The 64,958-nt window shown below is 39.1% G+C and overlaps 1 protein-coding gene across 1 annotated transcript; it reads right to left on the bottom strand.

The window, feature by feature from the left end:
- Positions 1-16,147: 16,147 nt before the first annotated feature.
- LOC149028679 (alpha/beta-Hydrolases superfamily protein) lies at positions 16,148-48,604 on the bottom strand. The gene is made up of 9 exons (XM_089138667.1): positions 48,263-48,604; positions 45,375-45,451; positions 38,441-38,546; positions 29,747-29,839; positions 29,595-29,660; positions 18,728-18,873; positions 17,807-17,915; positions 17,530-17,594; positions 16,148-16,701 (listed from the first exon to the last, which is right to left on the bottom strand). Exons 1-9 carry the CDS (start codon positions 48,449-48,451, stop codon positions 16,554-16,556), a joined length of 999 nt encoding a protein of 332 aa, XP_088994793.1. The 5' UTR covers positions 48,452-48,604; the 3' UTR covers positions 16,148-16,553.
- Between the last annotated feature and the right edge of the window lie 16,354 nt (positions 48,605-64,958).

Here is a 64,958-nt window from a genome sequence, read left to right as displayed (position 1 = left end):
CAGTTGAGCATCAAAGAAATCATATGGGGAAATTTTACCACTCAATAACTTTAGCAAAGATAAGGTCGAAGAAAAAATTCAACTGAGAAGTACCTTCGAGCAAACAATACAATCGGTTCTTGGTCACAATCTCTTTCGCTGAGTCTTTGTCGACAGCCGTGGGTTTAAATAGAACAATGGAGTATAGAAGAAGACGCAGAGAACTTAGATCTCAGGTTAGATTGAAGAAGAATCGATTTACATTCGATGGAAGACGATGTAGAGAAGAAATCGATTTGGTCGCAATCCTTCGCCGGAGACAATGTAGAGAAGTATCTTCATGCCGTCTTAGTCTTGGTCTCAGTTGTTCAACGGAGAAGACAACTGGAGAAGACGATTCAGAAAGTTTGGTTTTTTACTTCCGTTCCATCGAATGAATAGAAAAGCTAATTTAGGTTTTATATTTTATTTTATTGAAAAATTAAAGAAACAATGGCCCAAACTAAACCGGTCCAATAATGGTTTTCTCATTTAACCGACCTAAACCACCAACTAAGTGTCAGCGGCTGAGATTCCAGCCACTGACACGTGGCGGCCACCTAGCGCCGCCGTGGATGGCCGGCTGGAAGTTAGGCCGCATACGATTTAATTCCGATGAAAATAGCATCCAAGAAGTATCAAAGAAAGGAAAGAATCTTCTAAAAGTAATTGGTGACTGCGGAGATGAAAATAGGCGTGCATGACAACGGTGCCTTTTTCACCTTTTTGCCCTGTCTAAAAAATAATTGATATTTTTATTTTTTTGTAAACATTGGTAAACATTTGCATTGATACTGAGTTGTGTAACACTCATGTATAGCCTTGAAAAAATCGATTTCATTTGTAGTCTTACTTGAAAGATAGGCATCTTTGGTGGTAGTTGCTATAACATTTGTATTTAGGTTTCATCAATACTTAGCACCAGATACCGGTACCGGTACTTCACTTTCAGTGATGTTGGAGGAATTTATGCTTGGAACAAAGCTGCGCTTCTCTTCGCTATTGCTGGATATATTGCTCATTATGTTCCTTCATTTGTTTACGTTTGCCTCTCCTCAGGTTTCCACTTTGGCCTATTCTTCTGCAAACTCGTGAGTCTCTGGATACCACAAAGCAATATGCATCATCTTTGCTGTATATAGAAATTCTTTGAAGATCTACTAGTTAGTGAGTGTTTTTGTGATGGAACAAATATCTCAACTTGGTCTCATTGTCATAAACATGGTTAGTCTTGGAATAGGAATTAGATACTGCATTTTTTCCACCTGGGTTGCAAAATCAATACTGGATGTCCGATTCCAATAATCTAAACAGATAAATTATGTTTGCACACTCAATGAGTCATTTTTTCTTCTTTCTTTTTTTTGGGAGGGGGTGTTTAAGTGATTTGGCGTGGGAAGAAAATGGGCTATTGGAGACCATAAACATAAATTTGTAGCTCATAAATTTGCAAAACTGAACATGAGATCATTTACTTGGCTAATGCGCAAATCAAATATTGGTTCAATTGGACGCTCAGCTTCTTACACAGAAGGCATGACGCTTGAAGGCAACCTGCTGTATTTATCTACAAAACAAAAATGACAATTTAATTTGAACCAGTTTGATACGGTCCCACCTAAAGTGCCACCTTCAAATATGACAAAAGCTAAAGAGAAAGACCCAGAGACACTATGCAGGTCTTCAAGGAAGGGAAGGCTGCCTTTGAGATTATCTGATTACGTGTAAGGGTGGTGGTGAGAAAGGCTTTGACAGCTGTAGCAAGCTGTAGTTAGTTTTACAATGACAGCTTGCAGCTGTAGTTACCTTTTCAATTCATGTACCTATAAATAGAATACACCTGTTGAATATAGAAATAAGAATTACTTTTCCAAACTTGCCTCTCTTATCTCTAATTTGCTTAGTTCTTCTCTCTCTTCATCTTCTTCTTTCTCAGATTTACTGATTTCGCTCCAGTGTCTATCATTTTTGGTCCGACCTGCCGGAACTCATGGCGGATGGAACGAGATTCAGACAACTAGAAGAGGCTATCAAGGTTCTTGGAGTTGCTTCTACAGAACACAGAGAGAGGGTGGATGATTTGCAAGGTTTGATCGGTGATCAGAAAGAGACTTTGACGGCTGTAGTATCCAAATTAACAGCGTTGGACGGTCGCTTAGATCAGGCACTGCGCACCAGTCCGCCGGTACCGCGGGAAGCAGTACCTAGTTCTTCTACAATGGCGTTTACCGCAGCTGCAAATACTGTGATTAATCCTATTCAAACTCGATCTGTTAAATTGGATTTTCCACGATTTGATGGATATGATCCATTAGGTTGGATCTTTAAGGCAGAAAGATTCTTTGAGTTTCACGGAACGACGGAGGAACAGAGGATGATGATAACCTCGTTTCATATGGATGGACAGGCATTATCATGGTACCAGTGGATGTATAGATCCAAGCAACTCACCTCATGGGAGGTTTTCACGAAGGCTTTGGAGCGTAGATTCGGACCGAATGAGTTCGAAGATCCACAAGCTTTCCTCTCTAAGCTTACGCAAACCACTACAGTCACTGCATATCAGAGTCAATTCGAATCGCTGGCTAACCGAACAACAAACCTTCCACCGAGTTTTTTGGTTAGTTGTTTTGTCTCAGGACTACGACCAGATATAAGAAACGATGTCATGGCTTTTAGACCGACAGATCTGGCACACGCGGTAGCGCTAGCGCGACTTCACGAAGCAAAATTTATTGATCAAAAGAGACCTTTTATTCGTGCTATACCGGTTTCATCTCAACCGCCTCTCCTGCCTACTCCACCAGCACTATTGTCAAACAAAAAGCCTGCACTGCTAGGACCATCACCAAATTCATTACCGATTAAGAAACTTTCCCCTGCTGAGATGCAGCAAAGGCGTGAAAAAGGTCTGTGTTACAATTGCGATGAACGATTTGTTCCTAGCCATCGCTGTAAATCTAGACAATTGCTTTTGCTTGAGTATGATCAGGATTCAAGAGGGGAAGAGGAACAAACTGATTGAGAACAAGGTGAACTAGTGAATGAGATGACTGAACAGGGATTCACTACGGAGTTGTCGTATCATTTCATGGCTGGTATATCCACTCCTTCTACATTGCGATTTACTGGAATTATTGCCGGATGTCCTATGCAGGTGTTGATTGATAATGGCAGTACGCATAATTTCATTCAGTCTGATGCCGTGAAACAGTTGGACTTGGCAGTCGAAGCTGCACCAAATATTACCGTGTTAGTAGGAGATGGTAATAAGCTCTGGTGTGAAGGTAAAATACCAAAAATACCTCTTTCAATTCAAGATTATTCCACTGTGGTTAGTGCTTATGTTCTGCCCTTGACTGGGGCTGATTTGATTCTTGGGGTTCAGTGGTTGGCCAATATAGGACCAGTTCTTTTGGACCATCGTACACCTTCACTAGAGTTCCAAGATGGGGCCCATAGAATTTGTTTACAGGGAGAGTCATCCCTTGCCCCAGCTCAATTACAACTCCATGGGCTTAAGAAACTTGTTCAGGCCCATATGCATTCAACATTATTTTTACTTGAGTTGGACCAAACAGAATCTGAAATACAAGTGGATATGGGCCCAGGCCTAAAGGAACTATTGAATGAGTTTTTAATGGTGTTTGATGAGCCCAAAGAGTTACCTCCTCACCGAGAACAGGATCATCAGATACATCTTAAGGAGGGCAGTGAACCGGTGAATGTCCATCCTTATCGGTATCCTTATTTTCAAAAGAATGAGTTGGAACGGCAAGTAGCTGATATGTTGGCATTAGGATTAATCAGGCCCAGCACCAGTCCATTTTCCTCTCCAGTTTTATTAGTTAAAAAAAAAGATGGAACTTGGCGTTTTTGTGTGGATTATAGGGCATTGAATGCAATTACTATTAAAGACAGATTTCCCATACCTACTGTAGAGGAATTATTTGATGAGTTACATGGTGCTACATATTTTTCTAAGTTGGATTTACGGTCGGGCTACCATCAAATTAGAGTGCGACTTGAAGATGTACAAAAAACGGCATTTCGTACTCATGAGGGGCATTTTGAGTTCTTGGTCATGCCTTTTGGATTAACAAATGCCCCTGCTACATTCCAAGCAATGATGAACTCAGTTTTCAAGCCATTCTTGCGTTGGTTTGTCTTGATATTCTTTGATGATTTGCTCATATATAGTCCAGTTTGCGTGCCCATTTACTCCATCTAAGGACTGTCCTCAATACTCTCTTGGCCCATAAACTATTTGCAAAACGGTCCAAATGTGCTTTTGGTCAGCAACAAATTGATTACCTTGGCCATATCATTTCAGCCCATGGCTTGGCTGTGGATCCGTCCAAGGTGCAAGCAGTACTTTCTTGGCCTACTCCAACTAGTATTAAAGAGGTGCGTGGTTTTTTGGGTCTAACAGGTTATTACAGGAGATTTGTCAAAGGCTATGCTAAGTTGGCTGCTTCACTTACTGACTTGCTTAAACATGGAACCTTTCATTGGACTTCTGAAGCACAACAGTCCTTTGAGATGTTACAAAAGATGTTGACTCAAGCTCCAATTTTAGCCTTACCAAACTTTGACTTGCCATTTACTCTTGAGACTGATGCCTCGGGTCGTGGAATAGGTGTTGTGTTAGCTCAATCTGGCCATCCTGTGGCTTTCTTCAGTAAGAAAATGTCTTCCAGGTTACAAGCTGCTTCTGCTTATGCTCGTGAAATGTATGCCATTACTCAATCAGTGGCTAAGTGGCGACAATATTTATTAGGTAGGAAGTTTGTGATTTATACAGATCACAAGAGTTTAAGGGAGTTATCTCAACAGGTCATTCAAACTCCTGAGCAGTGTTACTGGTTAACCAAATTGTTGGGGTATGTGTTTGATATTGAATATAAACCTGGCAAGGAAAACTCTGCAGCAGATGCACTCTCTAGGGTATCTACAGCAAATCTTCATGCCTTTACTGTCTCTGTTCCACAGTTGGATTTTTTGGATGAGCTACGTTCTGAAATTTTGGCATCTACTGAGCTTCAGCAATTACAGGACCGCATAGTCATAGAGCCCACGGAGTTGCCCCATTACCGCATACGTGATGGACTAATTTTTTTCCACAATCGATTGGTGTTGCCAAAGGACTCTTCCCTGAAGTGTCGCTTCCTGCAAGAGTTTCATACCACTCCACAAGGCGGACACTCTGGATTTTTGCGTACCTATAAGAGAATTGCTGCCAATTTGTTTTGGAAGGGGATGAAAGCCGACATCAAAGATTTTGTCTCTAGTTGTGAGGTTTGCCAACAAGTAAAAACGACAACTTCCCCACCTCTCGGACTTCTTCAACCTTTACCACTTCCAGCAACGGCATGGGAAGATTTGTCTATGGATTTCATTACAGGATTGCCTTCATCTTATGGTAAGAATACAATAATGGTAGTGGTAGATCGTCTTACCAAATTTGCCCATTTCTGTGCTCTTCCATCTCACTATACTAGTGCTCGAGTGGCTGATCACTTTACTACTGAGATTATTCGACTCCATGGCATGCCTCGTTCGATTGTCAGCGACCGTGACTCTGTATTCCTCAGTAATTTTTGGAAAGAGATTTTTCGTTTACAGGGCACTAAGCTTTCATACAGTTCTGCTTATCACCCTCAGTCTGATGGGTAGACTGAAGTGCTCAATCGGTGTCTGGAAGTCTATCTACGCGCTTTTGTCGCTGATGAACCTGACCATTGGTTCCGTTTTCTTCGATGGGCTGAATATTGGTATAATACCAGCTTTCATTCTGCTACGGGAACTACTCCGTTTGAGGCTTTGTATGGCCGGCCTCCACCAATTTTGCAGCAATATATTGTTGGCAGCACTTCTAATGAAGCCGTTGACCAGGAGTTACAGTCTCGAGATGTGCTTCTTTCTCATCTCCCTCAGAATTTGTTGCGTGCGCAGGCTCGGATGAAAACTCAGGCGGATAAGAAGCGGCAAGATAGAGAGTTTGAAGTGGGTTCCTGGGTCTATGTGAAATTGCATCCTTATCGGCAACTCTCTCTTGCACGACGCCTGAATCAGAAGCTCGCAAAGAAATTTTTTGGGCCTTTTCAGATCACCGCTCGTGTTGGAAAAGTGGCTTATCGGCTTGCTCTTCCAGCTACTTCAAAGTTGCATCTTGTATTTCATATTTCACAACTTAAACAGTTCATCGGTGACCCTGCTCAGCTTTCTTCTCAACCATCAGCGACTCTGCCGACCAACTTACCTACTCCAGTTGCTATTTTACGCCAGCGTACCTTGTTGCGTGCTGGACAGAAGGTGTCCCAAGTGCTGGTTCAGTGGCTTGACCGACCTTTGGAGGATGCATCTTGGCTTGATAAAGCTCTGTTTTGCAATACTTATCCTGACTATGAGCTTGAGGACAAGCTTTCTGTCGTAGCAGATGGCAATGATACGGTCCCACCTAAAGTGCCACCTTCAAATATGACAAAAGCTAAAGAGAAAGACCCAGAGACACTACGCAGGTCTTCAAGGAAGGGAAGACTGCCTTTGAGATTATCTGATTACATGTAAGGGTGGTGGTGAGAAAGGCTTTGACAGCTGTAGCAAGCTGTAGTTAGTTTTACAATGACAGCTTGCAGCTGTAGTTACCTTTTCAATTCATGTACCTATAAATAGAATACACCTGTTGAATATAGAAATAAGAATTACTTTTCCAAACTTGCCTCTCTTATCTCTAATTTGCTCAGTTCTTCTCTCTCTTCATCTTCTTCTTTCTCAGATTTACTGATTTCGCTCCAGTGTCTATCACAGTTCCGGCAGGGGCCTTACCCAGTCAACGAGGTTTGCAAAACTGCAGTATCTAGGCATGGTCACAACACGATGCAGCCTTATTCTCGCCATAAATAGCTTAATTTATTTGGGAATGAAGACATGCTAAATTGCCGAAGTTGCTAAACTTAGCCACTTCCAAGCTGAGGACTAACTAGTTTGGTGCATCAAAGAATGGGCTTTTTTCATCTACATCTACTTATCATTTGCTAAGTAATAGTAGAGACCAAATTAAGAATGAACTTTCTTCCTTCATCTTCTAGGGAACATAAATGGGATTTGGTTACTTCGATAGCTTGGAAACTTATTTGAAACTGCAAAATTGTGCTAAAGGTGAAATCATTCTTATGGAGGGCGTGTGCACAAGGCCTAGCTACGAGCAAAGCAATGAGGGAAAGAAAATTGAAAGTCGACCCCTCTTGCAAAAGATGTGGGAAGTTGGTTGAGTCTATCGCTCATGTTCTTTTAGAGTGTCCTTTTGCAAAGGCAGCTTGGTTTGGTAGTGTCTTCTTCTATTGTCCTTTAGAGTGTCTTTTCGCAAAGGCAGCTTGGTTTGGTAATGTCTTCTTCTCTCCATCTGTGGCTGGCTTCTCCTTTTTATATATCACGCACACAATGAATTTGTCATCTCTAGCCTTCAATTCGACATTTATTAGTTCATATTCTAGAAAAACTTAAAACTAAAAAGTTGTAGATATTTTTGTTATCTTTCTACAGTATCTTAAATCACTGCAATCCGAGTTTATAAAAGAGAGATATGCCTAAAATATTAAAGGTTTACACGATTTCAAATCTTATTACCAATTTTCTTCATTGGACCTCTACCTATTTTTAATTTGGCTAAGATTCATGTTCTCCTTGCATCAATTAAGTTGAATCTCAACATTCATGATTTCTTGGGCAGCAAAATTGAATCCCATGATTTTATTTTAATTAAAATCCTCCAATATCTAATATATTTGCCAACTTTGCTTCACATTATCTGTAATAACCAAAATCACCTTATTCATGAAAAAGACACAAAATACTCAATGAACTCTCTTTTAATTAACTAAATATGGAAAATGAATTCAAATAAATAATGATAAATGCATGCTTATCAGAAAGGTGATTCATTGCTCCTGTTTGGCCAACCCCTCCCATTGTTCCTTCTTTTTCTTTTTCTTTTTAGTATCGATTAATTCACCCAGGCTTCTCTCCTATTAGTTTCTACTTCTAGTCTGAAAACTTTGTTTTAATTTGTTTCATGTTCTCCTTGTACTTGCTTGATTTCAAATTGAGTAAAGCTAAATGTGTTTTGACAAACGAATATATTTAAAATTGTGAGATTGTTTCACATCCTAATGTTAGGAATTCCTTGATCCTCCACTGCTGTCATGATCCAATTTCTAGTATGCCACTACCCATCTAACCAGCTAATTAATGGCTGCATATGTTTAGGGCCTGTTTGGTTACATGAATCCAGAGATTTCAAATCTCTAGATTCACAAATGAGAGATTTATACCCGTTTGGTTGTGTGAATCTCTGAATTTATGAAATCTAGAGATTCACCTTTTTACACTAAAAACGTGAATCTATAGATTTATGAGTATAAGGTGAAATCCAGAGATTTCATTTCTACTATAAAAGTGTTAAACATTTGAACTATGAGTCCATAAATGTTTTTTTAGGATGAATCTATAAATTTCATTCCAAAGATTCAGGCTAACCAAACAGTTATTTTATGAACCATGACTCCTTAGATTTGAAATCTATAAATTTGAAATCTCTTAATTTTTGAAATCCTTAGACTCAAATAAGCAAACAGGCCCTTAATTCATCCTTGCCTTTGCCTTTTAGTCTTTGAGTCTAAACTGACACACTTTGTATATGGTCATATCTTAGTTTACCGGTTTTTTGTTTTAACCTTGTGCTGATTTAGTAGACATGGTTGGTGACATTAGTCTGATGGAAATGCATTAAACTTCAATTGAATTGGCTATTGAGATATTTACATATGCGAAGAAAAAATTATATCGAGAAGAATGTTTTCTTTCGTATCGAAATTATACCATATTTATATTATTTCTAAGCACCGTTTTTGCATTGAAATCGTATAGTACGATTCCGCGAAATACAATTTTTATACTGTATCGTATAAATTTGGTATGGTATAGTTTCAATATCTGGTTTTGAAATTCAGTATGGTACTAATACCTTATTAGTACCGCACCGAATTGAAATCCTTAAATAGAGAAGGTTGCAAGTGGAAGTGTGGAACCCAAAGAAGAGTGGAGATAAAAAGACTCTTCCGTGATGGGGCCATTTTGAAAAGATAAGGAGGGGAAATTATTAGAATTTTGAGAAAAAGAGGAATTACTTTTTTGGCAAAAAGAATAAAAATAAAAATATCTTAAGGGTGTTTGGATTTTGATTCTAGTTTAGATTAATGATAATTGCTTAAATGGATAAGAAAGTTTCCTCTAAATGGGCGGTATTAAAAAAAGGTGTTGTACGGGGGTTGGTCCAAGTGGTAAGTAACTTGGTCACCTAAAGCAAGGTTCCGGTGTCGAATCCTTGTGGATGCAAAAAATTTTACCCACTACAGCTAGGTTAATAAACCGGTTAAAACATGTAACTTGCAACAAAATCATGGATTTTTATTTGCGGCAGCAACTGCCAATGGTGGGGATTTCACCCCAACAATCTAATGGTGTGGGATCCATAGGCAGGTTAAATTATAAATATAATATTTTTTTATTTACATTTTAAGGGTTCTAAAACTTTGCAAATTTACAAAGCAGATCCCTCACTCTAACCAACTCGAGCGGTGTTAATGGCAATCTGTAGGCTCGACACTCACCCTCTCAATGATTCATGGCTCTGTCTAGATCTCTTTTACATCCTCTCCAAACCCAACTCCGCTTTCCAATTCCATGATATCATGGATGGCTAAGGAAAACACCAGACCAAATCAAACTGCATAAACACCTCATTAAAACATCGATTTCATCAAACGACATCGTTCATCCACCGTCGACGACATTACCATCGCTTAAATGTTCCTTTCAAAGAAAAAAACGATGAAGATGGATCTGAGAATCAAAGCGAGGATTGATCGTTCTCAGCTTGGTTTGGCTGAGTAGTTGTCAGCCAAGAACCCACATTAAGATTGTTGAAATTAAACAAAACCCTAACCTTGTTCACCAGATCTGAGGTTTGGAATATTACTAAAAATGATCATCTGTAATCCAAAGACCTGCCCTTGCCGAACCTGCTTTCAACAAAGAGATTGAAACCGATTTGAAGAAATTAATTGAAGAAACAAAATACAACGCTAATCTAGGTTGGATTTGTCATGGGATTATGAGATTATCCACCCATCTATCTATTTCCCTATTTTTCTCCAAGTTGTTTCATTTGGAGAATCGTTGATTCCGAACCTGAGACATGCTCTAGCTAGGGCGAAAGAAAAAAAGGATCGACTTCGGGTAGGTGAGGGGCTCATTTTGTAAATTTGAGAATTTTTAAAACCCTTAATGTAAAAATAAAAATTACATTTACAATTAAATCCACATCTGTTGATCTCACACCGTTTGATTGATTATTGTACAGGGGGCAAAATCCCCACCATTTAAATTCCAAAATCATAGTCACATTAGAAGTGGGAAAGCCAGATGGGTAAAGAATAAAGAAGTTAAATCCTACTCGAAAAAGGAAAGGAGAGATTTTAATATATATATATATATAGAGAGGGAGCGGGACGTGTTGGATAAAATACGGTGGTAGAGCCCAGGGAGAGGAGCCGGTGATTTCTTTCTTCTTCTTCAACAACTTCCCACTCCCCTCCATACAGTGTACAGGTACTCTAATTAATTCAGTAGTTTTTTTTCTTTCTCTCTCTCACAGTCTTTCTTTGTAACTTAGCTTATATGCATGGCTTTCACTTCAAATAATACTAGTAAGCGGTTGAAGGTTTCAACCCTAAACTGCCATTCTGGTGTTGAGAATAATGGTATCATCCCTACTAATCCTGTTGCCCTACTTCCAGATGAAATTCAGATTATGATAATAAAAAAATTAGACTTGGTGGCTTTCCATCGTTTCGGTTCTGTGTGCCGGGAATGGCAATCCATCACCATTGCTGCCAACAACAACAAAATACGGCATCATCAATTTCTCCTCAAACCTCAATTACCATGGCTCATGCTTTCCTACATGGAGTCAGACTGTCCTCATCATCATCGTTCACTGTGTCATCATGATTATCATGATTATCATGATTATCCTCATCGGGGGTTTTTCAGTCTCTTCCATGACAAAGTTTTTAGGTTAAAGATGCCTGAAATATTCCGTGATGCTCGCTGTTGTGGGTCAAGCTGGGGTTGGTTGATAATGTTGGGTAATGGGGGATACGGAAGGATGTTCCTTCTGAATCCATTTACTCTTATCCGTATTGAACTTCCAACTGGATCTACTATTCCTCATCTACTTTTATTTCCAACGGATAATATTCCCAAAGTTATGTTGTCGTCGTCTCCTTCTATTGCTGCTGCTAATGATTCCAGTTTGGATGAAAACCCTTCTTCTTTGGCAAGGGATGATTGTTGGGTCATAGCTATTTATTCGGGCCGTCTTTTAGCCTTCTGTAGACCGGGAGATAGAGCATGGACTCCCTTGACATGCAACCCTAGAGAACCAAGACCTATTGTATATGGAGACCTCATCGTCTATCAAGGAAAATTCTATATGATTAAGTTCAATTTTGATCTTGTACTTCTGAAGTTATCTCCTCAACCAAGGGAAACAAGTTGTAACATTGCCCCTCCACTGATGGAACAATTAAGTTGTAACATTGCCCCTCCACCGATGAAACAATTGGATCATCGTCGATGTCGATATAGTTCACTTTATTTGGTGGAATGTTGCGGAGAGTTGCTAGTGGTTGCAAGATGGACCAAAGTCATGCGTCAGGGTCATGTTTATTGTCCAACAACTTTTATGTTCAAGGTATATAAGTTAGATCTACCACACCAGTGCTGGATTAAGGTTGAAGACTTGGGCGATCAAATGTTATTTATTGACACAAGTACTGGCATTTCTGTCTCGGCATTCGATTATCCAGGATTTAAAGAAAACTCTATATATTTTACAGGTCACTTTCAACATAAACCTCCATGTTCCTCCCAATTTGAACATCTTCTACCAAGAACAACAAGACGTAGAAGAAGACGTGAGAGAGCTGCTTGTTATGATTTGGGTGTGTTTCACTTAAAAGATAATAGCATTGGGGCTATTTTCTTAAATGCTTCAAATTCATGTTTTTATAAACCTGTATGGTTCACACCGGTTTTTTAGTAGAAAGAAGGGTTTTAGAGAGCTTTTGAGGAGGGGCATTTTTTTTCTTTTCTTTTTTGTACTTTTATGTTTTTATCAATTGAACAGTTCCCTTTTATTTTTTTCTTGATTGGCTTCTAGACTTTTACAATGTTCATTTTGTTTCATCAAATTGTTTTATTTGGACAAACAGAATCAAACTCATCAATAATGAAAATTCCCTCTACTTAACTCTACCTCTTAACCAAGTGTAATTAATTTGACCACATTCATTAATATATCAACAACTAGCCACTAACTTCTCTATCTTAACAATTCCCTGAATATATTACAATGCACCAATGAGGTTGTCAACCTTTTATACAATCAATAATCTCTCTCTCTTTTTTTCTTTTTCTTTTTTTTTTTTTTAAATAAAGATCGATTGTATTAAATTTAAATGGGAAAAAAGAAGAAAGAGATTACACCATAAAAGGAACCATACAAGACTCAATTAGAAAGACCAAATCCTAAAAAATTCAACAAAACTCAAATTGCTATTGTCTTGTTGTATCCCTTTCTAATTCCAAGATCATCAAAGGCCATTCCGTTTGGTTAATAAGATCAAAAGATAAAAATAGTATATTGATGTATAACAAATAAGCACGACTAGATAGAGAGAATGAGTGGTAATTGAGTTGTATCTTCTCAAGTGAATGATGAACTCCAAGCCCTAAATCCGTATCTTTAGCATCTAAAAGGCAGGTGGGTTGATCCATGAACTATATAATCAGCATTAACAATCTTGCATGGCACTAACCCCGGTGGATGGTGATGATTGATGAGAATTGGGGAAGACTTTTGGTGGAGGGATGAGGAGATATGACTTCTAGGGTTTAGGTAGATGAAGGAGCGGTTGGACGGAGTAGGATTTTCAGACCTTTTTGCTACATTCTTTTTGAGTAGCGGTTTTTCTTTTTTTGGTAATCGAGTAGCAGTTTGATTGTATATAATAACCAATAATATGCTCATCCTTAATTCAACAATGCAAATTCCTTTAAACAGAGCTTATACTACTGCCACTTAAATAGCTGGTTTCTAATATCAAATTATGAGAAATAGAAATATTTTATTAAGACCAAATTGTCTTGTTGCAATAATTTTTTTAATTTTTTAATTTTTTATTTTTGTAATGTAGGCTAGTTAAAAGTTGTAAAATTGCTTAATTTGTGAAGGTTTAAGGTAGAGCAGAGACAACTCATGAGATACCATATCCTTGGGTGTCTGTAACGAATCATGGTAGTATAGTATTGTAAATGTTAAGATGATGTACACATTGATAGATAACATCATAACATGAGATGTATCTATTTCCTAACCTAGCTTTTGATTCTTCATTGTTTCGTTCTCTGAGGGACATACCATATACTTGCAATCGTATGTCTCGACTTCTTAACCAGTGGGTGATTGGGAGTTCAACCAGTAGCTAATTATAACTCAAGCATTTTACACCAATTCATCTAAAGTCTCTAGGAAATCATTGTCATCGCCATTGCAAAAACCAAAGCTGATGAGACTCCTCCATTTTATTTCCATCCTATTACCCAAAAAAAAGAAAAAAGGTGGAAATTTGTTGCTTCTCCATGTCTAAATTTTGTTTTGTTCTAACCCATAAGAGTCACTGCTTGCAAGTAGCATCCCTCATTTTTACAATTACTCTACGTACCCTTCAAACCGAAAGAAAAAACAAGGTACGTCATTATACCCAGAAAAAAGAAACTAAACAGAAACAACAATAAACTGGCTTTATCCTTGTTTAGAACAAGTAGAGCAAGTCCGTTTATTCTTTCTTTTTTTCTTTTTTCTTTTTTTTTTGGGGTGGGGGGTTGGGGGAAGGTGGTAATTAGCAAGTTTACTCATGATAAACCAAAGACTTGTATTGGTATGTTGTAGTGCATGATTGAGTTTTTTTGTATACTAGTCATTGAGATGCTACCATATAGATCTGCTGTGAGATTACCTTCATATTGAAAGGTGATGTTCAGGATCTTACCTTCTCTTCAAGGATGGGGAAGGGAGGCATTATATTATCTATATTTTCTATTTAAGGGTCTTGTCAGCAACAGCCAATGCAGCATCAGGAGTTACTGTATTACTGCCGCTAGCATTTCAGCCTTCATTGTTTCGGTTGATGCAGTTTCTGCAGTAATGGTTACCGTAATAGACTCCTTGTCAATTGGTGGGGGGCTTACTATGACATCAGTATTGACCATGGCTGATGGATTCACTATGACAACCTCATCTGTATTCTCTTCCACTCTCCGTTGCTTCTTTGCCCTTTGAGATGCTGAATTAACATCCCTTGATGTACTGACCAAGGAAGGATCTTTACCGGGGTTCTGCTGTTCAGATGATGCAAGATCCTTCAGAGCATGCAGTTGCTACAGTCGGTAATCAGTTTCAGGCCAATGGCATACCTTCCTCAGAGGCACAATTTCCTGCAAATGGAAACAAGCTGCTGAAGAAAATCATTTGTCTATCTACACTTTGTAGAGGTTGATGGCTAAATATCTTTGGTGGGGTTCCTATGAAGTTGCTTGGAAGGTTGCGTTCACCTGACTTCACCCTTCACCCTTGGAGAGGAAGGTGGCCTCGATTGGTTTGGTTAGGCTCTATCACTGGAATAGTGCAGCCTTAATGAATGAGACAGATTTGGGTGCTGGCATCGTGAGAAAGCCCATCTAGGTTGATTTTGTGAAGCATAGATGGATGGCTTCAGCATCATTCAGTGTGAGATCCTATCGTTTGGGTCACTGCACAGGACGACAAAGCTTTCTTTGAAGATAGCACTCTTAGGTCTCAAAGGTCCCCAGCCTTTGGTTGGATGGCACAAATGATTCAGGCGATGAAAGGGCTGAGAAGATTCTCTTTTATCTTGGCTTGCGGTTTTGGAGAGACTCCCCACCCAAGGACAGGAATTTTTAGGTTGATGTCCCATGTGTTTTCTTTGCAAGCATGACCCAAAGAAGACCCAAAGACCACAAACATATCTTCTTCTTCTTCCTTAATTGTACTACTACCATATAATGCCATTCGGCAAGAAAGAAATGTTCCTCTGTATCACAAGGAGAAGGTGGTTGCTCAATTGGTCAATCAAATCACGGGCCGGTGTCGGCTTCGGCTTCACACTTCTTGGGTGATCCTACCATGGTGGAGGATAATGCCTATAATAGGTTTTTCATTTTTTTAACTGAGGGGGCATTCAGGTCAAGTATTGTTTCAGGGCCTTGTGGATTCACATTGGAAGCCTCCATCATGGGACTGGGCTAGTGTTAATAGGGATGGTTTTGTTTGTGGCAAAAGAGGGATCCGAGCTAGGTTGCTGTCAGGAGGAATAGCCAGGGAGAGGTGATCTCATCTGTAGCTGGTGGTCTCATGTAAAACAGTATCCTGATGTGTGAGTTGCTAGGTTTCAGGCGTGGGATCCAAGAAGCTACCATCAAGAGGATGCTTCGTGTGATTCTTTCTTTTCAGACTCTAAAAGTGCTTTTAAGATGGTAATAATGTAGGAGGTTTACGCCCTGTGCTTTGCTTGGGGCACGTTGGAAGATCTTAGAGATTTGAGTAGACAGTTCCTACATTTCAGTATAGCTCATCACTTCGCGAGACTAACCAATCAGATCTTTTGGCCTCATTTGTTTCTTTCGAGTCGGAATCATCTCCCTGTCGGGGAGCACTCTGATTGATAGGACGTCTCTCTTGTGGTTTGCAGGATTGATCTCGACGCCCATGGTGCCCATGGTGTTTGTTCAATAGCATGTAACATCTCTAAGTAATTTTTCGTTTTTCAAACTCAGATTCATCGGAACCAACCCACGCCCACCTTGACTACATCCTCATACGTGTAACCGGCACATATAATTTAAAAATAAAAAATATTATTTTATATAGTTACCGCCATGGTAAAAGAAGAAAAAAAAATAACCAAAAAAGATCATCTGCTAGCCACGTAACAGGCAAAAAAATTAAAAATTAAAAATTAAAAGGATGGGTGGATTTGAAAAACCTAAATTGGGCAGGGCGAGTTGGTCGCATTCCTGAAGCAGGCTACCCACGGTGGGTGGAAAGAATAACCGTGGTGGTTTGCTACATTATTCTTTTTCGGTCATCGATTGCTATTGAATAATAAAAAAGAAACACGAATTCCGAAACAAAATCAGTTCAAAATGTCTATAGAAAAAACACAGGAAATGATCGAAGGCTACAGCAGGGAGTGTTTCCTCTTTTTTCTTTTTCCTTTTGGTTTTGTTTGGGTGGAGGCAGGGGGTTGGAGAATCAGAATAACAAGATTTATGTGCCCAAAAAAAAATTGCACAACACACGGGAAGAAAAGCAAAGAGAAAAGCTAATACTAGCTCCATGGATCATCCCAACCTTTGGGTCCCTCTCTTTTGACAAAGCCTACTATGGCATCTACTGTTTCTGCTACCCTGTTTGAGAGGGAATGATTTCCCCATTCAATTTCAACTTTCTCCGCTCCACCCATAGCTCTGCATAATCTGCATGGGAGAACAGCAAACACACATTGAATTACAAGACTAATCATGTTAGTGGAGAAACAAAATCTACACGTCTGCATGTAACTCAACAAAGACTCCTACTCAACTACTTGGGATTGCTACATGAACTTTAAAGTACACCACTCTATCCACGGTTTTTCCTATCAACTAAGCAGTCAGATGGTTGTCACAACTTTAACCTACAATTTGCTAGTGGGCATTTATTGCTAATAGGAGGGCTCGAACTTTTCGTCATGTTTTTCTTTCTGAGTGTCCAATATGCAACCAACCGGTGGCAATAGAAAGTATACTTGGCATTGGTGGTACAAGGTGAAAAACTTCACTTGGTGGGTAGAGCAGAATTTGTAGCACTGAAAATACAGTTATTATTGAGGATGACCTGACAAATACGATATGGTGAATGACAGTGATGAAGAGCCATGGTGGGATTCACAACTTGTTTAATGCACCTGTTCCTGAGTGTCTCAAATGTGAATTCATTTTTGATTGCTGATGAGATGGTAGATAATCAAATCTGGCAAAATAGTGAATTATTCAACCTAGATTGTGAATTTGTCTTCACTTTCAACAAACACAGGATGACAGGCCTTGTGAAGAATCTGACCACCACGTTGTCCAAGTCTTAATTTCAAATAGCTCTCTAATTTTGGTATTGCAAATCCATAACCATCATTAGGGAAAACATTTTCAACTTTCCACACAAACCAATGGAACGTCCATCAAACTCTTTAAAAAGTTCCATTTGGAATATAAAGAAGAAAAAAAATTCATGTTTGGTTACTAGGTAGCGACAAGAATTTAACTTACTTCTCCACCAATGCTTTCTTATCAACATACTCAGGTACATACTCATCAGCCATGGAAAAGATGACCTGCAGCAAAAATAAGGTAGAGCTTCACTTGCCCATTTACCAACATGAACCACGATGGAGAACATCTTAACCTTTTCAATCTACTTTCAGAAAAATTATAGCAGGTTTGAGAATGTCACAGCCATTGGAAACAAAGTGAATGTTGAGTGGGTCATAAGAAATCTGCTCTCAAAACAAACTTAGTCATGACAACCAAGTAATCAAATGCCTACCTGACAAGGTGTATTTGCCATGTGGCCAAGTCTCATCTTCAGTTGGTCATCACTAAGATCTGAACTGAACATATCATCATCACCCATGTATGCACAAAGAGAATGATACCTACAGGAAATTCAATATCCCACTTCAACAACTCACAGTGAAAATAAGACAACAGAAAGCAGCATTTTCTGAGGTGGGTCATAAACTTATGATTGGGAAATAGTACACATCCTACTATTCAAGAAAAGCCCATGAGAGCAAGCTTTCTGAAAAGGTTGAGAGCAATGAGAAATCAGAAAAATGTTTACTTTTAAGGAGAACCAGAAAAACCTAGCATAAAGACAAAAAGACTGTTGAACAGCTCATCAAAGGCAGTAACTTTTAACTTAACCCTTTCGGCAGCTCAGAGCACAGGAAAGGTACCCAAGTGTGAATAGAATAAGTATCATGTTTAGGAGATTTTGTGGTACCCCCACATATTCAAAACTAATTCTGTTACCACTACTATTACCACTCTTATTTGAAATCTGATAAGATTACTAGCTTCTAGAATTGGTTCTGTGGGAGGTCATATTCAAGGAGCAATGAAATGAGTGAACCTAAATTCAGGCAGACAATCTCCATAAGAGAAGAATTAGGGAGACTATCACCCAAAAATCAGATCATCTTCCGCTTACAATTTATTTTCATTCTTCCCTTACCCCCTGCCCCACCTTTCTTGAGTCTACCACCCAGAAGCCACTTTTTCATTACATCCACTCTAGAGCTTGAGGCAAATTTATTTTCATTTCCCAACACAGAACTTACCAACAAGTAGATTACAAACCATTATTGACAAATTGACAACTACTTTTTGTAAAATCCTCAGCAAAAGAGACAGAAAAGAGAAAAAGGGGGGGGGGGGGGGAAGGTGGCTATGATGGCTTACCCACCTATAGGCAGTTATTGGGGCATCTGCGTTTGCTTCCCTTGGCATTAAATCCATCCCTCGACCTTCTTTAATCATGGATGAAGCCAAGTCAATCATCTCTGCTGTTTGAGGAAGAGTTGCTCTGTATTCACGGTCACTAACTGGGGCCTGAAAATCATTACATACTGCTGTAACTACCCAAGTTGCAATGTTTCATATAAAGATTTATGCTCTATTAGAAATCAACCTGCTGCCACAAGCACATGCAAGAAATTGTGCATAAAGTCACAAAGCATTGAGCATGGGAAGGCTTTCCATTTTGATGTGAACCCGATTTTAAGGTTAGGGTTTCTATAATAATTTTTCTAAAATTAAGGATTTGCCCGGAATCTTCCAGCAAATAATCAATAATTTTGAGGCAACCAATGGGTCAAAGGGAACTGGAAGGAAAGATAAGGAACCACAATTGGCGATCCTAAGGGTTGTTTAGGGTTCAACAAAAATCTATATGGGCTGATTTGAGACAAATAAGCAATCCCCAATGGGTGGAAACTTTGGAGGGAAAATAATTCAATTCATGGGATGGGATGGATAAGGAATTGAACATCTTGGGCAACTTCTCTTCTTATTCTTTTTTTTCCCCGGGGGGGGGGGGGGGGAACGAAGCTGCCAAGTCTCGGCAGCAAGGGGAAGGTGAAAACTAGGGTGTGTAGAGATGGGGGAGGGAAGGTAAAGGCTTGCGATGGGGTTGGGAGGTGAGGGTAGGGGGTGGGCTTGCTTTACTTGTATAAGGCTGCAGTTGCTATCAATGGCTTCCGGATATTGTTGAAGGCTGTGGAGAGATGCAAGAACTTGAAGAAACTTGAAGAAAGATGCTGAATATTGAAGAAGAACTTATCAAAATCCACTATGGTCCCCTCAACAGGAATCATGGTCCTCAATAACTTTTCATTCAATAACACGGTTGTCAAGGCAAAAAGGCAAGGCGAGACAATAGAGGGCAATGAAAACCAAGGCGACAAGGCGGATGCATTGACAACCTTGTTCAATAATCAGACTCTTTTCTACAAAGAAAGAGACTTAGCCTACTAAAAGAACTTAGCAGGATTCCTTTATAGATTAGGATCCCGCCACAATAATCATGACTATTGAAATAAAAATTAAAAGATCTAATGGACCCTAAATGACACATGCTGAAATAAACTTTTAAGTAATTTAAAATTTTAATCCAAACAAACTCTTTTAAGGACACTCAATTGCTAACTCAACCACTACCTCAAATTAAGACTTAATAACAAAATTGGACCCTAGAATTAAAACTAAATTTCTGGAATTAAATCCTAGCAACTAAATAGGGCTGAAAACGTCCAAAATACCCTCCATAGGGGTTCGGCCAGCTACTTTGGAGGGGCCTTGGGGCCCACTCTAGGTTGTGGCCAGAGGTTCAATCCATGTTCACATCATTTTTCTCCTCAAACCACATAAAAGGCTTGAGATTCGAAGCAAATTATGTATACTCCAATATTAAAGTCCTTGTTAACTTAGGCTCCTTTTGGTATCAATTCTCATTCTCTATTATGCCTATTTAAAAGAAATAAGTACAAGAATGAAAAATGGTTTGGTGAATTTTGTCAAAAATAAATTATGGAATGAAAATAAGTTTGGTGTTAAAATAAAAAAATTATTAGTAAATAATAGTGAGCAAGTGATAAAAGAGGGAAAAAATATGATTTTTATAAAAAAATGTATATTGACTATTTTACCCTCATCTTAACCATAAATTTTTAAGTAAACTTTTTTTTTTGTAAGAAATTTTAAGTAAACTTATGCATAAATGAAGAGAATGAAATTCTCACCATAATTCATAATAGACAAAAAGTTCATTATGGATTTTGGAAGATTTTCTATTATTTTAAATAAAAGTAAAACTAATAATAGATGCCAAAGTCCAAACAACTTAAAATAATGAAAAAACCTCATAATAGAGAATGAGAATTGATACCAAAAAGAGCCTTAGTAGGGAACTAAACCATTTTCATGAGTTCACATTAATTTATATTTATTTACTCTCTTTTTTAAATATTCTTATTCTATATCCTATGCTTTGTTTATTACATAGTTATCATGGGCATCAGCGGGCCTTCCTAAGCAACATGGCGATTAGGTGGCCACAATGCGTTGCCTTGGCAAAGAAAGCATTTTAGCATACATTATTTTAATACGACCATTTTCTGTGGCACAAATAGCAAACCAAAAACTTATATAACTCTATTATAAGCTAAACAAATGTTAAAGAGTCAAAATCATGCAAGGTTGTCATAAAAAGAGAAAAAACATAAGTTCATCTCATCATAATACAAATATACTAAATCAACAGAACATATTAACATATGATTATGATCTATACAAGATATCCCCCTGCAATTTAGAGGACACTTTGCAGAGCTTTAGAGAAGAAAACCACACTTGAACGTTGTGGACTTAAGGTCATCCAGATAGCGTCATTGTGGAGAAGAAGTCCTCTTTCTTTAGTGTAATAAGACTCCATCTGGTGTGTTTACCTTTCATGAATAGGTTTTCTTCTTTCTTATTATTTTATTTTTTATTTTTTTACCTTTAGTCTTTTATATGATCCCATGATTCTCGCTGCATGGTATTGTTACGTATACAACCAATCATACATGATGTTATGGAATAAATTTTGATGGTTTAAAAAATTCTTCAAAAAAAAAAATCTAGGTACAAAATGTCAAAAAAGCAACCACTTTTTGCCATAAGGCGTCAACATGGCGCACAAGGCGTTGCCTAGGCAATAAAGCGTGACTTTCTTTTGCATGTCCAAAAAGCAATCCATCGCCTAGGAACCCAGAGAACACGCCTTGGCAACACTCCAATAGCAGAGGTTTTATTATTTGCTGGGTTTTTTATATTATGTCATTATTAGCATAACTATATGATAATGCATTAATACAACTATAATGGTTTAGGCATAGCTTTGTAAGATTTCAGGGCTATATTATTTGAGTCATATACTGAATGCCTAGGCACCTTGCATTCCCTCCAACACATTGGATTGCCTAGTCACTATTGTCACAACAACGCTTCCAATGAAATAGAAACAAGTTGTGAAGAAAACATCACACAAAAGAATACATGAAGTGTGCCCCCGTACTTCACCAAATGGGCGGTGAAAATGGATTTACTTCAATGCAAGGGCTTAAATGTTCAAATCAGAATTCAATTAAGAAAAGAAAGAAAAAGAAGAAAAAAAAAACCAAAGATTAATTAGTAAACTGCAAATCAGAACAGAAAAAGAAAATAAGATTCAAAACCAGACCTGGAAGAAGCATAATTAAAGTAGCTTTCCTCAAAACTGAATGGAAAACTGAAAAAAAATGAAAATGGAAACTAGTGATTAATTAGTAGGGGAAACTGATGGTATGAATCAGCTAGGGTTAACTAATAATCCAACTTATAACGTTACAACTAACCTGAAACTCAAAACAGAAATCCTCTAATTGAATTTGAAAATGCGGGGAACGAAAGCTGCATTGGATAGAGAGAACAAATAGAAATAGTAGAGAGATGACTGTTGTAACCTGGGCATCGGTTTGGATCTAGATATTCTGTCTTGAGGGTATATTTGTAATTTGAACTTTTCTTCTTTAAGTAAGAGCACGAATGACAAAGACACCCCAAAAATGCGCTCTTTACTTGCTGACACCCCATCTAAATTTTCATAAGCATACACCAGAGTCCAACATACCTTTGGACACTTTAGTCCAATCAGTTAGAGATTTCTATTAAATCATGGATTTATACTTTCTTTTCTAATTCCCAAACTACCCTTATTAGTTAGAGATTTCTGTTAAATCATGGATTTATACTTTCTTTTCTAATTCCCAAACTACCCTTATTAGTTTAATTCCCAACCTATTTCATTCTAATTTCTTCCAGTTATGGAGAGAGAAACCTAAGAGATCTTTCATCAAAGTTTCAAAGCTTTTACTCAAACGACACAGTAGCGGTGATTGACAATGATATCTGAATGAGAAGCACAGCAGAAAACCTTCTTTGCAGTAATCAGGAAAGAAAAGGCCTGTTAGTACTGCTGTAAGATATTGAGGAGAGAGGAGAGGGCCGAACATGTCAATCATCATAGACAAGAAGTAATCATTTACCTCCTCCCCATCTCTCTCCTGGCCTGTATATGTAAGTCAGAGGATAGACAGAGAGAACAATTTGTTGATTGATCCAAAAGAAATAAATAAGCAATTAAGGATAATAAACATGTTGAATGAAGATGCAGAATCCATACATGAACTTTACACACTCCATGACTGGAGAGACGATTTGGAAAGGCATCTTGTCACCTTCTAAAGCTCTTAATCAAGATGAACTAGAGACTGCCATCCAAAAGGCTAAAAATCATAAATAAATTGCCAGTGAAAGAAGCAATTTAGTTTCCTACTTCTTTGAGTTGTTGTCCCTAAAACCTCACAATTGAAGAGCAACTAATGTAGTACTGTATTTGAATGATCAAAATAGTAGCCAAATAGGACCTTTCACAGGGAATCAACTTCAAATTTGATAGACTTAAGATAGATAAAATTCAGATATAATGGAAGGCTGAAAACCGAAGTGGTAGAACAAGGATATTGGTTGAAGAACAAGGACTAACTAGGTCTTCAAAACAGCAGTATGCTATAAAGAAGAATGGATGGAACAATAGAAGAGAATTAAGAGAACAATAAGGACAACAAAATAACACCCGGGCTTCACACCGCAAGGTGGATTGATTGGATCAAACACCAACCTACATTGATCAAACACAAGGAGTCTTAACACCCGGGCTTCTCACCGCAAGGTGGATCGATTGGATCGAACACCAATCTACCTTGATCAAACACAAGGGTTCTCCAAGAGGAGGAATGCTAGCAAGCAATTTGATTTCAATTCATTAGTTGTTTTTTTACCACTTACATAAGTCTCTTTATATAGCATTCTAAAGAGACATAAACATTAATGGCAACATCTAACCACTAGCTAACACCACCTACCTATTAATAACTCAACTACTACCTAACTCTTGACAAAGGAGAACTCCTTTGACAATGAGTTCTCTTATTTTCAAACTAAAGCCCATTTTATTGACTTTCCAAAAACTAGATTTAGGCTTAGGTCTAGACTATGAAGTTCAACATATGTGGGATAACTTTAACCCACTAAAACAGCCCTAGCCCATGAAAGCCATGGGCTGATTCAGGTGACAACTTTAGGCCTTTGATGGGCCTAACCCAATGGGCTTCTTCTTTTGTAAATATGTCTTCAATTCTGCATCAGCAATGCTATCATCAACGGATTGTGATGCATTAGTTCCTCTCTGAATAGTGTAAGAGTTGTAAGTATCTTCTTATTGAAAGGAACTTCCCCTTCTACAAGTTCTTTTTCTTGCAGACAAGCTGCTCCTTAAAGAGAAAGAGCTTGGAAATAGAGAACCCCTCTGATCAGAAGGAACTGTTCGATGCATCACCTCAGACTTCCAATGTTATTTGTCACCTTTGCCATTTGCATCACCCACAGGCCACAACCATCCCTTCTATCTCTACAGTTCAAACCTTGCACTTGGTCTGATGTAGGAACGACAAAGAGACCCAAAGAAGGCCCAGAGGTTGCCCAAACACCCTGCAGACCTGCTAGCAGCCCAGGAAATTTCAGCCAAAATAGGGAGCACTTGGTCATTTTAGGTACCCCTAGTCTAACCCAATTTGACCTAAGTGAAACCTGAATTTTATTAGGGTTAGAACTATTTGAGTTATAGTCCCTGATACGTTATTAAAGAGTCCTAGTCTAGTTACAAGTTGTTAAGTTGGAATCTTATCTTAAACAGGATTCCTTCTTGGAGGGATGTTCTTTCAACTTGCAACAGTATTTAATTTGGAGTCCTCTTAAAACAGAATTCCTAGTCTGTTTCCCTTTCTAAGTTGAATTCATATTGGAGTAGGAGTCATGATTAAAGTAGGAGTCCGGAGTCCTTCGTTTTGGTTTCAAATCTGAATCCTGGGCTGAGTCATTCAATTAGGCTATAAATACAGCCTTACACATGTAATGAAGACAGTTTGTGATGATTAACAAAATTTGATTGAGAATTGAGTGTACTTTGAGGGTTTTCAAGGGAGGAAACCTGCAGTAGCTTTGGCTTCGGCATTCTTTCAGCAATATCAGCATTCCACTACCCCAAATGACAGTAAGTCTCCTTCCCCAACAGTCCCTACACCAACCTTGCGCAAACTAACACCCCCCCCCCCTTCTCTTCTCTCTTAAGGCAGCACTCTCGCCTTCCCCCAAATACTAAATCCTATATCTCACAAACTGTTCACCTAAACTTCACCCTCTTTTGGATTTAACTCCCCTTTCCTTTCCCTAACCTTCAATCCCTACCCCCACCCTAGTCCCCCACCTAGAACCCTAAATTCTGAAATTCCCTTTGGCTGGACCTATATATCTAACCATTCAACCCTAAAACCCCCCTCAAACCCTAGGAAACCCCAACTCAGGCTTAGAAACCCTAATAGCCAGCTAATTCTCTTTATTATCCCGGATTCTAGCCTCACCCCAGTGAGGTTATATCCTTTGCCTGTCAATCACAGTTTCAGAGCAGGTTTTGCACTCTTGCACTGATGGATCCTTCAAATGTCTCACAGCAGATACAGAGATAGAGTTTCACTTAACACAAATCGTTTCCTGGGTCTCTTAGCATCTTTTTCCCCCATTTCTTCTTCCTCCTTAGCTTTACTTGATTTATGAGATGGGTTTTCAGTCATCTTGGGTTTTCGTAATTATTTCTCTGAATGTCTTTGTTTCTGAGTATCCCTCAAGGCTAGCTAGTTACTGGGGGCATGGGCAGGATGGAGTTTGCAGCTTTGCTGGGTAGGGTGTAATGGAAGTGGTTGCAGGAATGATGGACATTATTTTATTCTTTTTTTCAGAAGACAGGGCAATGGCCATACCGGGAGGTATGGGGATAACAGTGGAAGAAGCCAGGGGTAAAATAGTAATAAAAAAAAATTGTTAGGACACCAATATACGCACTGTAAGCGTAGAGTACTAGGGAGGTTGTAAGGGATCAACTCCAAATAAGGGAATTAGTTGGTTATGTGTTAGGATTCTGTTGGGGAGTATATAAACAGGAGGTGCGTGTTTGAGGGGAGGAGAACTTTGTGTTAGTGTTGGGGCAAACTTGACTCGTAGGAGAGGGAAGACCCTCCGGTGTTGGGGCAATTCAGGTGATGATTCAAGTAGGGGAGCTACCTTGTATTGCAGCCTTGTGTTAAACATTCTTATGTTAATCGAGTGCTCTTGCTACAGATCTCTTCAAGTCCTGAGTTATCCTTGAGTTGCAGCGTGTGTGTGTGGTATTGTGACATTGTTGGTGAGGTTGAAAGAGGGAGAAGCATCATGCAAAGGAGAGATTATTCCATTAATCCCAAGGTATGACGGAGGGTCTTACCAACTGGTATCAGAGTCGTTTTGATTGGAGGGAAGCGATATGGCTACAGGATTATCAATGTTTTCCAGTGGAGGGAGAGTGCAGAAATGGCTGATGAAATTTGTGCTCTTCTATTGGGAACACCAAATCGAGCAGGAACAGAGGCTGGGGGTGGTGCTCCAACATTGGAAGGGGAGGGGTTAGGATGGGTTTATCCCAAGAACTGGTAAGAGTTTAATCAATTGTGCTTCAAGGAAGGCTTGAAAATTGAGTTTAGTGATGGGATGGAGGCACTACCGAATTAGAGTTTGGCAAGTAACTGTATTGGAACTGCGTCTCATACTAAGGAGATTGTATCACAAAACCACCCCATAAAACCAATTTAAGGGGCGGTGGGAGTTGTTGCCACTGGGAATCGATTGACAACTGGGGATAGTGTCACCAAATGTGGAGAAGAACAAAGAAAAGAGGTCTGGGGGCGTGCACTTACCGTACTAGAGATGCCAGGGAGAGGTGACGGAAGGCCACAACAAGACGAGGGGGGCAAGATCTCAAGAAAACGGCAGAGAAATGGAGGCAACGGCTAGGGTCCTCTTGTCGCTTTCACTCCTCAACATATGTTTTAGAAGCAAGGCATATCGATTTTTCTATTTATGGGCACAGAACATGATGGAAAAGGGAAGGGAGGGAAGTCGAATAGCGAATAGACTGACTTACCAAAAGTCTTGGATAAGACAAAGTGAGCGCAATGAAGGATATTGGCACATCTTTAGCGGTTCGAGGCATGATTCATTACAGAAATTCAAAGGAAGATGAGGGAGAGAGATCCACACTGGTGCCAATGCAGATTCAGTTGCTGGATTAGACTGCTGGATTAAACCACGTCGAATGAAAGAAAGGAAAAGTTTCCAGATACGGTTTCTGGTTGAAATCTCTTTTGCATCTGGGCAAAAAGTCAGCAATGAAAAGAGCTCTTTCATCCTTTCAGATAAGGCATCTCCTGCTAGGGCATCTATCATTCAGCACAACACAGGCTTCCAGACTACAGCACCTGTTGAAAACGCAGCAGAAGAGCTAGCTGAAAATGGAGACAACGCATGAGGTATTTGGGGGTTCAACCAGTTTATGAATTTGACTCACCCTAAGGGCCAAGGGTTTAACTATTAGGACGCAACCCAGGCCCGCATGGTCTTAAACCAAAAGGACACGCAAACCAAAATAAAGGACTAGGGCGTCGGGTTCCCTAAGAAACCCACATGGGGCTAGCCTAGCCTATCCTTTAACCCAATGCCCAGCCCACCTTTTCCACCCATGGCTTTACACATTTTGGCTCAACCCATGCAAAAGAACCACCAACCTATTCCTTTAACTCAAAATCTAGCTTATTTTATTAAATAGGGCCCACCTAGCACAAATGGACCAAGAACCAAGCAAAGGCCCAGTTCGAAGCAGAGGACCACTTAGACGACGGCCCATTCAAACCGTCACTCGACCGGATCTTCATCTTCTACCTCCAACCCAAGCACAGTAGCAGTGACTGCAACCCAGAGAGTTGCCATATTTGTGAACCAGGACCAACAGAGGCTGGCAGCTGCAGCGAAGGTGGGTCAGGTTCTGATGGTCACATGCAGACAAAGACAACCCCTGAGAGTGTATGCAGGCAGCGACTTTTCGAAGCTGCTTGATAAGGGTTTTAGGTTTAGAAATTTCATTGGCACGCTAGAAGTCCTTTCAATGGTTGCGCTTAGGGTGCCTTATCTGTTCTTCCTTTCACGCTGATTGAGTTTCCAACAGAAGGGGCTATTGGAACAAGGACTTCAGAGGTCCTACCCCACTCACGGTTTGATCTAGTTAACGTTGGGATGTTGGTGAAGCTTCGGTGCTCGGTGCTACTCTCTCATTGTCCTCTTCAGCCCTTGTCTTTTCATATTCCTGCAGAGAAAAGCGATCAAAGAGCCAACCCAACCATGATAATTCCAGGCACTGCAGACCTGCAAATAGATCCTGCTCGGCTGCAGTACCTTTCGGGTACTACTCCTCAGTCCTCACTGTATAACATCACTGTATTATCGTTGGACAAATGGAATGCTTCTGGGAGCATACTGAATGATCCATCATAGTATTGCCAATTTGCCACTATTGCTTCAAAAGAAGAATGCTTTGGGAAAGCCTACCATTCAATGGCTCAACTGCTCTCAGAATGTGACATTCTGAATCAGATTCATTTTGATGATATTTTTGGTTTGGGGGCAAATTTTTATTTTGGCAATCACCCGGGGAAAGCTAGCTTGAGGTGGCAAGAAACCAATCCATCAGGTGGCAGAGATGGAAATTAATATTGTGAGGGCAGTAGGGGGCACCAGTGGTGTCTTTGGAAATGGGCCTGCTATTGGGCTTCCGAGAACATGGCTGAATTAGCATAGCTGTGAGCAAGCATGTGAAGATCAAGCTTCCAATGGGACATCACCATAAGAAAACAATGTTCCATGTCACCTTGAAGGCAAGGTGAAACTGAAGGGGGGAAGAGTTGTTAGGACACCAATTTTAAGGGACGCACATCCTAGCCAAAGACTACTAGGGACTTGTAGGGGATTAACTCCAAATAAGTGAAAGCATTAGGATTTGTTGGGTGTATATAAAGGGGAGGTGTGTGTTTTTGGAGGGGAGGAGAATTTTGTGGTAGTGTTGGGGCAAGCTTGACCCGTAGGAGAGGGAAAGACCCTTGGGTATGGGGCAATCCGGGTGATGCTTCAAGAAAAGGAGGTACCTTGTATTGCAGCCTTGTTAACCATTCTTATGTTAATTGAGTGCTCTTGCTACAGTTTTCTTCAAGTACTGAGTTATCCTTGAGTTGCAGTGTGTATGTGCGGTTCTGTGACATTGTTGGTGACGTTAAAGAGGGAGAAGCATTGCGTAAGGGAGAGATTATTTGATTGATCGCAAGGTATTACGGAGGGTCTTATGATACATGATTGAGAAGGAAATAAGAAAGACAGTCAATCCTAGAGAGTAAGACTTGCACCAACTTGGGAACATTTGTTAATACACTCAACTCTGATCTTTGCTATCCAGGGCTGGGTGCTGAAGCTTATGAAATTCTTTTCATTCTCTCAGTATTAAAAGATATACACTAAAAAACTATAAAATTACCAAATAAATAAGAGGCAAATTACAAGTGCCAAGGATATGGTCAATACGTGCCTAAGTTATAACTTCCTCTCTACCAGCTTCGAACCTTGGTTTTCAGGTTAGCTGCTTCTAACTCAACCACTGAGAAACCAAGAAGCTGGTTATAACTTGTAAATGAACTGTTTACTACAGGATAATTTCTATGCATAAAATATCAGAAATATCATACATGGAAAAACATGAAAACAAACATCTGGAAGTTGCATAATACCTGTAGGATGGCAGCCCGGACTGCTCTTGAGCATGCAGCATTTGTTTGCAGGTAATGCACAATATCCTAAATTCGTTGCAACCTAAATTTAAGTTCACGCAGATAAATTTAACTACTAAGAGCTAATCTAACCATAATTTCATAATACTCACCTGACAGCCAGTACTGTGCCCAAGCAACACCACCCCCTCTGAATCTTCCTTATTAATGAGATAACCAATCAGTTGATCAAGCTCCAGAGCATCCTTCAAGAGAAACAGAGCAATAAAGTATTGAATTAGAGCAGGATCATACCTTTGAGTTGCGGCAAGGCTTTGTTGAGTTGTTAGTTAAGCAGAAGATATGTACATAAGAATATACAGCTTAGAAATACAATATTGGGCTTAAAGCGCACATCCCATTTTCTCTCTTTGTTCCCTAGGGCAACAGTTTTCTTATTCTGATCAGGCACAAGCAACAAATAAACGAAATTTCAGGACACCCCAAAACCATGCCAAATTGGTAATCATCCCTTTTTTCTATTAGAACCATTAGTTGATTAGAGAAAATGACAAATAAGTTACCCTCAAACTCTACTCATCACAGACAGTCACTTTCACTTTCATCTCAAATCCTGTTTCACGTCTCTTTGTTTGTTGCAGATCTAGAATCAATCAAACCCTCGAATATCCTTGACCTATCTCCCATGCTTGTTCAAGGCTCGACCCATGCTGGTATCCTGTGGCTGTGTCCGTAAGTGAAAGCCATCTTTATGAGGATTCTTCTAGCATTTTTCATGGCAGAAATATGGGTCAGGAGCCATGCTCTGACCTACTTACCTTTCTCCATGATTAACTCTTTATGAATTTCTACTGTTTTTCTGCTTGATTTAGGAGTGATTTATCCTATATTTTAGATCAAGATCTTACTTAATTGTAAAATAGAGAGTCCTGGCATTTTAAGGTTAGTCTAGTTATTTTGTTTTGTTCTGGTAGGAAATTTTCTCGATAGGGATCTTGGTCCCTCAAAAAACTATGATCTCACGAGATCTCAGCCGAGATCTAGTAAACCTCTTGGTCACCTCAACCCAACTCGAAGGCCCATCTTCGTGGATATTAGAGCTCAGTATGGGCTAAAATTTGGTATTTAACCTATTTTTCGGCATTCTAATCTGTTGTAATTCTAATAATAATAACATTCTCAAGGGTAGAATTTCTCTCGGATACTATTATTTGTAATAATCCCACATCAGGAGTTTCTCTTTTTTCCCCTCCGCCAGTGTTTTGCTGCCGGTCCCAAGCCCGGGTAAAGGAGGAGGGTTGGTGCGTCAGGTCGGTAGCCGGCACCGGAAAATCTAGCCAAACCTTTTTCATGGATTCGACCTATATGATAAAAGCTATGCTAGGCGTTCCCGACAAAAGATGAGGTACACTTGGGGGTGTAGTGATAATGGGCAAGGGTTATAGGGCGTCCCCGTGGCGTCTGGGCCCGGATGCGGTGGTGGGGTTCCGCGCCGTGGACGGTGGGTAGGCTAGTCCATAAGCGTAGGTTAGTTGGATCTTGGAATAGGATCTTTAGTGTTGATTGATTGATGTTATGAGGAGAGAGGTTGTAGCTTGATCGAGACTGATGGAGGGCTAAGCCAAGAGTTGAATGACTTTAACTTTGGTATTGATAAAACAAATAAAATGGAGTGGGTTATGTGGATAGATTTAAAAATGATGTGGTGGATGTAAAAGAGTGGGTGATAGGTTATTGCTATAAGCGGTATGGAGAAGATGATATATAATTTGTGCATATGACCTGTAGGATTAGATGAAGTTAGCTGATTTTGGGAAAGTATGGATGGATTAATGAAGGATTTAGGAGAAAGATTATCATAGGAGGTGATTTAAATAGACATATTGGAAAAGATCAGAGGATATGAGAGTGTTATGGAGGATATGGTTTTGGAGAGATGAGGAGGGATTTATTTTGGATTTTGCTACTGCTTTTGATCTATCTATATTAATACTTACTTCAAAAGAGAGATGAACATTTAATTACTTTCAAAAGTGGACGCATGAGCCAAATATATTTCTTCCTAACTAAAAGGACTGATAGATTGTTGTGCAAGGATTGCAAGGTGATACCGGGGAGCTTAAGCACAACATGACTTATGTCTTGGATATGTGCTTAGTCCAAGAACAATAAGGTCCAAGGTAAACTATCCCGATAAGATGGTGGATTTGAAAGGAGAGTACTCTAAATCCTTCATTAATGAAGTAGTCAAACAAGGAAAATGGAATATTAAAGGGGATACCAATGCAATGTGGAATGAGATGGCTATGTGTATTAAGAAGGTGGCTAAAGATGTTCTAGGTGAATCAAAAGGAAAGACTCATTCTTATAGAGAGCGTGGTGGTGGGATAGTGAGGTTCAAGTTGCCATTAGGATAAGCTAGTTTTAAGGCATGGAAAGAACTAAAGATGTTGAGGATCTTCATAGGTATAGGTTGGATAGAAATGAAGCTAAGAAATTGCGGAAAGCAAGGGAAAGAAATATGAAGAGTTGTATAATAAATTGGGCACAAAGGAAGAGGAAAATCTATTTATAAGATAGCTAAGATGAGGATAGGAAGAGTAGAGATCTTGACCATGTTAGATGTATTAAAAATGGAGATGGTAAAGTATTAGTTTGTGAGGAGGATATTAAGAAAAGATGGGAAACCTATTTCTCTAGTTTACTAAATGAGCATTCTTCAAGCACTTATGTTTGGACGATTACACTTTTCACCAAGGCACAAGGTCCGAACTTATATACGTAGAATTTGATGTCGGTAAAGGCTTTAAGGAGGATGAAACTCGGCAAGACACAAGGTCCTGATGAAATCCCAATTGAAGTATGGAAGAGCTTAGGAACCCATGGACTAGTTTGGTTGACTAAGTTGTTTAATAAGATTATGAGCACGGGGAAAATGCCGATGATTGGAGGAGAAGTGTTGTGGTTCCAATTTACAAAAATAAAGGAGATATTCAAAGTTGTAATAACTATAGGGGCATTAAATTGATGAGCCATACGATGAAATTATGGGAGAGAATAATTGAAACCCGTTTGAGACACTTAACTACGGTTCACGGAGAACCAATTTGGGTTTATGCCGGAAGATCTACAACGGAGGCTATTTACTTAATTAGGAGACTTATGGAAAGGTATAGAGAATGTAGGAAAGATCTTCATATGGTATTTATTGACCTAGAAAAAGCTTATGATAGAGTCCCTAGAGCGTTAATTTGGCAAGTACTAGAGAAAAGAAGTGTTGCAAGTAAATATATAGATATAGTTAAGGATATGTATGATGGTTTGGTGACTAGTGTTAGAACGGGGGGACAAAGTAATGAATTCCGATAACGGTTGGGCTACATCAAGGGTCAACTTTAAGCCCATATCTATTTGCACCGGTAATGGATGAATTAACCAAAGACATTCAAGATGAGGTCCCCTGGTGTATGCTTTGCGGATGATATTGTGTTGATTGATGAGACCCAGTGGGGATTAATACCAAATTAGAATCATGGAGATTAGCTTTGGAATCAAAAGGCTTTAAACTTAGTAGATCGAAGACGAATATTTAGTTTGTAACTTTAGTCATGATCGGCCGATGATGAGGTGGTGATACTTGACGATAAAGAGATTTCTCGAGTGATTGTTTTAGGTACCTAGGTTCAATCATAAGTAAAAGAGGTGATTTGGAAGATGAGGTTTCCCAAAGAATTAAAATAGGGTGGATGAAGTGGAGAGGTGCGTCCGGGGTCTTATGTGATCGGCGTATTCCATTAAAGCTTAAAGGAAAATTTTATAGGACCGTTGTTCGACCAGATATGATGTACGGTGCAGAGTGTTGGGCTGTTAAAAACAATCATATAGATAAACTCAGTGTAGCAGAAATAAGGATGCTAAGATGGATGAGTGGCAAAACTAGGATGGATAAGATAAGAAACGATCATATTAGAGTTGGGCTGGGAGTTGCTCCCATAAGTGATAAGCTTAGAGAAAGTCGTTTGAGGTGGCACGGCCACGTTCAACGGAGACCTATAAATGCTCCTGTACGGAGAAGTGATATAATCCATATTGAAGGAACTAGAAGAGCTAGGGGTAGACCTAAGATAACCTTAGGAGAAGTGGTGATAAAGGATATGTATAGCTTAGGCCTTGTATCTAGCATGGCCTTGAACAGAACTGATTGGAGGGCAAGAATCCATGTAGCCGACCCCATTTAGTTGGGACAAGGCTTTTTGTTGTTGTTGTTGTATTATTATTTTAAATAAACAATGGCTATGTCTTTCTGACACAATTCAGAAGTTCTCAAACCATTCAACATAGTATCAGAGCTGAAAATCCTCCGCATTTGATCCACATATCTGAAAACCTTCTACAAAACCCTCAAGATTTGGGATTTCATAAACAATGGCCATGTCTTTCTGACACAATTCAGAAGTTCTTTGCGTGCTCCTATTTCCAACTTTGCCTCGTATCAGTCATTATTCAAAGGTTTGTTTCTTCCATGTCCTTTGCTTTTATTCCTAACACCTGGCAAACAGCATTAACTCATTCACACTAGAAAGAAGCGATGGATGAAGAGATGAGAGCTTTGGGGGTGGGGGAAAAAAATCAAATGCAGGATCTAGTGTCCTTAACCACAAGGAAAAAGACTTTTGGATACAAATGGGCATTTGTTATCAAGCACAAAGCTGATGGTATTGTGGAAAGATATAAAGCAAGACTGGTGGCTAAGGGGTTCACTCAGACTTATGGGATTGACTACCAGGAGACGTTTGCTCCAATTGACTTGTGAAGATGACCACATTACAGGTGGTGATCTCACATGCAGTATATCAAGGATAGAGTCTTGAACAACTTGATGTGAAAAATGGTTTTCTTCATGGGGAAATTCAAGAGGAGGTGTATATGGATGTGCCTCTAGGTACACTTCTACAGAAACTCATGGGACAAAGCGCAAACTGAAGCATGCTCTGTATGGGTTTGGAAGATTCCATAAAACCATGGTGTCCATCAGTTATAGACAGAGTAATGCTGATCATACCTTGTTCATCAAGAGAACAGACTCACATAACCATATTGTTCGTATACATGGATGATATTGTCATTATAGGAAGTAGTAAGGCAGGAATTCCAGCTCTAAAGGCATTCATGGGTGTTGAATCTGAAATCAAAGACACTGGAAAACTCAGGTACTTCGTTGGTATTGAACTAGTATATTCAGCTAATGGCATCTCTCTCTCAGAGGAAGTGCACTCTCGATTTGTTAACTTAAGACAGGGAAGCTAGGATGTAAACCAACCAAAACCCTATTGAGACTAACCTACACTTGAAGGCCAAAGAAGGAAACCCATGGACAAGACCAACTATCAAAGACTAATTGGGAAGCTGATTTATTTGTCTCACACTCGACCAGATATCACCTTTGTTGTTAGACTAGTGAGTTCAGTACATGCATGACCCTCATTCCTCACATCTAGATGATGTTTACCGGATTCTAAGGTATTTAAAGGTTGCCACTAGGAAAGGGAATTTTGATTTCTCCTCATGGACACTTGAACATTGAAGCATATACAAAAGCAGATTGGGGAAGATGCCCTAATCTCTGGGTACTACACTTATGTTGGAGAAAACCTAGTAACTTGAAGAAAGAAGAAACAAGTAGTAGTTGCTAGGACCAATGCTAATGCAGAGTCGGAGCAATGGCACAAGGTATTCATGAGGTGTTATGATTGAAAGGGTTACTCCAACACCTAAGTACACATTCAAAGACACCTATTACAATTGTTTTCAGACAGTAAATCAGTTATCAACATAGCCCATAATACAGTTCATAACCAAGCATGTAGAGACTCACAACACTTAATCAAGGAGAAGATCGAGTCTGGACTGATCCACATTTCCTTGTCACATCTGACAACCAAAAGGCTAATGTATTTACAAAGAGTCTGAGCACTAAAGGTTTTGGTACCATTACTAGCAAGTTGGGCATGATAGATATCTATACACCAATTAAAGGAAGAGTTCTGGGAATTTCGGGGATAAGGGGGGTTCTTATGTGATATAGGTTGTGAAGGGATGATTTCCTAGGGGGAAAGGTTAGGTTACTATTTTGTGGTCAAATATGCTCCATCAATCTCAAAGATAAGTAACCCATCCCAGGGGAGATATAAGAGAAATTCCTTAGGCTTGGGTCTATAGGGTGCCATAAGGGGTTGAAACTTGGAAGGAATGTAGGTAAATAATTTACGGATATGATTCCCCAAGTCTGGCGGGGTTTGGATGTCTAAATTATAAGATATTAAGGTTCTTGTTTTATGGCTCTAGGAAATACGAAAATTCAAGAAAATAATTATATCTTGATATCAGACAGACAAAATGGATCAAATTGGGATCTATGGTCACTAGCATTAGGGGGTGATATTCCTAAAGTTTGGGACAAATCTAACAGTGAGATTGATGTAGATTTGACCTTGAAATTTGGGTCACTAGGAAAGTCCGAAAATTCAAGAAAATACTCAAGAAGATAAAAAAATAAATACATAAATAAATAAATAAGGGGGTGTAATGGATGGGGGATGAGAGGGAAGACTAAGGATGGGGTACTTGTAGCAGAAGGGAAGTAGAAGATCTTCAGCAAACTTAGTCTCACAAACCAACCGCAGGCTTCCCTCCAAGGGAGCCCACGACTTATTCCTCTTCCTTCAATTCTTTGCTTTATTAAATAATTCAAGTCTACTTCGTTACAATGAAGTAGGCTTATTTATAGCCTTCAGAAGGAAAACATGATAGGACCCAACTTCCAAAAGAGAATAAACTAGGGCTCTAACATGATAGGACTCAACTTCCAAAATTAAACAAACTAGGACTCTAACTTGCAAACCAAGATAAAACTCTTTTTTGACTACGGACTCTTATTCACACAAGAAGTTCTTCATATCTCACTCTACAAGAGTCCAAATTGAAATCTAAGAGTAGACATGGGAACCTTGGGACAAGTAGGACAAAACTAGAGAATTCCCTTACAACTTAAGCATCCTAACCTAACAAGGACTATTCACTAATTAACAAATATTGACTCAAACTCAAAACTAAAAAGTAGATCCAAGGTCTCAAAAATATACTGGACCTAGGGTTGACGAAAATTTGAAAATTTACCAAAATACCCTTGGTGCTGGTTAAAATTCTCTGGATCGTTGATAGGGCCGTGACACTGGTAAGCCCTTTAGGCCCCTCATTAGGTGGTCCTGGATTTGGTTTACATCACCAAGTACCAGTCATGATCTCCTCTAATATATGGTCAATACAGCAAAAGGACTATGTTGGCACTCAGCCACAAGACTACGTGCTCAGATGAGGAGCCTGGGTGACACATGGATCAATAGACGGTTAGGCCAGCATATAAATACCTCTCTTTTATAAAGGTAAAGGGACTTCAACTTTTTACCATTCATTACTCACTCATCTTGTTCCCCACTTGAAATCTTTCCCAAGTTATCAGCTAGCTTGGCATCCTCCTAAGTCCTAAGTGTTGAGTGGTTTTCTAGCTTAGGCATCGGAGAACTACAGCCTCTCCTTTGACCGCATGCTCTTAACTTATAGGTGACCAGGTCAAACCAAAGTGGAGGCCCATGCCAGAATCTGCCGCAAGAGGTTGGTTGGTCATACAATAGTAAATACCTGATAGCACGATGTCCAAAAAAATAAGAGAGAATAGAGAACCAGTAGACACTTCCAACCCAACTAGCTAATAACTAAAGGTGTGAAAAACCGAGCTTAACTACAGAAAGAAAAAGTAGCAACCGGGCATAGTAACTCCAGGTAAGAACTCTAAATTTTATTTTCTATTCTGAGGAATGGCAACTTTGCAGATGCTAAAAATGAGGTCAACAAATTGACCTCATCAACCTTGACTCACGTCAATATTTTCAGGCCAAATGCACTAAACATGTGGCACAATGAATGGGTCAATATGGTCAAGATAAGCATGGCTAATGATGAAAATGAAAATATGTGATACATGGGAAGCCATATTCAGGATAAGCTAAGATAGTGCTGCTTGAGGTGGTATGGGCATGTCCAGCAAAGGCCGTTAGAGGCACCTCTGAGGAAGAGTGATCAAATCCGATTGGATGGGGCTAAAAGAGGTAGAGGTAGGCCTACACTGACTATTGAAGAAGTAAGAAAGGAAATAAGGATATGCGTTTGTTGGGACTAAATGCCCATACGGGTGCTGATAGGGCTACTTGGGAGGACGAGGACCAATGCAGCAGATGCCATGTAAAGAGATGTTTCCCGAATGCTACTTCGACTATGTCTCCTCCTTATCCTCGTTTATGCTTAAATTTTACTATATAACTTCTCATCTCTTTTGTTTAGCCCTTAATGATCTATGTAGCTGATCCCATTGTGTTGGGATGAGGTTATTGTTGGGAAGCTATATGAATGATTTTTCTTAGAAGTATGTCAAAAATTCAATTAAAATTTCTCTTATCCATCCAACAATTAAGAATTGCCACATCCACACACCGTCCAACCCCCACCCAGCCCTCCCCCTCAACCCCCCCCCCCCTTCAAAAGAAAAGGAAAAGATAACAAAACCTAAGAGAGTAGACTCCACCAGATGGTGGGCCATACAATTGAGACAGGTTTCAAATTCAACAAATAGTCGATGAGGGCTTTGTCTTTGGAAAGCTCAGAGTGGCCAGATTAGCGTTCCAGATGCCAGAACAATATTGTCACTTGGCAGATGCAACCTAGAACCAAGGGAAACTTTGGCAAGTAGAGGGGAAGATCCATAATATTTAAAATAATAACAAAATACTTACTTCTTTCAAGCTAGAGGTGCCATATCCAATATAAGAAGATGAAAGCAACAGCTGCACCAAGGACCACTTTTCATTTTCCAATGCAATTGATAGAGGCTGCAAATACCTGCTACATGGTAGAAACTTATATTATCACCAATAAAAATTTAAATGGGCAAGGCTTCTGTCAACATTTCAACAGTAAATTAAGTTGGTGCATTAATGCATCTACAAGAATAGTAAGCCAATAAAACCGCTGACATGAATATGGAAGATAATAAGCCACCATTTGCTCCAAAATGCAAAAACAGAGGAGGAACCCCAAGGACCTCCAACAAGACATTGAACTCACTGGAATTTTTATATTGTCTTGAGAACTAAAGGCCATTCAGCAGGGTAAAGACAACAAATATGCTGACCTGTGGGTCTGGACAAACAGCCAACTCCAGAACTAGGACGGCGGCTAAAAACCTCATCAGACTTTGATCCCTCATTTTTGTAGCGGGGAGGGGGTTTAACGAAGCAACTTATTAACAAAGTTCCCACCAAACCCATATAGGCACGAGAAGACATTCAAGCAGGTTAACAGCAGATATGTTCAGCCAAGTCGTAGCTTTTGTGCTGTACGTTTTCATTCTTTTTTAAAGAAACTTAAAGATATGCCAAGAAAATAGTAATATATTCAATCTTGCCAGAGATTCATATTCTGGTTCTATTTGTTATAAGTCACAACACATCCTTTGATTCCAAGGCACATGTTCAAATGATTCGGCTAGGGTTAGCCTAGAAATCCTTTTCTCTTTACTGCTGCACACCTAGGTTAAACAGTCAGACTGCATAGCATAGCTTTTCCTCTCGTCTGTTAATATTTAGCCTCATAAAATCCAACAGAGAGTTCCAGTGAACTTAAGCATAGGCAGCAAAGGAGTTTATACACTCCTCAATGGCATTCCTGAAGTTTAGACTAGGGTGCTTTGCCCTTGATGTTCCAAACCTGCCCTGGCCTGCAACTGAGGCTGAACAGAGTCTAGGCTCAAAGGCCTGATGGCAGGGGTTGAAATATTCAGGCCCTAAATTAGGGTTAGTGTTTAGTCAGAATTGAGTGTTTGAATATCCCGGGCTCAGCAGGGTCTGGGTTCTAAAAAGCCCAGACTAACTCACACCTGTGCAGCCCTAGACTTCAAAGCATAATGATTACACTAAATGATTAGATGAGTGAACCCAATCTAGAGCAGTACTTCAGAAGAAGAAAGTTTTTATATACTACAGTTCAACTTACACATTGATTAGAAGTCGTACTTCTGACAATATTCTTAAGGGTAGAATTGTCTATAGGATATTATTTGTAATATTCCCACACTGGGAGTTTCTCTTTTCTATCTCTAATGTTATTATTTTACAAATAAAGACTGACTATGTCTCTCTGACAAAAGTCAGAAGTTCTCAGACCATTCAACATGGTATCAAAGCCAAAAATCCTCGGGATTTGATCAACAGATCTAAGAACCTGCAACAGTAACAGAACCCAAAAGCTACCGCCACCAGCCCTCTCTGACCTAAATCACCGCTGCCTCCCTTCCGCCTCTCTTTCTCCTGCTCCTAGGGCCATCGCCAGCCTCCACTGGTGGCATAGGACTATCGCCTCCACCGGTGGCCTAGGACTATCGCCTCCACCATTGCCTGGTCCTTAAGTCCTTCACACATCACCGCGAGGTCCATAAGACCTTTAATCCTTGCTGCCAGCCATTCTAACACCTCCAGCAATGTTCCTACAATCCCTCTAGGGACCTCAACACCCTACCTATCCCTTCCTAAACCCTACCACCACCCTTCTAAACCTTCTTTTGCCAACGCCTTCCATCCACGTTGATATTCCCATGGTGGTGAGCACTTTTTCTCCCACTAAGGGTTTCTTCGTTCCCCATTCAAGGTATAATTCCTTTTGAATGAAGGATTTGGGATTTTTTGGATAGAATGCTCATTCGAATCCGTGCAATGCCTTCTAAGTCTATCACCACCTCTTCTGGTTCATCTGCTGTAGAGCATGCTCTAGTTGTTCATGAGTGTGATTTCTCCCCATTTTAGATTAACTCTGTAGAACTCAACCAGACAAATTACCTAGAAGGTCACGCTCTGTGGGTCTTGCAGTGGGTGCTCCTGGTCTTACGAGTCATCTCCACGGTATGTCTGTGCAAGATTCAACGGCTGGTTCGGCTCAAGATAAATGGGAAACAAATGAGTGATTGGCTACAGGTTTCCTGCTCAATTCTATTGTACTTGCCATTGCTGAAAGCTACCTCCTCCTTCCTAATGCCGCTGTTATTTGGAAAGTTGCCAAGGACACCTATTCTAAGGTTGATAATAATGCACAATGCTTTGAGATCAAACGTATAATTCATCAATTGCAGTAGAAAGAACTTACTCTTGCTCAATATTATAATACTCATATGGGTATTATCAGACATTGGACTTCTATGGCAAATTCACTCCAACGTGTGGTACTAATTTTACTACTCCAACTTGTGGTACTAATTTTACTTACTTATCAGAAGTGGGAAGACAAGCTTCAAGTTTATGATTTCCTGGCTGGTCTCAATATTGAGTATGATCAGATACATGCACAAATTCTCTCATGGGAACCTTCTCCAACCCTAGAGTAGGCATATGCCATGGTAGACACAGAGGACAGCCACAAAACTGCTATTGTTCATAATAGTATGCCAAAGAGATCTAGCTTGGCTGCTAGTACAAGGGAATCACATGCTTGTACAAGTGATTCTTCTTGTGCTCAAGTAAAGTGTGAATATTGTGGTTGTAAACATCAAATAAAAAGGCCAAAAGTGTTGAAAATTACATGGCCAACCACCTAGCTCCAGTGGAGGAGGCTTGAATGCAAACAAGGAAATTCCCAGGCAGCTACTAATCACGCCTATCTGGAAGACACTAGTGCTTCAACACCTCTTTCCTCAGATGAGCTCTAGCATCCATGTCAGTTGATGACCAAACTCGAAGTGTCTTCTTCCATGCCAACTTCCAGTGCCAGTGTCGCCTCTACAATGGTTAATCCTTCTAAGCCTCCACCAACTTCAGGTATTTTCATTTGCCACAGTGCGTTCTCGAGCTCATCCACGTGGATAATTAACTTTGGGGCAACCAATCACATGAATGGTTCTTCCTCTTTATTTCATTCATATTCTCATGTCTCTGCTAACAATACTATATGTAATTGCTGATGGGTCTCTTTCTCTTAGTTTCGAAAAAAGATCCATCATTTGTTCCCCTTCCCTGCAAACTGCAATTATCTTCTGTTTTGCATATTCCCAATTTTTCTACTAACCTTCTATGTATCAATGTATCAGTAGTATTACTTGAGATTTGAACTGCAAAATAACTTTCTTCCATTCTCATTGTGTTTTTCAGGACTTGGAAATAAGGCATAGGATTGGCAGTGGTAAATGGAAAGGGGGACTTTGCTTGCTGGATGGTACTCCATCAGCATTGACTAGGATCTCTAGTTCCACTTCTGATTTATTTACTTTACTTCAGTGGCATTGTCATCTTGGCCACCCTCCTTTATCTACTTCAGTTTTAACTTTTTTCTAACTTGCCTAGATGTTATAATTTGAATGATTTTTATTACGATGGTTGCATTTTTGCAAAGCAAACTCGACATGTTTATCCTATATCTGATAATCGTAATACCACTCCTTTTTCTAGCGTACATCCTTCTCATGTTGTTTCTTCCTCTGAATATCGTTGATATGTTACCTTTATTGATTATTGCACTAGAACCACATGGGTTTATCAAAAAAGTGATGTTTTCTCTTGTTTTCAAATCTTTCATTAACTGGTTATTTCTCATTTGAGGCCTTTGCAAAAATCCTTTATACCGATATTAGGACAGAATATACAGTTGGGGAATTTCAAACCTATTTGGCTAATCATGGCATCATTCACCAAACCAATCGTGTTGACACGCCACCTCAAAATGGGGTGGCCAAATGCAAGAATAGGCATCTCCTTGAGGTTACTAGGTCATTTATGTTTATCATGCATGTTCCACCTCGGTTCTAGGGAGATGCTGTTCTTGCAGCCACATGTCTCATTAATCAGATGCCATCTTGTGTACCATAGTTGTTAAGGCATTCGGGCGCCCTCTGGGGTCATAAGGGAACCGTCGCCTTATTGCTAGGTCATAAGGCGGTCGCCTAGGTGTCTAAGGCTTCGCCTCAGACGCCTCAAACCCTAACGCGACCACCTATTGAATTTTTTTTATTTTTAATTTTTTAAAACCAAATCAATGATGCCAAATTGAAGGCAAAGAATCAATTGGCAATTAGAACCTAATGATCCATAATTAGTAACCAATTCCAATTTAAAAAAATAGCATGTTGAAGCCTAATGATCTCTACCTAGGACCTTGTTTGCTGAAATATGCTGAAATACCAATTTTCTTCATTACTTTTTCGTCTTTTTTAGAATAGAAGCTTCACTTGCTACCCCCAAAAAAAAGAAAAAAAAGAATAGAAGTTTCATTATCATTAAGACAAATGAATGCATCAATATATGCCATATCGGATGACTAGAATAGGATCTTTTTTTTTTTTTTCATAATACATGTTCATTTACAATCACAGCCAAAATTTCACTTAAAATGCCTTGAAACACCTCAACCGCCTCAAAAGCGCCTCGTTGACTCATCGCCTCAACTAGCCTAAATTGCCTCGTATTGCCTCATCGTCGTGTACCACAAAAATGCTGCCCTCTTGAAGCCCTTTTAGGTACTACATCATTTACTGTCCCCCCCCCCCCCCCCAAAGGTCTTTGGGTGTGTTGCCTTTGCTAGAAACCATCATGTTAAAGCTAAGCTTGATCCACGTGGGTTATGATGTATTTCCTTGGTTAGCCTACCACTCAAAAGGGTCACAAGTGTTGCCATCCTCCTTCCCACCAGTTATTTGTTTCCATGGATTTTCTAAGAAAATATTCCCTATTTTTTCCTTACACCTCAAGAGTGAGTCTAGTGAAGATGTTCTAGAACTCATCCCTCTAGTGGAAATCCCCTCCGATATTCCTACTAACGATGCCCACTTGGAAGATGGAGTAACTGGAACAACGACTGATGGACCAGAATAGTGATGTGCAAAGGGAGCAGTAACCTACATTGTAAACTCCCCTGAAAACTTATCAAAGCAAAACAGTGAAGGAAGCTCGCTCTACCGCTCCTAGCCGATTGGAAGCTCCACCTCCTAATCCTAAAGAGACTGTCCTGGTAAGTCAATTTCTAATTCCGTTTCCGATCCTTCATTAGACTTACCAATTACACTAAGAAAGCAACCACGAGCATGCACCTAGCATCCTATTTCTAACTTTGTCTCATATCAATCACTATCTAAAGTTTTTCAAAGCTTTGTTTCTTCCTCATCCTCTACTTCTATTCCTAACACCTGGTAGGAAGCATTAACTCATTCACACTGGAAAGAAGCGATTGATGAAGAGATGAGAACCCTAGGGAAAAAAACGAATGTGGTATCTGGTGACCTACTGACTTACCTACAAGAAAAATGACTATTGGGTGCAAATGGGTGTTTGTCATCAAGCACAAAGCTGGTGGTACTATGGAAAGATATAAAGCTAGACCGGTGGCCAAGGGGTTCACTCAAACTTATGGGATTGACCACTCGGAGACCTTTCTTCTAGTTGTAAAGATGAACACAGTAAGGGTGGTGCTCTCATATGCAATAAACCAGGAATGAAGTCTTCAACAATTTAATGTGAAAAATGCGTTTCTTCACGGGGAAATTCAAGAGGTGTATATGGATGCATCACTCGGGTACTCATATACTGAAACTCATGGGTATGTGTGCAAACTGAAGCATGCTCAGTATGGATTGAAACAATCCCCAAGAGCATAGGATTTGGAAGATTCCATAGAGCCATGGTGTCAATAGCTGCCCTTTATCTATGGAAGATTCCATAGAGCCATGCATCAGCTCTCATATGCATTTTGTCTACCTACTTGGTCCACAATAACCTATGCTGCCCTTTACCTACCTACATGATCCGCAATAACCCATACTACCTTACCTACTTGGTCTGCAGTAACCAATACTGCCGTTTACTTACCCATACATTTACCTACTACTTTGCCTTCTTGCAAAAGGTTGTGTGGATATTGAAGCTACAATTTTTATCTTTAGTGTGGAGATTCCTTCCTAGTACTAGGATTATTTGGCTAGTATGTTGCTACACTTGTGGATTTTGCTGATTGTTTTCATTATTGGATGGTTTGTTCGACATGAAGAACTAAAGTTTTTTTAAAGTTGACGATTATCTCATGGGTGAAGTTCTCTTAGTGTTTATCGGTGTATGCTATTACCACACAGTTCAAGACTGGTGTTGTCTTTCAAGGTTATTCTTATTTGTTTAAGCTGAAGCTTTCTTTGCGTATACTCCAACCTAAGGGGAGTATAAAGATTTACACAACTTTGGATACGACTGCAGACTAGACTGGATCACTGCAATCTGGAGTTTCCTTTTTTCATACTTTTTATTTTAGCTTAGGTTTCTATTTTAGTTACCTTCTATTTTAGTAACTTCTTATTTTTCTTATTGCTTGATTGACAAATAATCTCCCTAAGATAGTTTCCTTTTCAGTAGATTTGGGAGATTCTATACAACACGTAATTTGCTTTTTGCTGTAACTCAGTTTAAGAAACTGTCCAAAACTAAAACATAATTTTACATTATAAATAAAATACCAGGGGAGAGCCAAAATATACAAGCAAGCTCTCTCCCTTCTTCTATTCTTCTTCTTTAGTTTTCTTCAATTGTTCTTTTTCTTCTGAATTTCCTTTCAGTCCCTAGACTGATTTCAGGTACTGAAATTCTAACAAAGACAACAAAGAGAAAGTTGAGGAACAAGAGTTTGATGGCATGCAGTAACAAAACATACTCGGTTGCCATAAAACCATCGGTCAATCCCCCAATAAATATGACTTGTTGTTTGAACTCGCCTGTTTTGAAGGCAACCTGCAGAAGGAAAGTACCACAATGAAGTGATGATGACAACATAAGGACTTGAGTTAAAAAGGATTCATGATTCAAATTTTAAAGTAACTTAAAAATAGAGATAAATGTTTAGCAACAAAATATGCAACATGAGAAGAGAAAGGAAAAAAGGACAGATATCCTTTTTTGTGTAGCCCACCTGGAAACAACTCCAGGCTACGAACCGGATTGCGCTGAGGTCAAGATTTCTAAGCATTGGGATGGGTTGGCTAAAAGAACCTCAGAACTCTTACTACTTTCATCCTAGTTTTTGGGCAACAATGATATTTTTAAGTTTATTGATTTAGACGGATCAGAGTCTAATCAAGTGTAGTACTATTTTGGATTGACAGAATCAAATTAGGCTAGGGCAACTGTTTCCCTCATTTTTCCATATGCTGATATATTTTGGTAAAAAATTAACCATTTAGCAAGATGTTGAGTGATGGAAGGTTATATAGTTGCACATTTTTCTGATCCAAGTCTCAAATCTGAGTTGAGTAGAGAAATTATGGCTAACACACTATAAAGAGATCAAATTGTGATGGGATACACATTTTCAGGATCAGAGTTTAGGCGTCTAGTTGTCAACATAGAGATATATCCCCAAATACTTAGTAATAATAAAGGAATCAAATCAAGTTTGCTATTGAATGAATAAGTCCACAATGAAGGTGTGAGCTTCCAACCACTTCTTGTCTGACACCAAAATAATACCTACCAAGTGAGGTTGTTGCAGTTTTATGGATCCTTTTATCTTTCCCCTACTTCACTTTCTTAATTTGTGATTGGTCTATTCCACCTTCATCCATAGTTATCAACACAGGAGGTGACTAAGGCATTTAAGGGACTTCCTAAGCACCTCGGTGATAAGGTCGCCGAGAGGCATCACCATGTCCAGGTTTCTTCCACTCATCTCAATCAGCATTTACTGATACTGAGTGGAATCCTTCCCTACATACACCTAGTTGTATCTGGAAGACTCAGCAAGCATACCTACATTCAGCTAATCCCGATGTGTCGCGTCCAAATAACACTGAGGATGATGCTTTTCTTGTTTTTACTTTGTAGGGTGCATTCTAGTATTCTATATTTAATATAACCATTTTATTTTGGACAAATAGCAAGCTAAATATTATAGAATTTTGCTTTTATGATACACAAACTTAAAAAATCATACGAAATATGAAACAAGGTACGCATCAGAAAACAAATAAAACAAAGTATCTTTATCATACTGTCAAAAGTATGTTCATCTCCCAGAAATTTAACTGGTCAATTGGTCAAATAATCTTATTTTTTTATGAGACTTTTTTAAATTAGATAGACAGGAAACCGGTTGTCTAACAAATCCAAGATTTCTTAAATCTGATCTATACTTGTGCAGTGTTGACGAACTCTATCAACATTGCAATAATTGAGACAACACTTTTGGTTATCAAAATAGATATTTTACCACTCTTTTGGGTTTTAGCAATGTTCTACCATATTAAGATTCATGGAATTTTTTTAAATTGAGAAAACCTCCACCATTGGAAAATTGAACATATCTAGATATCCTATCCATGAAAATTCAGTTTTTGTTCCTAAACAGAATTTTTTTTAATTGTTTTGTTAGGGGGATATTTGCTTAGTTATGAATAATATATAAAGTAAATGAAACAAAAAACAGGACAGTCACATAGGTCCCAACCAATGATCAAGTTCTTGGTATTGAGGCTAGTTTCAACTTTCAACCAGCTAAAGAGTGAGATATGGCCAAGATGATTTGCAGCCAAGTTGAAAACCAAGGATTCTGAAGGTGAAACTCACCAGGACGAGGAATAGTCAAAACCATTGAAACTGGTCGAGACTACCAAAAGAAGTCTAAACTATTGAAAGAGGATTGGTTGAAATTGGTTAAAATTGGTCTTAACTTGGTTATTTATTGGTTGAAACCATCAAAAATTTTAAAATGTTGTCGAAACTTATCAAAACCACAGACTTCTAAAACTAAGTAACTAGCCCATCTGCCTTGGTTTATTGAGGAATCAAGACTTAACCAAAATTTTGGCATCCTAGTCAAAGCTAGGACACGGTCCCAGCAAAAACACTTGGATGTGTAGCCATGTAGGTGGCGCTTAGGCAACTACTTATAACTTATAAGTACGCACTCATCAAATACCAAATACCTCAAATCACACCATGGATTGCTATAATTATGATTGACATTATTCCAATTCTTATTATACTTTATTTCTGTTATAAAACCTCCAATAGCATTGTATATTGAACGTACGCAAAGACATTTGCCTACTATAACCCAGCAGCTCACCTACAGTCTTCAGGTTAGTGCGTTGCACAGCAGATAAAACCGTACAAGACAAACCAAACACTTAAAGAGCCAGGAAGAAAGAAGTAGAAATTGCGTTTTCACATTTCAGTCTAAGAAAATGCAAACATAAATAAAATAAAATGGAATAATCCATATTACAGCGAAATTGCTTCCTCCTTTACAGTAAGGATCTTTTTCAGCGAAATCTTACTCCTCCTTTACAGTAAAGAAAATTTTTTTTTTTTCCTTTTTTTCTTTTTATGGGATGAATACAGTAAAGAGCCCTGTTTTTCGGTACAATTTCGTCATTTTAATCCAACCACTGGTCTGCTACCAAGGCATTGGAGCATAAAGTTTTTTTTTTTTGGGGGGGGGGGGGGGGGGGAAAGCATCTAATGCAGAGTTGAATAAACCCGAGATGAGGCAGAAAACTGTACTAAATTACTTAACACAGGAACAGAGATGTAAGAAATTCAGACCTGAGCGGACTTCGGCCCATACTTGAAGAGAACTCCTCTTAATTGGTTCTTGCGAGTGACGGAACCAACAGCATCACTCAAAATAGCGTTGCTCGTCATATTGGGGTTTTCAAGCTTTTCCGACCGACCGCGAAGTAGACTTGAAAACCACGAAGTAGTTGAAGAAGGGAGCGACGAGGAAGGATTCATGACAGAGGCACCCAATCACCATCCATCATTCATCCTTTTTCGCAGAAATGGATTCCTAGATCGATATTTCGCTTTTGGGAGTTGGAATTTGGCAGTTCACCTCCACCTTGGATTCCAAGAATCACACACTCAAATTTCTATTTGTTAAGTCTTTTTTCTTTTTTTTTCCGGTAATAAATTTTACTTGTTAGTCGGGGAACTATTGATTTAGAGTAGAAAAAAAACTACGAGTTCTGCACTGTTGACCATCTACCCTGAAGTCTTGGGGGCGTTTGATTCCGCGTTTCCTTAGAATTAGATTCCAGATAATCATGAAATTAGAAAAAAAATCGTGTTTGGTTCAAAGTTGAATCAGAACCTAGGTTCAACTAGAATCCACTTTTAACACTAAAAATTAGAATCACTTGAGGTAGTTTCCAAATAGACTCACCCTTTGGAACCCACATATAAATACGGGTTGGGAATCACATTTTATCGTGAATCACATTTTCTCATTTTCGCAAAGTGTCTTTCGTCACCTAGGTGCTAAGGTTCTCTCAAGTCTTTTTTGTCGCCGATCGTTCAACTCCTGCTACTACCGCATCGCAAGGTAGCTTCACTTTCTTCTTCAAAATCAACATCTCGGTTTCGCTCTCCTTTCCCCCTCTTCTTCTCTGCTTCCTTTTCTTCTCTCTAGTCTCTGTTGTGTCTCTCGTCTGTCTGAAGCCTAAGCAAGAGTAAAAGGTCGAGGCAGCAAGCTTTCTGCAATCGATCTGTCTGTTTGAAAGCATATTTGCAACCGTTTGTTTGGAGGCAGCAAGCTTTCTTCGAAGCCCTCTTGTGCAAGCGAAGCCCTGTCTCTGCAACCGATCCCTCTTCAACCGAAGACGTGTGTTTGCAACGCACTTCTTCATTTCGTTAAATTGCTTCTGATTTGAGGTATTTTCCTTTCCACTTGCTTATGTATATTTTGGGTAGTTGCTGATTTTATTAGTCCTGCGTTCAGAGGCTATTGGGGATTTTCTTCAGATTTTTTATCATTGAAAATGAGTTGTTTACAAATCATTCGTCTCTTAAACTCATGCCTAAAATGAAGAACCTTTGAGAAAATGAACTGCATGAAACAGTAGTAGTATCAAGCATATCTTATCCTATTAACTGACCTACTTTCCTTTCTGAATAATTTCATTACTTGTTCATATATGAAGATTTTCCAAAACAAATCGAACTTCAAGAGGGAAAACGAAAAAACCCACCAGAAGTACTAATGGCTAACCATGGTAGAAAATTGAAAAAAAAAACATTCATTTCCCATATAGGCAACATGGGATATAATTATAAACTAATGGGACCATAAGATGACCCTGTTTGGTCAAACTTTCTCAGTTAATATCCCAGCAAATAGGTCTTACATAGTTGATGATCACTAGTTATTAAATCTTTTACACAAAAGCAAATGCCTATGTGTTCTTCTCACATGCAACCCAATCACTAGTAACCTCTATATATATATATGCTCTTCATGTTAATCTTCTCGATGATGATGATGATCAGGGGGGCTGCTAGTAGGGCAGCTCCAAATGAATGAGTAATAAAAAAAGAAGAAAAGCTATCTCCTAAACTCCTAAACTCTTCCTATTTTATCATTGGAGTTTTCAGTTTTCCTGTTTGAAACCCTGTTTGTCATTCACTATTACTTGTTTCCTACCAATTAATGAACTAGCATTTTTTCTTTCCCTTACTCTGCTTCCTCAGTTTTTTAGGTTGAATTAGTGTAGTTAGAAGTGAATATTCTGCTTACGAAAGAAAGAAAGAAATTATTCAGGTATCTGTATCTTTTTCTTTTTTTGGGAAAAATGTATCTTTGTGATAGATGATATCTAATTGAAGTTTTGGAAAATACTATCTACTCAGTTTGAAAATTAGAGTTGGCACTCCTAATTGTTGTCTTGTGAAACATATGTTCTGTTTATCTCATTTCTTACATCATAAAAATCTAATGAGGAACACATTCATTGCTAATTAAATTTAAGGATTGTTGAAAGTCTATACCATTATCTAAACAACTATGATGCTAGTGCAATTACACTGCTAGGGGCATCTCTAGCTACTACTGATTTTGTTGTGTGTAGATAATAACCAAAAGCATCTCTTCTCTTCTATGGTTTTTTTCTTTTCTTTTTTTGACCTTGGATTTATTTAGTCAATGTTTTTCATTATTCAATAAAGTAGAGAGGTTCATGTTGTGTATGTCAGTGACTCTTTGAAATTCAGGCACACGTTAACCACCCAATGCACCATGCTTAAATGAAAAACTACACAATAATAAAACTACTAGGAACTATAATTATGACTATTACTAGCTGCTGCTATTATCATCTTCATTTTTATCTGATTGAATTAGGTGCATCTACCTCTTGTTCTTGAATTTTTTTCTCGACAGCATGCTTTTGTTGTTTTTCCCCTTTGCTAACTCAGTCAAAGAAAAAAGTTGGGTGGTATTCAGAGTAGAGCAAATGCAGTAAACATCTTCTTAGTTTGAAACTGAATTTGATTGAAGGTTTCCAAAATTAGTTGTGTTCTGCTTGGGACTTCATCCTTGTTTTAATGGGTTGTGGAATATATATATAGAGAGAGATTATATGATGTTGGAATGCATTGTCATCTTAGGTTTCCATGCCAAAAACAACATTTTAAGCTTTTGGATAATCTAATTTTAATGGATGGTCAGGTTAACATCAACTTGACCTTCTTCCAAAACCATGAATGAAAATGGACAATGGAACCCCCCCTGAACCAAGTATTGGACCAATCACTGTATTAATATAATTGAATGTTTCTATGTAAGCTGTTCAATCAGTGGATGACATAGAATGACACATCAGTCGCTATGGAAAATTGCATGGCAATGCTGTGTGCATTATATCTTCTTATCTCTAATTTCTTTCTCTTTGTTCATGGACTGAAATAGACATTCTTATCTGTACCTTTCCTATGACTTCTTATTCTTATGAATCAAGCTCCAATTTTTTCACAAAATACCAAACTGTTCTTGGAACTTGAATTCTGAAACACAACATGGCATAGATTTTTATTGGTATCATTTGCGAGATTTTAGGGGGAGAGGTCGAGGGCCAAGGTCGAGATCAAACTGTAACCTCTGTTCCCATCACTTTACACTATGACACCTTTTTTTGATGATTAATCTCTCTGTTTTTAGCAATCCATATAACAAAATCCAATGCACTATGAATCTTTAGTGTTATAAAAGCTAGAATGCTTTTATAGGAAAGAAGACAAAAGAAAAGAAATGCAGATATTATTTCTCATTCCATTGGATTAGACTATTAATATGTTCTTGTTGGTAGGTCATTTATTTCAGTTTGATTTAGTATACATTTTCTATATGATCACATTTGAGGACCTAAATTTAGAGAACGCATAGTCACGTTATTCAACATGAATGACGAAGAGGTGGTAGTTGCTTTGGTGGCCGCAGCAGTTGTCAACGTAGTTGAATACATTACAAGAACATACGTTGGGAGGCAATCATATCGAGTAGATGTCCGGCGTGGGTTTCTTGAAAAATTGAGGAGGGTTCTACAGCTTCAGCATCATATGACAACATCAACAAGAAAATTTTGGGTGTTGGATGGCAAGCCCCAAGTGAACACATGCAAACTCAAATTCTGATGGACCGAATCACAATGTTGGCTATTGGATTCTTGTTCTTATGTGTGTGGGTTTTGTTACTTTCTTGTTATGTATTTTTTTTTTATGCAACAAAGATGTAAAACCATTTCTCTTAAGAATGGAATGTAGCTCCAGGTGGCGTTGTTAAGAGTGGTGGGTCCTGTGGGAAATTGAAGACCAAATTGAATTCTCAATTCTGTTATTTTGGCTTCGTTGTGCTGTTGTATCATGATATTTGGGACAAGATGGTATTTAGTTTGAAATAAACTCTTATAGGTAGTGATTGAATCATACAACATACCTTTTGGCCGACTTGATGAAGCTTTTCTACTTCTTGCTTTCGACACAAACAAAGACTAGACATTAGTTTCCTTGCTTGAATTTTTGGTCTAAAAATGCAATGGACTGAAAATATCCCAACCACCACTTCTAGAAGGAAGGAGTAGTGCAAGGTTCTTTGAAGAACATTAATTGTGGGAACTTTGAGATTATTGGACTTTCAGTTCTATGATCCTATTTATTTCTTCTAGAGTTATTCTCTCACTCAACTTGACCGTTGGAGTGCGACTAGTAACAATAGAAGGCACTAGAGATTGCACAAGGAATTGAAGGTCAAATAGAGTAGAAGTTTGAAAAATGAGCCCTGAGCTAAAGCTGCAAAAGCTAGATGGGGCCTTCACTTCGGTGCAAATCAGATTTTACGGCTTCATTACATCCTCTGTACAAAACCTAGAGGACAGATGTAGCCATATCAATGGATCTTTCATTAGCTAGAGCATTGGCAAGCATAGACCAAAATTCCATCGAAACTTGCGAAATTTTCACCGAAAATTCCCATTTTGGAAAATGCGAAACGAAACTCATGAGGACCGAAAAAAAAGTCCTCAGTTTCGATTGAAACTGTTGAAATTTCGTCGAAACCTCGAAACCTGTCGAAACTTGGTTCAACCTAGTTGACTAGCTAGTTCATGAGGAAAAAAATTTCCCAAATTTCGTGGGAAACTTGGGAAATTTCTTGGAAACCTAAGAAATTTCGTAGAAACCTGGGAAATTTTGTGGAAACTTGGGACTTTTTCCTGTAAATTTTGTAGCTTTCCCAGATTTTCAATTTTTTTGTTTATTTCATGTTTTCCCAAATACCCCCTCCATCAGGACTTCCCTATCCAAAGTGCGTATTCCCTCAGGACAAATACCATACTCATAAAGTTACAGTTGTCGATTAACTTGACAACCATAGGCATAAAATGTCATGGGATGTCTAAGTTCGTTGGTTGGAGGAGAGGATGTTACAGGCATAGTACTACTCAGCCCAAAATACTCTCTAAAACCTGTAGAAACTTGTACGGAAGAGTCCTCGATTTCCTCGAAATTTCCCAAGTTTCCACATAAGTTTCCCATTTTCACCTAGTCAAAACTTGAGTTTCCCTCGAATTTTTTACCATGTTGGCATATCTCAAATAGGCCCTTGTGACTTTGCTTGTGCGAGTACAAATAAGGGACCTACAAATTCAGACTAAGAGGAAGGCAACAAACTTTGATTGAGCAATAGGATCAGAGCCTTTCTTGTATTTGAGGCACTACAAGTCAAAGCCTATTGAGGCACCACTAAACTCTTCGCCGTGTAGTGCCCCCATGTCTAAGAGAGTAGGGTTTAACATATCAAATCTAAAGTGGAAGATATTGGTCGAATTCAACCAAAAATGCAAAGTAGCAACAAGGGTTTAAAAAGCTTATAGGATGAACTCGTTAACAACTGTCTTGAGTTGGAATTTGGAACATATAACTAGGTGAAAATAGGTTTAATGTTTAATTACTGATATTTAATCTTGACCAATAAATGTGTCTCAATAATTTCATGGTTGATGTATTGAATTTTGTAAATTATTATTATGCTCTTTGGTTAATCAAATAAAATAACAAAGTAGATTCACTTTCAGAATCAGGGTAACCAAACACGATTTTTTGTAGGAATATGATTCTACAGAACCTAATTCCATAGACTCATGATTCCCTAGAAACATGATTCTGAACCCGATTCAACAGAATTGTGGAACCAAACGCCCCCTTAGCTGATCGTCGCTTGTGGGCATGGACATCGGAGATTGGGCTTCATGGGCCCAATCTCATTCAAGCCCAAACTGTGTAATTCTATAACAGCTCTGGGCTGGCCTAACCTACCGCAGTGCTGCTGTCCTCATGCCCAGCAACCCTGTTAACTATATTGTTAATGCTTTTTCTTTTTTTATAATAAACCAAAGCTTTATATTAATTAAGGTGGCAAATACATATAATAGTGGGGTCAATTACATTTAGTGCGCTGTTATAATCTACGGAGGATTCATAGGCTAAATACATGAGCCATTTGTGGAGTGTGTTGTCACAAAAGTCATTAAGTCTTGTATCCTTAATGTACAAAACTATTTTTATCAAAATTGGGACATGAGTTATCAGCCAGCTGCTGTGGTTACTTGGTAGGAGTAGATCTCGAACTTGTTTATCATTACACCATATATCATGTGGTTGAAATTGTGTTGCAATGCTTGATTTATTCCATCCTTTAATCCAATCAGTAGTGCCTCAACAATGTTTCCCTTCCCTAGTCCTCATGTGCTTAGATACTTTAGCTGCCTTTCGCAAAAAATTCCCACACTTCATCCCGAGCTGTCTAGATCTGCATTATGTACCCCTATACAAAACAACATAGGGCCATATGTTAAGTTAGTAGAACTTTTTTTTTTTTGGTAGAAGTTAGTAAAACTTTTACAAAAGCAAATGTTTGGTTTAGGTGGCTGGGCTTGTATTTGGTTATTAGGGATTGGAGCAATTTCTTGAGTTTTTAGATTTAAAAATCATGAATCCAAGTCCCTATGTTATGTAGCACTCTTACGGGGTTGGGATTGACTTTATTAAATATTTGGTTATTTCTTTCTTTCCAGATAAAGTAGCAAGTGATTATAAAAACGGCCACCATCCATCTTTTTGATGCCTTATCCCTTCCAGAGTCACGGATGAAAGTGCTGCAGAGATCCATGAATGATGTGTTTGCCAGTCTTTCTATTCTTCACCCCAAGGGTCTTGCCGCCCAAATCCTTGTTGTCCAATCACATCGCAGAAATACATGCCATGCAGTTTCTGCGTACTTATTGCAGAACTCACAGCCTAGGGACAAAGTTGTCCATTGGGCAAGTTTTGCCTTGACTGGTAAACCTATATTTAAGAGACACCAAAAGAAAATCTTAAGTTTTGGGTGTACGGGTAATTTCCAAAAGAGCTTCCACAATGTGGTGTAAATATTAGATTGTGAAGTCGATCTTATTTGCGAAAGAGCTTTCCCTGCCATTTTGACAGAGAATTCTCCATTGCGTGAAATAAGAGACATCCATGTATTAGTTTCATTTGATACATTCATGTTGGAGAGATGACTCAGGTAAGAGTTTAGGGAAGGAGACAACTCCCTGTTGGGCACACTGATTGAGCTTGCCACCTGTGCCAGTGTCGTATTTCTTTCCCATCGCTCTGTATTAGGTTCAAGGAGTGATCAGTCTTTCGGGTTTTTGATCCAAGGATCGAACCAAAAGGAAGTGTTTCTCCCATTCCCAACTTTTCTCCATATCATCTTTTCAAGTTCTGGTAATATTCCTTGAATGCTATTCCATGTCCATGATCCTCTTCTTTTTTTTCACTTTTGGGTCGAACGGTGTGGTGTTCGGGAAGTACCTTGCCTTTAGTGTCTGTACCCATATTGATTCTGGGTTCTTGAGCTTTCTCCATCCTTGCTTGAGTAAGAGAGCCGTGTTGACATCCTCCCTTTTTTGAACCCTAGCCCTCTATTTTATTTTGGTTGGCAGCATCGATCCCATGAGATAAGAGTCAACTGTCTTTCCTTTGTCGCATTTCCTAACCAGAATTTTTGGCATAGGGAATCAATTTTCCTGCAAAGTATTTTTGGGAATTTGAAGCATTGCATTTGATATACTGATTTTGGTTGAAGGATAGATTGTAGAAGAACTCCTCGCCCTGCAAAGGATAGACTTGAAGCTTTTCAGTTCGCCAATTTTTTCCTCATTTTATTAATTGCAAACTGTAAATCCTTCATTTTAGATGTGCCATGGATTAGGTTAGTGCCCAGGTAAACTAAATCTTTCTTCATTTCATTGATTCCAAGAGCGAGGAGAATCGCATTCTTATCCCCCATTAGAACATTTATGCTAAAGAAAGCCCCACTTTTCTCAAGATTTATTTGTTGTCTTGTAATATCGGAAAAAAGTTCTAAAACAGCTTTTAGGGCCAAAACATCGTCATTTCTGCACGGCAGAATAGGAAAGTGTCATCAGCAAAGTAAGAGATGTGAAATTTCAGGAGCTCTTCTTGCAACTTTGATGCCTTTGAAGAGGTTGAGAGATCTATATTCATTCAACAGTCTAGACAGGATCTCCATAATGAAGAGGAATAAGTAGGGGCTAAGAGGACACCCTTGTCTTAAGCCCCGAGTTCCTAAGAACCAAATGTAAGTGTTACCATTGTGTTTGATTGAAAAAGAGGTAGTTGAGATTATTTTGTCTAGGAGTGTGCACCACTTTTGGTTAAACCCTAAAAACTCAAACAATTTGATGAGCACATTCCATTCCACTCTATCGTAAGCTTTGGACATGTCGAGCTTAAGAGCCACATATACCCACCCTTTCCTCTAGTGGTTCTCATGAAATGAAAGATTTTCTCGGCCAAAAAAGATATTGTGAGAGATTTGTCTATTAGCCATAAAAGCCCCTTGACATGGGGAGATGAAAGAATCCATGAGTGGTTTCAGCCGTCGGGCCAAGATTTTTGCCACAATTTTATAGCTCACATTACATAGACTAATGGGTCTATAGTCAACTACCACTCTAGGCTGCTCCTTTTTTGGGATGAAACACCGGAGCGGATGATTTGTTCCAAAGGGTAGAGATGAATTGTTGAAAAACAATTGCACAAGGTCTTTACTTATTAGATCCCAATGCTTTTGATAGAAGAAAGCATTAAAGCCATCCATACCCGGAGCTTTATGAGGATCCAAAGAGAAGACAGTCTTCTATATTCTCAAGTGATGGGGGTGCAAAAATTCCATCCAGTTGAACCATCGTGGCCATATTCGAGAATAAGCATTCAATGAAAGAAGGATCTAGGGGTCTAGAGGAAGTGAATAGGGTTTGCATGTAGTCTAAAAAGGCATGTGCAATTTCAAACGGACTAGTTGCAATTTTCCCCATGTATTTTCAATGTTCTCAATTTTACCCTTGTGCAAATGAATTTTTAAGGAGAGATGATAATACCTAGTATTTCTATCTCCATCCTTTATGTACGTACCTCTTGAATTTTGAAACCAAAATTGTTCCTCTGCAGCCAAAGCCCACGCTATAGACTATTTCTTTTATGAAACTGCTTCCCAGTTCAAGTAGGGGAGGTCCTCCAAGACGTTGATTTCTTTAGATAGTTTGTGAAAGATATTATCAATACTTCCAAACAAAGACCTATTCCAAAGAACTAAAGATCTAGAAAGGTTAGCAAGTTTACAGTCAAAGGTAACATTACCTCCACTTACCCAAGCTTGTTCAACTGCCTGCCGAAAGAGGGGGTGATGATGCCATGCATTTTGGAAGTGGAAGAGTTTCCTTCTAGGGGTTTGAGGGCAGTCAAATTGAGATATATTGGATTGTGGTCTGACCCAGTAGCTGGTAGTTTCTTTAGTTTGGCATCAAGAAATAAAGCAATCCAAAATGGAGAGGCCCAACATTTGTCTAGCTTCTCTTTGGTCAAGGTGGGGGGTTTTTGTTTGTTTGACCAGGTAAATTGTATCCCTGGGGATGAAATCTCTTGGAGATTCAGGCTACAGATTAAGTTTTGTAGTGCATGGAGTGCAGGTGATGGTTTAAACTGCCCTCCTAATTTATCCTTATGAGTCAACACTTCATTGAAATCCCCAATAATGATGAAAGGTTTATTTACAGATTGGGTAAAGGAGTGGATTTGGGACCAAAATTTTTTCCTGTTGGCATAAGTTGGAGGTTCATAAATGAAAATTGTAATCCAATCCTTCCCTTCAAACAAGCAGTTGATGGCTAAAAAGGAGGTTTCGGATTTGAGTAAGCTGCATTTAGCTCCCTCCCTTTGTAGGGCCCAAATTCATCCTTTCAAACCTCTCAATCCTTAGCTTTCATAGAATCCAATGGATGTGTAACGCCTCAAGAATTTGCCCCTCTTGAGTAGAAATCCAGCATGATCTGAGCATTTCGTTTCATATAGGAAGACTAGAGTGGGATTATGTTTTTTTAGTAGCTTAGACAAGCATTGAGTTTTGAAAATTCCATTGAGACCCCTCACATTCCAAGACAAGATCATCATGATTTTAAAGAAAAGGATTAAGAAATATATAACTTTTCCCCATTTGCTATTCGGAATTGAACAATCAGATCTGAAGAGTACTTTTTTTAAAGAGAGATTGCAGAGATATTGCTCAAGAAGAAAGGAAAAAACCAATATTGAAGTTTCAACGACAAATATTTTAGTATTAACGGTTGCAACTGAAACATCAAAAGAAAAACATCAAAACAAAAGCATCCATCCATACGTAGCAGCAAAAATTCTAAGATTAAATTGCTAAGGTTCTAATAAACCTACAAAAACTAGGCAGAGTATCTATTGCGGTTTTTGGTAAACAAAAATCTATTCTTAAACCAACTGTAAATGATGGCAAACAATAAAATAAAATAAACGATACACTGGTCAAAGAAATCAGCGTAGAGGTGGTATGGGAATAACTGGGGGCAGTGGTGTGTGGAAACAGATTCTCCTCATGGGCTGGGGTAGGTTGAGTGCCGGTGTCATGAGTCTCATTGAAGTGAACACCTTGCATTGGCTTTTGAAGATTCACACTACTCATATTGTTGAGATGTTCAAAGATGTTGTGGCGGGCTTCCATTTCGCTTTTGAACAAATAAAAGACTATTAATGGCTCAACGCAGGTATGAAGAGTTGAATCAAGATTTTGACAAAGAGAGGCCACTGCAAATTGGGTGGGGGTCAGCTCACTCATCCTCATCCTTTTGCAAGAGATGAGGCCATAGTTAGAGGTAGTATTAATCAAGCCAAGATTCCCCTCAGGAATTCCACTAGCAAGAGGCTGAACACCTTCCTGATTCTTCAGTTCATCATTGAGGTTTGCTGATGTGAGATTGTTGAGGAGATCCAGCCCTCCTTCAGAAGCATTGGTTGACTTAGGTGAACACTTCTCAAGGCTTTCCACACGTCTATCAGTTTAATGAGCAAAGTGTTATAGACCTAAGTTTCATTTAAATTCTGCTCCATGCTTTTCTCTTGTTGTATCAGAATTTGCTTATTAAGAATTACTTCCTTGTGGTTGTTGAGATATAGATATCGTACAGCTGTAAATGGGTTGTAACCGTATTGTAACTATAATTGCTATAAAGTCTGTAACAGCTATAGTTGGAATAACATAGAAATACAATATTCATATTTTTCCTATTTCTAAGATGGTATCACAGCCGTGTGAGTGTTGACTTCTCCCACGTGTGCACTTTCCTAATTTCTTGCACACTTTCCTATTTTCTTGAGGGATTGCTTCCGTTCTCTGCGTTTTCTTGCGTTTTTTGCTCTGTTCTTGAGCATTTTTTGTGTGTTTCTTTTCTGTTCTTGAGCGATTATTGGTCATGGCTACTCTCGATTCTTCTTCTTCTTTTTCTGTTCTGCAGTTTCCCTACCCAAGCTCGCTTAATGTTGCGAATTTTGTTACTCTTCGATTGAATTTAGAAAACTATCTGTTGTGGGAAACTCAGATGACTTCTCTACTTGAAGGGCAAGATCTTCAAGGGTTTATTAATGGCGATGTTCCTGCTCCTGAACGATTGCTACGCAACATTGTTGGTGAAGACTTGGTGAATCCATCATATCAAGCTTGGATTCGCACCGACAGGCTCGTAAAGGCTTGGATTACTGGAACCCTTTCGGAGGGTGTTCTTGGCTTAGCGGTTGGAGTAACTTCTTCCTTTGCGCTCTGGAAAGCCTTAGCAGATACGTTTTCTCAAGCTTCTGAAACACGAGAATTTGAACTCTTATCTCGTTTGCATTTCTTGCGCAAGAAGGAGTCTACTTTTCTTGCAGAATTTTTGGTTCAATTTAAGCAAATTTGTGATAAATTGTCTTCGATTGGGAAGCCAGTGGCTGATCAAAGAAAGGTGTTCCTCTTGTTGAACAATCTTGGATCTGCGTATGATGCTTTTGCCACCACAATGCTTAAACCTCCTGTTCCCACCTATTCTGAGCTTGTTCCGTTGCTGCAAAGTCATGATCTTCGAAATCGTGGAGTTCTTGGTGAATCTCCTAATTCTGCGATTGCATTTGCTGCTCAGACAACCAAACAAGTTTTTCGAAACAATAATGGAGGTCGTTATTCTGGGTATCGTGGTGGGGGTCGTTTTGGTCATCGTGGTGGTGGTCGAAATGGGGGTTTCTCTTCTCAGAACAGAGGTTTTGCTCCGATTACTAAGTCGGGTATATCTGGTAAGGAAAATCAAGGAGAATCTGTTGTTCTTGGAAGTTTGTCGGAGATTGGTCATGATGCTCGGCCGCTGGAGTCGATTTGATCATTCATTTCAGCCATCTGATGTTCCTAAGGCTCTTGCAGCAGTTCATCTAAATGAATCTCAGGATAATCATTGGTTTCCTGATTCAGGCGCTACCGATCACATTACTTCTGATTCAGGTAATCTTTCTTCTATAACTACTTTGAGAGGTCCTTCTACGCTCATCGTTGGTAATGGTGCTTCATTGCCTATCACTCATAGAGGTTCTGCTGAGATTGTAGTTGGAAAGTCTGTCTTGCCGTTGAATGATGTTCTTGTTGTTCCAGATATTAAGTTGAATTTGTTGTCTGTATCTAAGCTCACTTCTGATTTGGGTTGTTCGGTTGAATTCACTGACTCTGGATTTTTTGTCAAGGACCTTCACACTTAGAAGGTGTTGGCATCGGGGAATAAAAGTGGAGGACTCTATGTGTTTAACATTGATGATCATGGTTTTCTTGGTTCTGCTTCTAATGTTTTTTTCTCCTCTCGTTTTTGTACTGCAACAGAGGATGTTTGGCATCAACGGTTAGGTCATCCCTAGCCTCGTATTCTCAATTTTTTGAAGAATCAAGATTTGATCAAAGTTACTTGTAAATCAAAGAATACTTGTAATAGTTGTCAGATGAGCAAGGCTGCTCAACTTCCTTTTATTAGTTCTTTTACCTGAGCTTTGGCACCTCTTGAGAGGATTCATTGTGATTTGTGGGGCAAATCGCCTGTTCCTAGTGTTCAAAAATTCAGATATTATGCATTGTTTGTTGATGATTGCTCTCGTTATACTTGGTTATATCCTCTCCGTCATAAATCTGAGTTTTACAATTGCTTTCTTCGGTTTCAAGCTTTGGTTGAACGCCAGTTCAGTTCTAAGATTAAAGTGTTTCAATCGGATGGTGGAGGTGAATTTTCTTTGGGTCTGTTTAGGCAACATTTGGCTGATTCTGGCATTATACATCATGTTTCATGTCGTGGCACACCTGCACAAAATAGTATTGTTGAGCGTAATTAGGTTTTGCCATGCTTTTTAATGCTTCCATACCGTTGTCTTTCTGGGTAGAAGCTTTTCTAACTGCTGTTTACTTGATTAATCGTCTGCCATCTCAAGTATTGGATATGAGTACACCGTTGAAGTTGTTGTTTAATCAAGAACCAGTTTACTCTGTTTTTCGGGTGTTTGGAACAGCATGTTTTCCTTGTTTGAGGCCATATGCTGCCAACAAATTTGATCCACGGTCACTGCAGTGTGTTTTTATGGGTGCGGTATCATCACAAAGGTTACCGGTGTTATCATCGAGGTTCTGGGCGTGTATTTATTTCACGAGTGTAGTGTTTGATGAAGAATTTTTCCCATTCAAAGATAAGGTTGATTATGGTTTTGTGAGTAACAAATGGACTGTTAGTAATTTTGATGGTTGGGTTTCATATAAAGAGGCTGCAGGTGCTTTTGATTATTTTGATAATCGAAAACTTTCTGTTTTGGAACCTTCAAAAGCTTGGTTTGATAGCAATGATTCAGTTGGGATGTCTTCTTTAGCACCAGCTGCAGGCAATATGTCACATACTGGTTTCAGTAAACATGGTGAACATGGTGGGTCTTTTGTTTCTTCTCAGCCCTTGTTGCTAAATGAGTCAGATGGTTCTCCACCCATGTTGCTAAATGAGTCTACTAGTTCTCAGCCTGTGTTGCTAAATGAGTCAGATGGTTCTCCACCCATGTTGCTAAATGAGTCTACTAGTTCTCAGCCTATGTTGCTAAATGAGACAAATGGTTCTCAGCTCCTGTTGATAAATGAGTCTACTCGTTCTCAGCCTGTGTTGCCAAAAGAGTCAAATGGTTCTCAGCTCATGTTGCTCAATGAGCTGAATGGTTCTCAGTCTCTATTACTTAATGAGTCCAACAGTTCTCAGCCCATGCTACTAAATGAGTTAAATGGTTCTCAGCCCATATTACTTAATGAGTCCAACAGTTCTCAGCCCATGCTACTCAATGAGTCTAATGGATCTCTTTTAAATATTGGTCCTTCTCATTCCATGGTTACAAGAGCAAAGGTTGGTGTTATTAAACCAAACCCAAAGTATGCTTTAACGGTTTCCACCATTCCTTGTGAGCCACGAAGTGTGAAGGAAGCTTTGGCCCATCCTGGCTGGTCGACTGCAATGAAGGAGGAGATGGATGCATTAGAGCAAAATGCTACTTGGACTTTGGTTCCTAAAACTTCTGATATGAATATTGTTAGCTGTAAATGGGTTTTTAAATCAAAATTGAATGCTGATGGCTCATTAGAAAGGCTAAAAGCCCGCTTAGTGGCAAGAGGATTTTCACAACAAGAAGGGATCGATTTCTTTGAGACATTCAGCCCAGTTATAAAACCTAGTTCGATTCGTCTTGTGTTGAGTATTGCGATGTAAATGGACGATTGTCAACTAGATGTAAAAAATGCTTTTTTACATGGTTTTTTGTCAACACCAGTCTATATGACTCAACCACCTGGGTTTGTTGATACAACAAAGCCCAAAGCTGTTTGTCAACTTCACAAATCTTTATACGGGCTTCTTCAAGCACCACGAGCTTGGTTTGATAGATTTAGCACATTCTTGCTGGATTTTGGTTTTGTTTGTTGTCCTTTTGACACGTCATTGTTCATCTATTGTGCAAATGGGAAACTTTTGTTACTCTTACTCTATGTCGATGACATAGTGTTAACAGGGAATGACTCGGTCTTTCTTCTGGATTTTATTACTCGTCTTGGACATCCTTTTGCAATTAAAGACTTGGGCAGTTTGCATTACTTTCTTGGGATCCAAGTATCTAATACTCATGATGGGTTTTTCTTGTCACAAGAAAAATATGCAAGGGATTTGTTACACCGTGCTCAGTTAGAAGATGCCAAACCCATGCCTACACCTATGGTGGCTCGTTCTTCTTCTAGTCATACAACATCTTTTTCAGATGTTACTTTATTTTGTAGTTTGGTAGGAGGTCTTCAATACCTCACCATGACAAGACCGGACTTATCTTATGCGGTTAATTCTGTTTGCCAAGTTATGCATAGTTCGACACAAGCTGATTTTGTATTGCTCAAGCGTATACTTCGCTATGTTAAACGGACTCTTAACTATGGTCTTCGTATTCATCAAAGGAGCTCTTTACAGTTATATGGTTTTTCGGACGCCGATTGGGCCGGTTGTCCTCTTACACGTCGGTCAACAACGGGATTTTGTATTTTCTTGGGTAGCAATTGTATCTCTTGGAGTGCCAAGAAACAGCCCACTGTATCTCGTTCCAGTACTGAAGCCGAATATCGCGCCATGGCTACCACTACAGTTGAGCTTACGTGGCTAAGTTTTTTACTCCGGGACATCGGGATTTCTCAATTATCACCAGCCATTCTTTATTGTGATAATATGAGTGCTTTACATATGACCATTAATCCCGTTTTTCACGTGCGTACTAAACTCATTGAGTTGGATTATCATTTTGTTCGGGAGAAGGTGGCACTTGGACATCTAATAACGCGTTTTGTCTCTTCAAATCATCAGTTGGTAGATATTTTTACTAAACCTCTTCCTCGCCGTGAGTTCCAGACTTTATGTTGCAAACTCGGTCTTGTACCTCGGCCTAGTTTGAGGGGGATGTTGAGATATAGATATTGTACAGCTGTAAATGGGTTGTAACCGTATTGTAACTATAATTGCTATAAAGTCTGTAACAGCTATAGTTGGAATAACATAGAAATACAATATTCATATTTTTCCTATATCTAAGAGTGGTTTCTCTAAGATTAGCTGCATTTCATCTTTCTTCCCATCTTGCTCTTCAGTTTCTACCTGTTTGCCCTTCTTCATCATCTGAAACTGGTGTCTGTCATCACTTCTCTCTGCATTCTTACCCGATACACCCACTCTACATTCATTGTTGTTGCTGTAATTTTCACTATATTTTCTTCCTCTACTTCCTGTTGCACTTTAAAATTCTCAAACTGCCATCTGTCGACTTCCTCATTACTTTTCTTATCGAATTTCATTATGCTGTTGGATGAAGCCTCATCTGAAGAGTGAGAGGGGCCTGCACCCGTAGGGCAGTTGGGAACAATCTGAGTACGTGAATCTTCTTCATCATTGATACTAATTTTTTCCTGAATCCCCAGCGGGAGGGCAAGCAAGTTGCGGATGCTGCTAGTTGTTAGTAGCTTTGAGAAGCCTCCTGCACATGGGTCAGT

This window comes from Hakea prostrata, chromosome 1 (assembly GCF_041222555.1).
Source record: "Hakea prostrata isolate BN-2017 chromosome 1, UWA_Hpros_2, whole genome shotgun sequence".
In the NCBI taxonomy this organism is placed as follows: domain Eukaryota; kingdom Viridiplantae; phylum Streptophyta; class Magnoliopsida; order Proteales; family Proteaceae; genus Hakea; species Hakea prostrata.
The sequence above is the reverse complement of the archived record's forward strand: the minus strand, read 5'-3'. Positions and strand labels throughout refer to the sequence as shown.

What these genes read in the sequence shown, in the direction of transcription:
- LOC149028679 (XM_089138667.1), bottom strand. Translation starts at nt 48,451, where the DNA reads ATGAATCCTTCCTCGTCGCTCCCTTCTTCAACTACTTCGTGGTTTTCA. An exon ending in ATGGGCCGAAGTCCGCTCAG is followed by an intron (nt 45,452 to 48,262) that starts GTCTGAATTTCT and finishes TTCCTTCTGCAG; the next exon opens with GTTGCCTTCAAAACAGGCGA. An exon ending in TCCGGGCTGCCATCCTACAG is followed by an intron (nt 18,874 to 29,594) that starts GTATTATGCAAC and finishes AATGATTTTCAG; the next exon opens with GCCCCAGTTAGTGACCGTGA.